Source organism: Vitis riparia, chromosome 4 (genome assembly GCF_004353265.1).
Source record: "Vitis riparia cultivar Riparia Gloire de Montpellier isolate 1030 chromosome 4, EGFV_Vit.rip_1.0, whole genome shotgun sequence".
NCBI classification, from domain to species: domain Eukaryota; kingdom Viridiplantae; phylum Streptophyta; class Magnoliopsida; order Vitales; family Vitaceae; genus Vitis; species Vitis riparia.
Window position 1 is genome coordinate 2,200,089 of NC_048434.1, and position 61,118 is coordinate 2,261,206.

Sequence of the window (61,118 nt, forward strand, 5' to 3'; positions counted from 1 at the left end):
AGATTTGATCATTTTTATAATTATAAAAATTTTCATTCCTATTTAAAATTTTAAAAACAATTCATTTACATTAATAAATAAAAAATCAAATTAATTTTTCATTGTTAATTCCAACATTCCAAACCAACTCCAACATGATATGGAAACTATTTCATTTTTCCTTTTGTGGGAGATGACAATATTAAGAATAACTTTCTAAAAAATTATTTTTCAAATATCACCAATACATATCTGTGTCACAATATACTATAATATTCCTAGAAAACAAACAGAAAGGAAATTTCTTGTAAGATCAAAAGAAAATCTTATACTGTAAAATGTTTATCCCTCATTCTGAGTATGAAAGATATTAAAAAATTTATTCATTTATCTTATTTTCATTCATTTTGGGGTTTATGTGTTTAACAATGAAACAGAAAATATATTGGAATGTTAAACCTAATTTTTACTTTCTCACAACTCAATAAAAAAAAAATACTATTTATACAATCCATATTACAGATATACCAAATCAATGAATATAAATCAACTGTGTTAATAAAGATTTTGACATTAATAAAAAAAAATGAAAATAATAGATCTAAGAGATTTTGGGTTACTTGAGAGTCTACGAAGTAGAGAAGAACGATTGTGTGTTAACTATGAGTGTGAGAAGAGGTAGAAAAAAATTATGGTTAGGGTTATGGAATGAGATTTTCAATTAACATAAATCAATTGTACTAATTATAAAGATTTTAACATTAATAAAAAAAAAACTAAAATTGATAGATCTAAGAGATTTTGGGTTACCTGAGAGTCCACGAAATAGAGAAGAGCAGTTGTGTGTTAATTATGAGTGTGAAAAGAGGTAGAAGAAAATTATTGTTAGAGTTATGGAATGAGATTTTTTTTGGATTGTGAGTATGTGGAAACAATGAGTTTTTTGTATACTATTATTATTCTCAAAGTGGGCCCATTAAGTTATAGTATTTTAATATTTTTATTTTATATGGTGTCACTTTTCAAAAACTCACGTTATAAACTTAAAATTAATATCATCTATCTTAATTAAAAAAATTTATATGATGTGTCACCTTTATGGATTTTAAGTCATATGGTATCATTATTTTAAAAGTGACACCATAAATAGTGACACTATAAATTATTTTTGTAGTAGTGATTCTTTACTTAGGATGTTACGGATTAAGCTATCCGATTTGGGGTTAAAGGAGTGTTAACGTCCTAAAGAATTTTTTTTATGTGATAAATGACGAGTTTAGCCTCATTATATGTTTAAATTTCTTATGAATTAGGATTTTTTTAGAGAATGTGATCATAATTAAGAAGAGTTTTTGAGAGTTTTACCATTGTAATCTTTCTTTTATTTTGATTAGTGGATTTTTAAATGTTAATATATTTTATGGACATAAGAATCACATTGATCGGTGAATCATATTAAAAAATTTATGTTTTTCTTTATTTTCTATTCATGTGTACATGATTTGATTAAAAAGTGTCACCATGCATGTTCTTTAGCTTGTCTGTCTAACCTCCTGTTTCGGAACTGTTAGAAGAGTGATCGACCTCCCCATCTCATAAAGAACTCCTTTTGAATCATTTTCCAGTTTTATTAATCACCTTATTTTTGTTAACAGTAATATTTGCTTTCTGCATGAAATTATGTTCATTATTTTCACTGAATATGAAATTATTTAAGGTATGTTATATAACCATTACATTGAATTTTGCCCAGATGTCCCTTGGGCATCTGGACACCAGTGGAACCATGGCCACCGCATGTCAGACCAAGCAAAAGTACGTGGTCTAATGGTATTTAATAGGCCGGCCACTAACCACCCAACTTGTTGACTGCTGATATTGGGACTCTTATATGGAACCATGCATGGCCACTGCATCTCAGACCAAGCAAAAGAAAGTGGTCTAATGATATTTAATAGGCCGGCTACTAGCCACCCAACTTGTTGAATGGTGGACTCTTATATAGGTCTATGTTGACTGAATATTAGAAGAAGTGATGATATATAAGCATGCTGCCCTAAAACATGATCGACTTATATGATATATAGTTGACACAAATGCAACTACAATAATATTATATAACAAATTTTTAACAAACTCTACTTCAATTTTTCTTCTCATTTCATCGTTCAAATTTGAACCTCTCTCCCTTGAGTGCTTCCATGGTTAAGAACTAGCTACTTGTATCTCATACTTGGCGATGATTGGTGTGGTTTCCTTGTACCAAATTGAATTGGGTTCTTCACTTGTTGCATAGCTTGAACTTGTACCGGTTTCATTTGCCTGCTGGAACACGTTCATCCCTACTGAGTACAGATAATGAAATGGTTTTGGCGGGGGCATGACTTCTACTCCTCCCTCCAGCATCTTTACCACAGCACTCATCGGAGGCCTCGAGTCGGGTGAGTCCTGGACACACCATAGAGCCACCATAGACATTCTCTCTGCCTTCTCCCTGTCCTTCTCTTCAATTCCACAGGCCACAGTCATTGCTGCTAAATCCCCTTTCTCATGCTCTTCCCAAACATGTTTGGGGAACCAATCCATGCTATCATTAGAACCGACTTTGGCATTCCTCCTCCTCCCAACTATCTCAAACAACAGCATCCCAAAGCTATAAACATCACATTTATGGGTTATGGGATGGTTTTTCAGTAAAAATTCTGGTGCTGAGTAGCCTGGAGTCCCTCTATATCCCGAGAGTGTCAGGTGCGTGTTGTCCCTGTTACAAAGCTTAGCAAGCCCAAAGTCTGCAACCTTAGGAAAGAAGTCAGCATCAAGGAGAACGTTACCGGGTTTTATGTCACAGTGAATGATTCTTTGTACACATTCTTCATGTAAGTAAGCTATGCCCTTTGCTGTCCCAACTGCTATATGATGCAGCTTCTCCCACTCGATTTCTCGTGCCTCGCTGAACAAGTACTTGTCCAGGGATCCGTTTTCCAGGTATTCGTAGACAAGTGCGCTCATGAACTGATCATAGCAGAAACCATAGAGCCTGACTAGATTGATATGGTAAGTTCTGCCTATGGTTCCCACCTCTGCCATGAACTGTTCTTCAGCTTGTCTGTCCGAACTCCTATTCAGGACCTTCACTGCAATCTTGACCCCATTGGGGAACTGCCCCTTGTAAACCACTCCAAACCCTCCAGAACCCAGTGTCGTGGTGTAGTTAGCAGTGAAGCTGCATAGCTGCTGAGCAGTGAACCTGACCGGCTTCTCCCTCGCTAATTCTTGGAAGAACTTCTCCATTGTTGGTGCATCAACCTCCCAAATCCGTATCATATTCGCAGGTGGGGGAGCCACTGCCGCTTGCGATTCTAGCACAATCGCATTTCTTGCTTTCCTTGCACATACGATCATTATTCCAACGATCACCAAGCTCAACACAAAGAAGGCTGCAGGTCATGGGCATTTGAACCAGTAAGATCCCAACTTCAATATGTTGTCTGTCAATATATAATTCCTTCATACGTTTCTCACAGAAAGAACTTACCTAGTCCTGCTAAAGGCCCAGATTGGATGCCTGATGAAGGAGAGTTGTCATTGGAAGACATCTACAAAGGCAGCAAACTGGACTAGGTCAGATAAGACTAGAATTCGCTATTCAGTAAGTGTTTATATGGATTTTGCTTACAAATCCCCTGGGCAACTTGCCTAAGTGAGCGTGGTTAATTAACAGAAATTTTCTTCATTAGTTCAAGGTTTTGTGCATTGCAGGCTTGTTATATCATACATGAACCTTCTACATACTAAGAACAATCAGGTTATTGAACTCACCCTCTTTGGAAGATCACTCCTTGCTTTTCACCGCCAATGCACCACAACTTCTCTTCGCTCTTTGCTTCCCCCCACTGCCTTGACCTGAAAATTCACCAAAGTTTCTTCACTCCTGAATCATAATTCTGCCATGGGTATGAAGGGAAGAAGTTTTTGGAAATTTCTGTAACATCTTTGCCGGCTAACTTGATCAAAATTCTATGGTCCTCATGTGGTAGGAACCAAAGTTAGATTTTTGACCGTTGAATTTAAAGATCATGACCGTTGATCTAGATTGTACATACGAAAAGGGAAAAACTTGCATGTAATCAGTTTCTTGTTAAGTGAATTCTCAAGGTTGTTAAGTGTATTGCTTAAAATGATGATCTAATGATAATTAAGTAATGATATTTTATATTATTAAATATATAATTTATAATAAATAAAAATAATATATTATCTAATTTCTTTTTTATTTTTATTTAAATATATATATAATAATAATTTTAGTTTTTTAATCAATCATTTAATAAAAAATTAATTATCAGGAACTAAGTAAGTAGAGTTTATTTTGAATTTTAATTTTACAATATTAGATAACTAACAAAAAATCAATTTCAATATAAATCAATTAAAAATGGATTTTAATTTAATGTAATTCTCATAAATAAATTAAAATAGATTTTTCATTTAAAATATTTATTTTTTTACATGACACTACTAAGAATACAAAATTTTAATTTAAAAAAGATAAATTTTACAATAAAATTATTTAATAACAAGACTCTCTATTTTATAAAATGGATAAATATGGGAAAAAAAGTTGTGAAAATTTTAAAATAAATTTATTAAATGTGAAATTTATAAATCAAATATTTTCTAATTTTGATTTTATTGTATTAAGGATTTAATAACAAAAGGATTTAATAATAAAAGAATTTAATTTAGAATAAGTGTTTTATTTTTTTTAATTTGTATTTATTATAAGACTAATTCAATAATATAAATCGTGTTTTATAAAATAATAAAAAAAGTTTAAAATTGAATAAAAAAATTATAGAAATTTATAATTCATTTATCATATTTTATTATAAGTAGTTAATCAAGTCATTATTGTTAAGTGTATTTAGTAACTTTTATGTGGAACTTCTACTTGGGTGAATTGGTTGGATTGATAGCTAACTCAAGTCTAATCTAACTAAATCTCATTTTTTTCTAAATTTGTATTAGTTGAGTTGATCAAACTTTGATTTTGCATGGACTATTCGTAAGACTCAATTTTTAGATTGTCATCATATTGATAATAAAAGATTTCATCTCTCATGATGAATTCTTTTTATTTCCTTTCATCCCTCTTATCATAATGCAATTGAAATATTAATAAAAGAGCAATCAAAATATTACATTATTTAGTGATATTTGCTATCAATTTGTCTTTAAAAGAATTCGATATTTTTATATCATTTTATCATATTTTTGTACATGGGGATTATAAAATATTATTCAAATTATTTATTTTTAACATATGAAAATCATAGGAAAGAAATTAAAAATATAGGCAAAAATGTTTAACATATGACAAATGAGCTTTTGAATTTCACATCTAATCTCTCTAAAAGTTTTTTCTAATGGGTTATTTGATTAAAAGAATCATTGGAAACTCAATTTTGAAAATCTAACCCTCATCATTTTTTGGCATAATTTTGACAAAAATACCCTCATTTTTTTTTTATAATGAAAATAACTCGTTCTTTTAAAACATGCATGTAAATTTTTGAAATTATCAAGGACATTTATGTCAAAAATGAGTTATTTTTCAAATAAAAACATAAAAATGGTTAAATTCACAAATATAAAAATTATTTCATTGTTTTTAACCCATTAATTCTTTTTTAAATTAGGATACAAAATAAAATATATATGAGAACGTAGAATTGTTGTATCATATCATACATTTTCTCACATTCTTTGTACATGTCCTCGTATGTTTTATATTTTTTTTTTCACATTTTTCATCTTTTATCACATTTTTGTTTATAATAAAGATATGATAAGATATATTTGTTGTCAAAAGGTTTCAAGAGGTTATGAAAGTATTTTTCATGTTTTTTTTTTCAAATTACAAGAGTATGTTAGAATTTTATTTTATTTTTTATTTTATATAGCTTTGAACTATAAAAATATGTAAATTAATTATTTTACATAATTTTAAGTTATAATATACAAATTATTTTTCATACAACTTCAAACCACCAAAATAATTATTATATAACTTCTAATTATAAAAATATATAGAAATATATATTTTCTTTCTCTAGGCTACGGTTCATCATGATAAACAATATTTTTATAATATCATAAAGTAAATCAATTATTATAAACTCAAGAAACTAATAAAATAAATAAACAACATCTACTAAATAATAAAAATGAAAGAATAAATCTGTTCGACACTTCCACCCGTGAATAATTTTATTATAATAAAATAAAAATTTTGCATGCCATTAAGCAATGATCTATTCTCTATATAACTTTTGGTTATAAAATTATCGATTAACGATTTTACTTTATATAACTTCTGGTTAAACAACAAAATTTTAGCAATTGTTTACGTAGGTTATATTACGAAGTAAGTATTAATAGAAATTTTTCTTAAATCCTTCCTATAAGAAATTTTGTGTATGGTATCGGGTTGTACAAAATTAAAATATCAATATTTTTAAGTTTCTTTTTTCGTAATCTCGTATTTATAGAGGTTGGAAAAATCAGAATTAAAACATCGTCTGAGATCACCGACTTAAGCCGCCGTCATCGCTGTCTCCGAATTTGCTTTTTCTATAGGCGCCGTTGTCTATACCTTCGAAAACTCGATACGGAGAAAGTGAAGGATGGCAACCCTAACTTGCAACGCATGCAATAAGGAGTTCATCGGCGAATCAGAGCAGAAGCTCCATTACAAATCCGATTGGCACCGCTACAATCTCAAACGCAAGGTGTCTCTCTTCTATTCTCTGCTTTCTAGGGTTTTTTTTTTTTCTTTTTCTCTCGATATAATTTGAATTTTGGGGCTCATTCTGTAGCCTTAGGTGGAAACTAAAAATTTTTATTTTTGAGTACTCGAGCATCGAATTGCTGTTGAAAGTGGGAAATTTGTTATGGGAATGCATGGATACTGGATGTTTAGGTGTTTGGGGTTTCGGTTCGGCGGCTGGGAAAAGCTCGGGAAAGATTAGAAATTTTAGATTATGGATATTGATTTTTTGGGTATTCTGAACCCGAGAGAACATAGACCTGGGCTTTGTTCAAGGACATATTTGAAATTTTGTTCTGTTTTTATGTAGTTCGATTGGTAACCTGCGTAGATCAGGAAATTGGAGGAGCAGATTTAGTTTTCGATATTTTTTTGAAATTTTTGGATGATTAGTTTTGGGGTTTGAACGTGCTAGCTTTACTTATTGAAAATCTTGGTTTGATGGAGAATTCTGTACAAAAAATTTTATTTTTCATTTTATATTATTTTATTTTTTTTGGCTCCTACTATTAAGGTTTATCAGCTCCTGGTAATCAAGAAATCCAAGAATCAAGATTTAAGATTTCATATGATGGATGGGGGAATTTTTAGTAGTTGTTTAAACTTCTTTTGTTCTGGAATATTATTGTTTGCCTTTTGTCTTTTTCATTTATTTTGCCTCTTTGTTTATTGGTCTGCATGATATTTCTTATTTGTTCTTTCTAAAGGAAGAATTACTACAGCCTGCAGGCATGTCTATAAATTGTCAAGTATAATTCTTTTGTTTATACTGTTTGCTTTCTGATAAAACTAGGAAATTTTAAGGTTGTATATAGTCCAGGTTACCAACTACCCCCACCCCAACCCAGCAAAAGGAGGAAGATGAAGGAAGAAAATGCACATGAATTATAGAAAATAGTTGGATTGAGCTCGAATGAGGCCCTTAGGGGAGGTTTCCATTCTTTGTTATTTACTCCTGTTGTTTCCTAAACAACCAAGTGAAGTATAAGGTTCCCTGTTTTTCTTGGGGGAACAAACTATTGTAGACAATGAGATAAATTTTTCTTAAAGCAAATTGAAGAAATAGCGGCTAATCTTCCCACAAAGAGATCCTTGTGGCTTTCTCTGAATCCCTCTGAGAATGAGGGAAAGGAATTACTGAGAATTAAGTATGAACAGATTCCATCCTCATGCTAGTGACCATTGAGGGAAAGGAAGTACTGAGAATTAAGTATGAACAGACTCCATCCTCATGCTAGTGACCATTAAAAAGGAATCATATGCATCCATATCTGATGACTATATAACAATAAGACTTATTAATGATCTTGTTGAACAAATATAGGATTTTGCATTTTCTTCATTTTACATGTGATTGACGGATTGAGTTGAATTTTTTGTTTCTTATTTTTAAAAAACTCATTAGACTTGCACCTTTAGTATTAGATAATTGTGTTGTGGTATTAAGCATCAGCCTTAACAATCGATAAGCTGTATTCAATTTGGTTTTGACAGCATATGAAAAAAGTGAAAATTGGAAGGATGATGCATACTTTTGCTTCTCTTGTCAATAATTCTGATGTGTGCAGATATCTTTTATTAGTTAAAACCATCATTCTGGCATGTCTCAATATTTCCATTGTCATTGCTCAAAACAAGAAACTTGACCAGAATAGATTGAAAACAGAAGTTGTTTTGGGTGCCTAATGTTCTTGTGTATCCAGCTTCCTTCCCCAACCATAATTTGGGGGGGAAATCAAGTCCAGAAGTAACTGAATTGAAACTGTTGAATCCTAGAAGCTTAAATTAGCACTGCCCAAAAATTGGGAAAATTTTTTTGAATAAAGTATCAGTTAGGACTCTTAGCCTTGTAGGACTCTTAGCCTTGTATATATATATATATATATATATTTCTCAATTGTAAGTAGATCATTACATTAATGAGAATCAAGGTCTTTCTTCTTTCTCTCTCTCTCAACATGGTATCAGAGCCAAGGAAGAAAACCTAATTCTTTCCTGTTTCCCGTGTCATCAACTCCGGGAAACCTTCCGGTGACCGTGTTTCATTCCGGTCACCTTCCCCATCTCCCAATACTTTCCGAACATTCAGATCGTCGACAGAAACCACTCACCGCCGGCGAACTTTTCCGGCGAACTTTTCCGGCGACGTATTTTTCCGACACCGACCATACCAGAAGGAGCGCCTGGAGGAGATCTCCAACTTTTGTGAAGGCACCAGCACCAAAAAAGCCTCCACGCGCCGCCCACGCGCAATTTTCCGGCCGGCGGCTGAATCTCACGCGCCGGCGCGTGAGGGCGCGTGAGGCCTTTTCCGGCGACGCGCCTCCTCCTCCAGCTTCGCCTGACGCCGACCAGCCTCCCTACCTCCCTGGTTCTCCCATCCGAGCCCTGCACATACCTCTTTTGGGGATTTTTGTCTCCGTCGGCCCTCCAAACAGTCTTTCCGGCGAAGCTCCGACTACTTTTTCTCCACTCCAATCCCTGCACGTGCCTTGGGAAGTGTTCTTCTACCTTTCTGGTGGTACCACGCCGCGATCTGAGGTCGTCTCCCTTTTTCGGTGGTACCACGCCGCGATCTGAGGTCGTCTCCCTTTTTCGGTGGTGCCACGCCGCAATCTGAAGCCGTATTAGGGCTCTCTTCGATCCAAACATACTTCATTCTCCAGATAAGTAGATATGACTACTAAAAATTCCATTTTTTCCGCTGTTATATCTGGCTCTCCTATGATTACTTCGGCGAAATTGGTTGGCAGTGACAATTATCTTTCCTGGTCTGCCTCTGTTGAACTTTGGTTTATGGGTCAAGGATATGAGGATCACTTGATTACACAGGAGGCAGATATCCCTGAGGTTGACCGCGTACAGTGGAGGAAGATAGATGCACAGTTATGTAGTGTATTATGGCAATCGGTTGATCCCAAGATTCTTCTTCATCTTCGGGCCTACAAAACTTGTTTTAAATTTTGGACTCAGGCCAAAGGATTATATACGAATGATATCCAGCGTCTGTATAAGGTGGCTTCTGCTATTGTCCATCTCAGCCAACAGGACTTGGATCTATCTACTTATATTGGCCAGATTGCCTCTCTTAAGGAGGAGTTCTTGACTGTGATGCCTCTTACTCCTGATGTTGGGGCTCAACAAACACAGCTTGACCAGTTCTTCATGGTTCTTACTCGCCTCCGTCCGGATCTTGAGCCTGTCCGCGATCAGATTCTTGGTAGTTCATCAGTTCCGTCCTTGGATGATGTGTTTGCTCGCCTCCTCCGTATCTCCTCCACTCAGACTTTGTCATCTGATAGTACTTCAGATTCTTCTGTGTTAGTTTCTCAAACTAGCTCTCGAGGAGGCCGCAATGCTACCCGAGGTAGAGGTCAACGTCCTCATTGCACCTATTGCAATAAACTTGGCCACACTCGCGATCGTTGCTATCAGTTACATGGATGACCTCCTCGCACTGCCCATGTGGCCCAGTCCTCTGATTCTCCGCTGCCTCAGCCTCCGAGCTCTTCCGCATCTCAGGCTTCTGTTGCCTCTGTTGCCCAGCCTGGTAATGCCTCTGCCTGCCTTACCCACACATCTTCTCTTGGACCCTGGATTCTAGATTCTGGAGCTTCTGATCACTTATCTGGTAATAAGGATCTTTTCTCCTCTATTACTACTACCTCTGCTTTACCTACTGTTACCTTAGCTAATGGTTCTCAAACTGTGGCTAAAGGTATTGGTTTGGCCCTTCCTCTACCTTCTCTACCTCTCACTTCTGTCCTTTATACTCCTGAATGTCCTTTTAATCTTATTTCCATCAGCAAAATCACTCGTACTCTTAATTGCTCTATTACCTTTTCTGATAAATTTGTGACCTTGCAGGACCGGAGTACGGGGAAGACGATTGGCATAGGACGTGAGTCTCAAGGCCTCTATCACCTCACCTCGGATTCATCTCCTGCAGTTTGCATTGGGCCACCCTAGTCTCTCCAAGTTCCAGAAGATGGTCCCTCGTTTTTCCACTTTATCGTCACTTCCGTGTGAGTCATGTCAGCTTGGGAAACATACTCGTGTCTCGTTCCCAAAGCGTTTGAATAATCGGGCAAAGTCTCCTTTTGAGCTTGTCCACACTGATGTTTGGGGTCCTTGTCGGACTGCGTCTACTTTAGGATTTCAGTATTTTGTCACTTTCATTGATGACTATTCTCGATGTACTTGGTTATTTTTAATGAAAAATCGAGCTGAGTTATTCTCTATTTTCCAGAAATTTTATGCTGAAATCCAAACCCAGTTCAATATTTCTATTCGTGTGTTACGCAGTGACAATGCCAGGGAATATTTTTCAGCACCATTTACTTCGTTTATGTCCCATCATGGGATTCTTCATCAGTCTTCTTGTGCTCATACTCCTCAACAAAATGGGATAGCTGAACGCAAGAATCGACATCTTGTTGAGACAGCTCGTACTCTCCTCCTCCACAGTAATGTTCCTTTTCGTTTTTGGGGGGACGCTGTTCTTACCGCTTGTTATTTGATTAATCGTATGCCCTCCTCTGTCTTACATGATCAGATTCCTCACTCCCTTCTCTTCCCTGACCAACCACTTTATTTCCTTCCTCCTCGTGTCTTTGGTTGTACTTGCTTTGTTCATATTCTCACTCCTGGACAGGACAAGCTTTCCGCCAAAGCCATGAAGTGTCTCTTCTTAGGATACTCCAGACTTCAGAAGGGTTATCGTTGTTATTCCCTTGAGACTCATCGATACTTTATCTCCGCTGATGTCACCTTCTTTGAGGACTCACCATTCTTTTCCACCACTTCTGAGTCTCTTTCTGTTTCTGAAGTCTTGCCTATTCCCATTGTCTCCCCACCTGATGCTATGCCTCCTCGACCACTTCAGGTTTATCATCGTCGCCCTCGTGTCGTTGCTCCTCTCCCTTTTGCTGAGGCACCTGCTGACTCACTTCCTATCCCTTCGGCTTCACCTACCTCGACTCTGCCTTCTCCTAATGACTTACCCATTGCTGTTCGGAAAGGTACTCGCTCTACTCGTAATCCTCATCCTATTTACAATTTTTTGAGTTATCATCGATTATCTTCACCCTATTCTGCTTTTGTTTCTGCTATATCCTCTGTTTCTCTTCCAAAGAGCACCCATGAAGCTCTTTCCCATCCAGGCTGGCGACAGGCAATGGTGGATGAAATGGCTGCTCTGCACTCTAATGGCACTTGGGATCTTGTTGTTTTACCCTCGGGTAAATCTACCGTTGGGTGTCGTTGGGTCTACGCAGTTAAGGTTGGTCCTGATGGTCAGGTTGATCGCCTTAAGGCCCGCTTAGTTGTTAAAGGCTATACTCAGGTTTATGGTTCTGATTATGGTGACACATTCTCTCCTGTTGCCAAGATTGCTTCTGTCCGTCTGCTTCTCTCCATGGCTGCCATGTGTTCTTGGCCTCTTTATCAATTGGATATTAAAAATGCCTTCCTTCATGGTGATCTTGCCGAGGAGGTTTATATGGAGCAACCTCCTGGTTTTGTTGCTCAGGGGGAGTCTGGTTTAGTATGCAGGTTACGCCGTTCTCTATATGGCTTGAAACAATCTCCTCGAGCATGGTTTGGCCGTTTTAGTTCTGTTGTTCAAGAGTTTGGCATGCTTCGCAGTACAGCAGACCATTCAGTTTTCTATCATCATAACTCTTTGGGGCAGTGTATTTATCTGGTTGTTTATGTGGACGACATCGTCATTACAGGCAGTGATCAGGATGGTATTCAGAAACTAAAGCAACACCTTTTTACCCACTTTCAGACCAAAGACTTGGGGAAACTCAAGTATTTCTTGGGAATTGAGATAGCTCAATCCAGTTCTGCTGTGGTCCTTTCCCAAAGGAAGTATGCTTTAGACATCCTGGAAGAAACCGGTATGTTAGACTGTAAACCGGTAGACACACCTATGGATCCGAATGTCAAACTTGTACCAGGACAGGGGGAGCCTTTAGGAGACCCCGGGAGATATCGACGGCTTGTAGGTAAATTGAACTATCTCACCATTACTCGTCCAGACATTTCTTTTCCTGTGAGTGTTGTTAGTCAATTCCTACAGTCACCATGTGATAGCCATTGGGATGCTGTAATTCGCATTCTTCGATATATCAAAAGTACACCAGGCCAAGGTGTGTTGTACGAGAACAAAGGTCATACTCAGGTTGTTGGTTACACAGATGCAGATTGGGCTGGCTCACCCACAGATAGACGTTCCACTTCAGGGTACTGTGTTTTTATTGGAGGTAATCTAATATCTTGGAAGAGTAAGAAACAAGATGTAGTGGCCAGATCTAGCGCTGAAGCCGAGTATCGAGCTATGGCTTTGGCAACATGTGAACTCATATGGTTGAGACATCTTCTTCGAGAGTTGAGATTTGGAAAGGATGAACAGATGAAACTCATATGTGATAACCAGGCCGCATTACATATTTCATCCAATCCAGTCTTTCATGAAAGGACCAAACATATTGAAGTTGACTGTCATTTCATTAGAGAGAAGATCGCATCAGGATGTGTTGCTACAAGTTTTGTTAATTCAAATGATCAACTAGCTGACATCTTCACTAAATCTCTCAGAGGTCCTAGGATTAAATATATTTGTAACAAGCTTAGTGCATATGACGTATATGCTCCAGCTTGAGGGGGAGTGTTGAATATAATGTATTTATAGTGTATAACCTTTCCTTGTTAATATAGGACACATATATGGTAGGACACATGTATGGTAGTTAGGACTCTTAGCCTTGTAGGACTCTTAGCCTTGTATATATATATATATATTTCTCAATTGTAAGTAGATCATTACATTAATGAGAATCAAGGTCTTTCTTCTTTCTCTCTCTCTCAACAGTATCTAATACTGAAAGTTTTTATTTATTTATTCTGTACCTTTTCATCAGATTGCTGGGGTTCCAGGGGTGACTGAAGCGTTATATCTAGCTAGACAGTCTTCCCTTGCTGAAGAGAAAAATCGGTTAAATGAGACCCCCATGCTATATAGTTGCAGCCTTTGCGGCAAGGGATACAGAAGTTCCAAGGCTCTTGGTCAGCATCTTAAATCACGAAGTCACATCTTGCGGGCTTCCCAAAGAGCAAGTCATCAAGATGAAGAAACTACAATAATCAAGCCACTAACTCACCGCACTGCAAATAAGCCTCCCCCACAAAGAGAGCCAGTCAATGAAGAAAGTGAAGATGAGTGGGAGGAAGTCAACCCAGATGAAGATTTGGTTGGTGAGGCCACTGAATCCATTACTCAAATGAATGTGAATGAGCATGCATCAAATGATGACATGGATGAAAGTGATGATGACGATGATTTTGAGATAAAATTGGATCCAACCTGTTGCTTCATGTGTGACCAAGAGCAGAACACTATAGAACGTTGTATCATTCACATGCACAAGCAGCATGGGTTCTTCATTCCTGATGTTGAGTATCTGAAGGATCCAAAAGGACTTCTTACTTATCTTGGCCTTAAGGTAACGAGTTATAAGCTTGTGCTCCATTTTTTTCCTTCATTTGTTTTTTCAATTTCTCAGTTTTGGGCCAGTTACCCCTTTAAAATTTCCATATAAATGTTATTTAAACTTTCTGTCTTCTCTATAATTTTCCAGGTGACAAGGGATTTTATGTGTCTGTATTGCAATGACGGGTGCCATCCTTTCAACAGCTTGGAAGCGGTTAGGAAGCACATGGTGGCAAAAAGTCACTGCAAAGTGCATTACGGTGATGGTGGTGATGATGAGGAAGCAGAACTGGAAGAGTTCTATGATTATAGTAGCAGGTCTGATCCTGCTCAATGACCTTGACTTGCTTATTTCATTATTCAAACTGCCAAAACATACAATTATATTCTTCTGTCAATATGTTGATATATTTGATATTCACCACCCCTCTCTTGGTATAGTTATGTGGATGTCAATGAGAAACAGCTCGTTGCATCTGGTGACATGAACAACACTGTTGAACTTGGATGTGGTGGATCAGAACTCATCATAACTAGAAGAACTGATGGTGGAATATCAACCAAATCACTTGGATCCCGTGAATTTCTGCGCTATTATCGCCAGAAGCCTCGCCCCTCGCCTATGAATGGTGCTGCCATTACTGCTGCATTGGCCTCTAGGTTTGTTTTCATTTCCCCTGTTTCAGCTGTTTGTCTGTGGTTGGTTGGTTATGAGGAGTCACAAACCTAAACCCTTGCTTATAATTTTCAGGTATAGAAGCATGGGGCTGGCAACAGTGCAGTCAAGAGAGCAGATAGTGAGGATGAAGGTGATGAAGCAGATGAATAAATCCGGGGTAGAAGCCATGCGCTCTAAGATTGGTATGAAGAGTAATGTCATCCGAAACCTCCCCAATAATGTCCCATATTAGTTTTATACTGACCTTCCTGAAGAACATGAAGAGCTATTTATTTTCTCCTCAAGGGTTAAAATTATTGCTTCTCAGAATGATTTTAAAGCACTGCTATCATTTGTTTATGGATTTTCCCCGAAGTACTTGATAATGCTAAATCTTAATGGTTTGATAAAATTTTAATATATTCCTTCGTTTCCTTTTAATTGGTTGGTTTGGTAAGGTTGGCTCAAGCACTTTGTCATTAGACTAGGGCAACCTCAATGAAACCCTTTCTATTTAAATATTAGTAAACCCTGATATACATATATATATATATATATATATATGCGCGCGTTTGGGGTATATAGTATGTGTTGTGTGGAGATATGGATATGGTGTATGCGTGTGTGTGGATATGACTTTTTGATGCTTGTACTCTTCAAAGTGGGCTTTAAAAATTCAAACCTCACCAAAAGTCAAGTTTGGAAACTATACACCTATAAGATTTATTCAACCCTTCTCCTTCACCCAAAGTGGATCGAAGTTTGGTTGTCTGGACTCTTTACCTTTCTTTGTCTTTCCCTCCCTCGAATGGGGAAGTGAAAAATATCATTTTCATATTATTTGGGATCCTCTTTGATGAGACTTTTCCCTTTTTGAAGGCTTATCTTATTTTTCTTTCTTCCCTATGTTAGAAGTGAAGATCACCAACCTCAAATTATGAGAGAATAACATGAGAAGAGTTCTCTGACCCAGAAGCTGAAAAGCCTTGGTGGGAGAGCTCCTTGAATGTTAAAAGCTTACATGCCTCTTTGTCATTTGTTGTCAAAACCAGTTTTTGGAAAATATTCCCCACTAGATCCCTTTTACTTTCTCAACCATGATAACGTTTGAATAAAACTCTCATTTCATAAGCCTCACATTACGTAACATGACTCATCCATATCTTAAACAAACAAAAAGGCCCCTGCTTTGAAAAACAAATTTTTATTTAATGAAAATTTGTAGAATAATCAAGCGTTTACTTCTGTCACTAAACGCATTAAGTTAAAACACTATTCTAAACAGGACTCTGCTGTGTTTCCAATTGGAAATAGATGCTCGCTTCATGAAACAGGAGGCCAATGTGGTACAATTTTACATTGCCATAAAAGCATACTAACTGAGCAACTAATCCATAAGAAAATACCCTAGCAATGTATTAGGATTGGGTGGGTACAGCCTCTTTTGAGCCCACAGGGACGTCAGATGATGGTGTTGTGACCATTTCCAAACCAAACTTGTGTAAACATATTTGTGGGTTTTCCTCTCCTCAACCCCCCAGAACCAAGGCAGATGGAAGAGACCATACAGAAGAATCTAAGCACAATCCATTCTTTTGTAAACAGCAGCAACCGCAAGGTAAAATAGAATAAACAGCACATTACTGATTGATCCGAATACATTCATACCCAGATATCAGTATTGCAGTAAAACAAAATATGTCAGTCATCAGTTGAAACCAGCAGGACTATCCAGGTTAGTGAGAGTTTCATCTCTTCAAGCTTCTATTGAAAAAAGGGGCAAAAAAGAGCCTACTTAATGTACTTGATGAAAGACAAACATAGACAACCAAACCGGTCACAGAATAATCACACTGCATAGTGAAGGTGAGTTTGGAAGTCATTTCTAACTGGCAAACCTAATTACAAAGCAAGGAAATTCCATCAGGATGTAGCTCTTACATGCTTCAATGACCTAATCAGTAACTCGAGCTGGAGAAAGCATGAAAGATGATTTCCATTTGCAGTGGATCATCGCCTTAAAAGCCTTTCTTTCTGTCTGCTGTTTCACTCCATTTCTATTAAAACACAGAGCAGACTTGAGGAGTTATATAACCAAAGCTTTATGACATGGGGGCAAACCCTTCTCACAACTCCTGCCTTGTACGTTTATTTGTAATTGGATTTGAAAAAAGATATGATTTGGTTCTTTGTACACTAAAATAAAGCCAGAATGAAAGAGAATGCAAGCTATATATCCATGCTAGTGCATACCTAATTGTCATAGAAGCGAGAACGGCGTCTTCGAGAACTGTGAAATACAAACAGTAGCCAGACCTAAGTGATTTTGCATTGAATAAATCAAAAGAATACAGCCTTTAAAAAAATTCAGATGAAAAACCATGACAGTTTCAGCACTATATTTTCTCATGCGATAACTTAAATAGCTCCATTCATCATCTACTACACAGAATATTAATTGAAGAGATATTAAGACAATGGAAATTGAGGAGATGTTTCAGAAAGGGTAGAACAGGCTGAGGTCTGCGAAAGAACATATGGAGAAAAGACAAACTTGGAATGTTGGAGTGGAGGGAGCCATGGCTTCATCCCATAACATTTCAAATAGATGCATAAAGGGAATTGCAGACAAACCTTTTATGTTTCTTGTTATTCATGTAAAAACTTCTGAACAAGCATATTCACATAAAATGACTACCTAACACCCTTCCCAGTCCCACCGAGAAAAACGCTACTAATATATTCATTGGTCTTGAACTCTCAACCTTGCACAAGAGTATAGAACGGCAAAGCACACCAGACATCAATGGGCTAGAAGACTCATGATGTAGTGGGAGCCTTATACATGGGAAATAACAAACTTGCCAAAATCATGAACCACATGTCATAGAACTAAAGTCTGAAATTCGTGATCAACTAAACATGGAGAGGCATCTCATGGAAAATAAAGGGAGCAGAATAAAAATTTTATACTGACCTGCGATGTCCAGTGCTGCCCCTCGAGCCACTACTTGTACTCACCAACTCATCATCGGTCTCATCGGCTCTATACTCTGGAAATTCAACAGATGTCACAGAACCCTCATCAGAATTTGAAGTGTCATAACTTGAACGCCGACTCCCTCTTCTGGCATCACTGACTCTTGACCTTCTTCTGTTTCTAGAAGCCCTAAAATTATCAAACACCTGATACAAAATACAGGATGTCCACCAGTTGCCCTCATCCCCAGGAAAGTCCTCAAATTCATCTCCAGTTTCATCATCCCCATATTCAATCACATAGTCTCCCAAAACCACACCACGAGGGACTTCTGAATGAATGGTGCTCAAAACATCTATGATTTCAGAGGATTGCTGGAAATTCTCCCAGTCAAGCTGCCTTGCAGGATCAATTTTTGATGGACGAGCATGAGGATGCTCCAATTGAGCATGGTTCCGAAGTTCCAAATAAGTTCCCATAAATGCACATCGTTCCTCTGCGCAACAACGCTTTTTCTCGTCCAGTTGTTCCCGGGCCTTATCAACAACAATCCACCCAGTAACTTCCCCTCTACACAAAGGGCAAGTTGGTCTGCAGCTGTCTTCAGACAACTGTTGGATGTTTTCTGCAGAAGCAGCAGCAGCATCAGCATCAGCATCAGATGTTGAAGGGGATTTCAACTCAGATGACATCCCATATGCACATTTGAATCGGTCAAGACAATTCGAGTGCAAGTGGTCTGTGTCACAAACAAAAGGACGGCATCCTTTCTCATAAGATGAGCATTGGAGAAGTACACCATTATGAGGGAAATCCAAACATATAGGACAAGTCACATCTTCCCAATTGGTGTCCAACTGAACATTGTCCACGTTGAAAGTTTTGGGGTGATCTAGTGTTCCAAAAAAATATTCAAAAGCCATGAAGAAAATATTCACAATAAAATCAACAAGCACACAGTATCCACCTTCCTCTCTGGGTCAGAAATGCAGAATAAACCAAAGAACACTAGGAGAAAATACAAAGTACAAACCAACTAAGCATGTTCATTAAAATCAAATAGAACAAGCTCTTGATCTATTCATATTATCCCATCATACATAGCAGCACCTGTAAAAAGAAAAAGGACCATTAATAGAAATCACAAGTACATGAAGGAATGAGACCATGCCAAAAAATAGCAATATTTCTACATTTTAGACAGACAACCGTAATAGAAAAGAGGGCAACAATGTCAAACTTCCAATCAACTCTTTTTATAGCAGCTGAAGGTCCGATCTTGATCTTTTTTATGGCTGTTCACTCTTATTTTATCAATAGAGCAGCAAATCAGCTCAAAGAAAACACTGAGATCAGAGAAGTAATAGCCCCTACACCTCAATGAAATTCCAAATAAAGAGAAAACAAAAACCTCTAATTGGTAAGCCGCAGGCAAGAAGTGATACCAATCTGAGAAAAGACTCAAGAACCGATTCTCCACAGCTATTAATGCCCCAAATAGGCTGAAATACCATACCCACAAAATCAAGCTTAACTGCATGCAATCTCTTTGATTTTCTAAAATAGAAGAAAACAAAACAAAATGCATACAATATTTTCCACATAGATAAATTACAGTAGGCAACAAGCCACAGATGAACCATTGCTAAAACTTGATTTGAATTAACCCACATTCAATTGAGCAGATAGACAGTCTAACAGAAAAGAGGACATGCCAACAAAATAGAATAAAAACTAAAACATAAAAACAAATAAAAAATGCATCGGTGGGAAGATTGAGATAGCACCGACTAAGGATAACCCAAGGAAAATTTGTCTTGGATGATTCTCGGCTCAGTGAGAAAGCGTGGTTTGATAAAGTAGAAAGCATCACAAAAAGGAAGTGGGCCAACATAGAGAGAAGAAGACCAAGACACCCGTTATTTAATGGAAGAAAGAACCCTAGATAGAGCTTAAATTGGAGAATGAGACTCTTGATAACTTTCCCAATAATAGGAAAACCCCTGAAATGAATTACCATAAAGTTCATCTAAACCACAAATCAGATGCTCCCAATTCAACAAAAAGAAAAATTGGCAGCTTTATAATTCCAAAAATTGGCTGAAAATCCTACAGTAAATTGGAAATTCAGTGAAATTGTGCTAAAATTTTGGGATTATCGAAATTCAGCATGCAAAGAAATCAATCTTGATCCCCAGTAGCAAGCGGTTTGGATGGCAAAAGCAAAAATGAAATTGACCAAACGGTTTTCGCTAAAGAAGAATTAGTCAACACCCACTACATATCAATCAACAAATCATCCAATCAAACAGGCAAAGATCGATAAAATCGTGACAACACCAATCGGCAATCAGAGAGAGGTCAGAGTACAAGGGCTCCCAACAACAAATCAAAAGATGAAAATGAAACAAGCAAAATGATTACTGTAACAGAAGTTGAAGAGAAATCAGATCAAAAACAGATGAAAATGGAAAGGAGGGGTTTTGACTTTTACCTTCAGAGGGAGAGAGAGTGGTGGGTTCTGGGGAGGATGAAGAGAGTACGGTGGGTGATTGGGAAGAGAGACAGGGAAGAGAGAAGAGAGGAGAGAGGAGAGAGGAGAGAGAGAGATGAGGTCTGTTTGGGAGTAGGTAGGGTCTGTACCATGTCTCTGAGTCTCTCTTTTCCAAAAGAAGGATAAAAAGGTAAAAGGAAAGAGCGATCCCCATCCTTTAATGACTTAAATGCCCTTTTCATACTTCCATTTTTTAAATTTTTATTTTTTATGAATAAATAAATTTATATAGAATTAAAATAATTAAAAATTTTATCTTCCCTGAATAAATAAAATTATAAAAAGGGAAAAATTATATTTTAGAGCTTTTTAATAACATATGATAGACTTTTAAGATAAAAAAAGGAAAGATACATAATCTATAAAAATGGACATTAGATAAAAATACTAAAATAGTCTTCATACTTGATAAAGGGTCTAACAGTAAAATTGGAAAAAATATGTTTAAAAACTAAATATTCAATAAAAATATAAATATTTTTATTTTTTTATTTTCCTTTCCTTTTTATAAAAATAAAAAATGACTCGCAAAATATTTATTAGAAAAAATAAATAAAAAATATATTTTCACACACTCACTTAAAAATAATTATAAAATAAAAATCTTTTAAAAATAATATTTATACACTTCTCTATCAAATGTTAACTCAAAAATAATATTAAACTTTTGATTAAAAAATTACATGAAATACTAATTATTTTTAAATAATTATTTAAATTTAAATTTAAAAAAAATAAATAAAATATTAATTATTTTTAAATAATTACTTAAAATTTATATTTTATAAATTTGAATTTCAATTTTGTGGTTTCTTGATATGGGCTGTATTTCTCCATAATAATTCAATATTTATGTTGAAATTTTGCTTAGCACCGCGTGGATTTTGTCATTATTATCAATTAAAAAAAGAAACATTAAAAAAAAACAAATTTCCTGACAAAATTGGATATTTTGCGTTGAAATTTTGTTCGACAAGACATTAATTTTTGTCATTGTCATCAATTAGAACCATGGTTTCGTGGTTATGAGGGATATTGCTTTCTATAAAAAAAAACAAATTTTAATTTTAGGTCTCTGATTTTTATTCAAAAATCTATAAAAATAAACAGGCAAAAATAGTCTTCTTACTTGATAAAAGATGTTCTATAAATTTGGAATAATATGCCTACAAAAATAAATATTTAATAAAAATATAAATATATATCATTAGATTTTTTTTTCTTTTTAACATGCGGGTATTCGTTTATATGGTTGAACCAATTGATTAAAAATATAAAATAAGTTACAAAATATTTATTAGAGAAAAAAATGAAAAAAAAAGTATGGACATAATATTCAAAATTTTGCATAACAGGAAAGGCGCATGCCCTATCCTTTCGACCTGCCAACAATCTCCCCCCGAGAGACACCCCTGGGGTTCAAACCCATTACCTCAACTCTGATACCACTTGTTAGGATCTAAAGTGCTACCAACTCTCTTAAAATCAATTGCTTGTAGAAAATGCGCATACCTATAGTGCATTCATCCAAGCGAACACAAGAAGAGTTGATGGACGCAGTCAACCCTCCGATCTGCCAACATATTGTTTGTTATAAAAAATTTTGAAATTTTCTTTACTTTTTATCGTGGTTTATATATTTATTTTTTAAAAGGTTATCTTCGATTTCTATATATAATATAAACTAGAATAAAAAGTAGAGAATATATTTTATTCTATATTTAATTGAAAATTATCATATTTTATATTCAACATCATTGTGTAAGTATTAATTTTTATTTATTTTTGTATATTATTCATTTTGTTGATTAAAAAAAATGTTAAATTTACAAGAAATTAACTATATATAATATTATAAAATAATACTAATATATGTTATTATTTAATATAATATTCGATATATATTTCCTATATATAGCAATATTTTTTATTTATGAATTTAAATATTTTAATCATAAATTTGTTTTCATCCTATATTTTACTCTTTTTAGTTTTACAATCTAAATATAAGATGAAATAACATATCCATTCCAATATAATGCTTATAATATCATTTTATTTGGATATGATATTCAAATTGAAATATTTTAAGATTTTTTTTAAAAAAAAGAGAATGTTGTAAAAAAGTAATTAAAAATATAAAGAATAGATTATAAATTATCTTCAGAGTTTCAGACAAAAAATTTGTTCGTAAAATGTTTTTAAAAAAACAGTTTTTAAAATATTGTCAAGACCCAAGTTTGTAGGAGGACAATAAATTTTCCTACCCCTAGAGACCTGTTTGGAGTACCTGAAACATAAGACACAGCGATGCAGTTTCATGGACAATTAAGGAATACAGAAGCTCCACTAATGGCTGAACTGTTAGCTGTCCAAAAGCTCAAAAGGGGAAAAGAAGGCGAAGAATAGACTAATCTGGAAAAACATAAAGGGAAGCTGAAGCTATAATTTTTTTTTTTTGACATCTCAAAGTTTTTCTGTATCTGTTTGAATCCCGGAAGATTTTATCAGCATTTTACATAAAAACAGTTTCTATACAGAGGATATAGCTTTAATGTTTCAGCATTTAACATTTTCTTACTAGAAATTGTAGAGGCTGACAGCATCTATCCAATTGAGATGATGACGCTCTCATGTTAGCAGGAACCCAGAAGACAATAATCATCTGTCTGATAAGACTGATGCACTCCATGAAAGTATGACATCGCGGGCAACAGCAGGCAAGTCTGTAAAACCAAGGATGGAAGATTGAGGATTAGATCGGATCAATCTATGAGTGAAGATGTGAGGTTTAGAGGTTCAATGAAAGTTTACCTCTTGCTACTTCCAGAGCAACTGAGGGTATGTCTATGTCTCCTTCCACCAATCTATACACATCAACAAGCTATGGAAGAAGGATTGATGTTTCAGCAATCATGTGATGAATGGTATTATGAACTTACAGTGATGGAAAAGAAGAAGAGTTTTAAGAAATTATAAACCTCTTGGATGTGAAGCTTGGAATCTTCAGTCAAGGCAAGGAGAAGCTGGCGGCGGATTCCTTCGTCGATCAGGAAAAGGCGAGCTCCATCCTTGATTGTATCTGTGAGGTCCAGTTTCCTTTCAACTTGCAGGTCTCTGGAGCTTTTTCTGGAAAAAGGGAACAGATGTAAATATCAGTTGATATAACTCACAAGCACGATGGGAAACAAGATGAGAGAGACATGACAAGATACAGACGTGTGCTTCACTTTCAATGCAGGGTTGCTGCTCATCTTGGCCACATTTTCCTTTGCTAGAACAATAAGGTTTTCAAGGCGTTTCCACTGGAAAACACCATCTTTGAAAAGAACCTGAAACCCGAATCAGATCATTGGCAAAGGAAATGGTTTGAAAGAATATCCTTTGCCTTGTTACCAGGGCAAGTCATGTGACAAATGGAGTCATTAAGAATGGTTTTGGACATACCTGTATGAGGCGTTCGCGTAGAGCAGGATTTGGGTCTGTTAAAAGGCGCTTTGCTACATATGGATAGGCAACCTAGAAGACTGCTTGTTATCAATGAATGTGTTGTAAAGAAAACGAGATAATATATAAATATTAAAAGGAAAAGGCATTCAGGCGTTGAAACAGTTCAATTTCAAGGGTAACAAGGAAGCCGTTGCTTGTAATTCATAAACAGAGTCATATTGACTTGTACAGCTCTGTCCAAGCACACATTGACAAGAAGGTTTAAAAATCTTTATGATGTACTAGGTCTACTCCACTTTGGCATTTTTCTATGATATATTTATCCAAAAAGAAGTATCTTTAAGAAATGTGAATTAGCATGCATCACCAAGAACCAAACTAAGATGAGCCCTAAGTAATCAGATAATTATAGTCATTTGTTCAATAGAAGGAAAAAATGATTTCTTCTGTCTTTTACGTTTTCTTCTTTTCATTTTCTGATGTATATGAAATAAGAGAGCATGGAAACTATCCTAAGGTTTTCCATAAGCTTTAGGTAGCTGCATCCTCTGGAGGATGAATTTTTGCTCAGCCAGTGGCCTCAGAATCACTACAGGGATTGCAGCCTGACTGCAGTTGAACAAAGTTTGAGCTACAGAAAATCTTGACAGGCTGAGACTGTCTCAAACCTTAAACATAGTTGAGAGCCCAAGCTTACTGAAAAAAGAGGGGAAAAAAGAATTATGTGCAGACAAAACAAGTTAGGTGATATGATTTTTAACCCGCTGTTTTGGTGCCCATATGCTGTGCATAACCAGCAGAATGACAATCAAATTCAAACTAGAAGGAAAACTAATCAGTTCCAACCACAGTGCTTGAGAGAATTACAGATTATACCACTACTGATACCCTTGGCCCCTTCCTAGTAGTTCAGAAGTTTCATCATGCAATTACCATAAAAAAAAAAAAAAATCCAAAATAAAATACAATATCATAATGAAAAAACAAGAAACAAAAACTGTTCACCTCAAGAAATTTGAAATCTGGTTTCAGTGTAAAACAGATGCCCTCTTGAGTCAACAAAGAACGGATGACGAGAGAAAACCTCTCTGGTATACGAATGGGATATTGGTAAACCAATTGATTGAACTTCCCTGCAGCATGTACAACACAAGTCTTAACTCTTAACTGGATCCACAATATACAGTAGACATTAACTCTTAACTTGATTTAACTTGTGTTTTCGTTTTTTTTTTTTTTTGGTCCATTGCTAATTTATACCTACAACACAGCATTTTGTTAGACAACTTAAGGAACATACCTAGATAAGCACCCTAAATGAATAGACCATGAAATAGAACATAAACAAGAATAGGATATGAAATGCACCAGTAACACTTCGGAAATTAAAGTCAGAGAGTCCTTTTCCAGATGAGTTCTGCCAAATTGCTTCTAGTGCTGGAATAATGGGGGCAACATCAGTCCCACTAGCAAGGAAACCAAGCCTAGTAAAATCATTTGCCATCTCAACATAGTCCTCATTTACAGCATGGACAACCGCATCTATCAAAATCTGTTTATTTTGCTGGAAAAAAAAAAAAAAAAAGGAATACGAAGGTATAAGTTATTGGGTAAACATTCTTCTTCATTCTATGGGGTTTTTGTACATGCTTTGTAAAGTTTTTTCCCCTTTTAAGTTCTAAGATTTCTTGCCTGTTTAATACTTGTTATTTTTTCAAACATTTCCTTCAACACCCTTGGTCATAATCATTCTTGACTTTATGAAATTATTTGCTCAAAATTGTTCTTGTTTTTTCTGATAGGTATCCTTCTTCTTTTTTTGTCTTTACTAGAATTCAACCCTGGAATCTCCCATATTTTCAACCCAACTCCTTGCTACTTGAACTAGGCCTCAAGGATGTCCTATGAACTCATTTTGTTAAAAAAATCAGCCATTAGTAGAAGTCATACCCTTGAACAGTATGACTATGAACATAGATTCCTTTCACTTTTCACCGGGGAAAATATACCAATTAGTTAGATTTGTACTCCTTATATTATTTACAAGTTTGTTCCACCTTCAAGGGTGACTAGTTTACCTCCATCCATCTATTTTCTTCCTTCAAACTTTTTGGATGGACAGACAATTCTTACTCCTACTTACCCTTTAGGGTTATATCTACATGAAAATATTATTGCTAATGAGAATCAATGTCGGGCAGAGGGGCAGTTCCCTTTATTTCACATTTTGTTATGTTCAATTATTTACCTTCTTGTTTGCACACTATCTGGGGAGAGAATTCAAGACATAAATATGGTTTTATTCCCTCTTCATCTTCTAATCTCCTTCTCATCCTTTGTTAATATTGCTTATGTTGACCACTCGATTATTCTGACAACTTTATTATCCATTAAAAACAGGGGGAGAGAGAGAGAAAGAGAGAAATCATCAAAGTGATGAGTGCGGTAAAAAAAGACCTGTTTGAGAAAAAGTTCCAATTTTGCAACACAGGCAGATTTTCCTTAGTATTGAAAATCCAGTCATTTGGTTTATCTTCCTTTAAGCTAGATACATGTTTGACATTGAACTTTTCCTGTGCAGTCTCATCAAACATAGCCCCCTCATGTAGACTTGTGTGCATAAGCAGATGGGAAAAGAGACAATCTAGATGTACTGCCAAGTAAATCCAGTTTTACTGTTCCTTAAGAAAATATCCAGAAAGGAGGAGATGATTCATTCTATATCAAAGCTAAGAGCTAATCAGGACATATCTACTTATAGGATAATTCCCATTGAATATCTTTGAAGCACATAAGATTCACCTGACTGAGCACAGCAACATTACCAAAGTCCACATACGCAATACGTCCATCACGCATAGCAAAAATATTTCCAGGATGTGGGTCTCCATGGAATAACCCAAATTCTAGCAATTGTCGCAAAGCAGCACTCACTCCAACTGTCAAAAATCCATTTACATCAATACCCGCTTCCTTAATAGCCTGAATAGAATGGAAGAAAAAAAAAAGTGAGCTATCTCTCGCAATGTTGCAATAGGAAATTAATATAACACCATACTAATGGTCATCATCTATCCCGACATCCAAACCTGTGGATCAGTGCACCGAATACCATCAATCCATTCCATGACTAAAACACGTGAACCAGAAAGCTTTTTGTAAACCCGGGGGATTTTGACAGTAGGATCATTTTTAAAGTTCTCCAGAAAATCTTCAAGATTACGAGCTTCCTGATTAAGGAAAGAAATGGAGTAAAAACCAAAACTACAAAAAAGTACCACAACAACTGCAAGGTAATTTAATTTCCATGGAGGTCACTAATAAGTTAATGGACGTCAATGTCATACAGCTAAAAAGCATCAAATCCAAATCTCCTATCTGATGCGGACACATTCATTTTTTTTTTCCTATTCTCTACACAATTTTTTTTACTATTTGCAAGGTAGAGGAGGCAGTTTCAGAAAGTACCAAGGTGTAATCAAGCTCCTCCAAAAGCTTCTCACCAAATTCATCCACAATCAGCTCAGCATTGCATCCTAGTTTCTGCAGACTGATGCCATTCAAGAATGAAGCGAGAGTACGGAAGAGAAAGAGATCCCGATAGATTATAGGCTCTATCCTTGGCCTTTGCACCTGTAAGCATTAAAATTATTGTATAGATTATGGTGTTTGAATTATTTTATTTTATTTTTTGGAGTTGCAAAAGCAACTTCTATAAAGCTCAAAGTTAAATTAAAAAAACAAACATATATAGATATGCTTAAATATAAAAGAGGAGCCAGAAATAGTGCTTTGATAAGCAAAAGAACGTTTCACCATTAATAACTAGTTAACTAGAAAAGGACTAGAACAGAACAAACACAAAGCATTCCAGTTCAGAACACAAAAGAAAAATTAGGTTAAGTATGTTATTTTATTTTGCATTGAACTAGACAGCCAAGGACCATCAATCATTGGACAGTCTGAGATACCTGCTCTTTTTCCCCACCAATACCTTTGCTGTTGATAGAAAATGGTGGTTGTAAGACAAATAGGAGCATTGGGAAAAACCAGTTTTTACAAAGACTGATATTTTGACAAAGACATTGTATAACAAGACCGAATACTTAAAAAAATTAAACTGCTTTGCCACATTTCATGCTTCTTCTCTTTGATATATACTGGTGATGCCATGACATCAAAACTTGGCAACAATTTTGTGCATTTACGCCTAAATGGATTCCATAAAAGTGTTTACAAGAAAATAAGACAAACATTGGACGGATGTTATGATCATATTTTTATCTCTAAATATTCAATATCCAAATGGCTAAGATATTTAAAATGCCAATCACAGTAAACAACTTGCATGTTGGGACACTCTTGATTGACCTTTGTTTAGACACTTTTCCCAACTACACCTTTACTTCAAAAATGTGCAGAAGAACAAGAAAATATGCCTTTTTATTGTCATATCTATTCAAAAACATTACTCTACTCTTTACTATTTTGTCCTATTAGGTTCTTGGAAAAATTCAAACAAAGATAACACATATTTCATATGATAAATACGCATGCATGTGTATAGCCATGTCCCTTTGTCTTGATCTGGAAGTTGCATTTCCAACATACTGTGTTTCAGCAACATTGTGCTTGCACTGTATCTATAGATCATAGACAAAAACTTAATCATATGATTCCCATGGGAACATAAGGCAACAAGAAAATTGAGAACTTTAAGAAAAGCAAGTCAATCTAGCAATGGAGAGCAGCAGTATTAAGCAAATGGAAAAAGTTCACAACTTTTGTGGGAGTGACACCCCACCACAAGGATGATAAAAGAAATTGATCACCAGATGAATCTTGTACAACCTTAATAGCGACATCCTCCCCTGAGTCACGCAAAGTAGCTCGGTAAACCTGACCCAAACTTGCAGCTGCTATAGTCTGAGAAGAAATTTTGCTGAAAATTGCTTCAAGGGGTTGGCCTAATTCCTCTTCAATAATGGCGAAAGCAACCTACATCATTGTCAAAACATTCACTGTCTAGGTGAAAGGAGTTCAGTTTCAGCATGGTAAAAGAAAAATGGTCCACTGTAAAAGTGCTAGGCTTCCATTTAGAGCTGTTTTACCTGGTTAGGAAAAGGGGGAACATCATCTTGAAGAATGCAGAGTTCATTCATATAGTCTTCCCTAATAATATCCGGTCTGTTAGCAAGAACCTGTTAACATAAAGTAAGTGTACAATCAATACAACCAAGTGTTTCTGATTAAAAAGGAAAAGACCAAATGCTTAGCTAGACAACGTGATTGTCTTTAAATTTGTTAGCTAGTCGAGAAACTCCCAACCACTCTTCTAAATTTGATTTCAGAAAGACAACCTGAATTCACTTGGGATAAAACTCAGACAGAATGGCAACTCGGTTAAAAGATGTTTAATAGATAGACACTTCATTACTTATCAAAAAAAAAAAAAAAATAGATAAGACACTTCATTCCTTTCTATTAGGGTACATACATTTTACCACCAATGAATTGACTGGGGCCTTAACTCTATAATGAAATTTAAAACCCAACACATAACTTCTGGTGTTCCAAACTGAGAAAGCAATCTTCCTTTGTCAACACATCTTCAGTTAAAGCACAAAAAAGGATTGCACGAGAAGTATAATTTTTGGTGAGAAATTGAAAGTTTGAAAAATGTTGCAGAGAACAGTGAACTAATTACTTTGATAATGGAAGGCCGTTCAAGGGACTCTAGATTCTTTAGGAAATTTAAGTTAAAATGAGTCATTAATTTTGGAGCAAGCTATGAAAAACAATCCATAAATCATAAAAGGCGAAAATCCAGCAAAAAATCCCCAAATATTAAGAAGATCGGAAATCTTAATTTGTGAAAAAGTCCACCATAAATCATTACTTTGAAATAGAATGTCCACATTCAGCCAAGCAATTCACAAATTCAAACCATAACAAAAACTCACCATGATAGAAACGCAATGGATTCAAAAAACGACAAAGTAAGAGTTTAGGGCTAAAATTTGACAAACCTGTCCGGCTTTGATAAAGGAAGGCCCTAAATCACACAGCAGATTCCTCAGCTGCCGAGCTCGATAAGGAACAACCTCTTCGTCCCGCCCCACCAAGCAATCATACATCAAAGTCGACCAGTACAGCCCCAAATTCCAAACTATCTCCACACCGCGCCCAACCAGAGACAGAATCTGCCCTCTAGATTCCAACACCTTATTCCTCACCTAACCGTAAACAACAAAATTCAAATCCACACCAAATTCAACACAAAAACAAACAAACAAACGAATCAAAACACTTCCACCCAAAAAAACCCTACTGTCTCGGGAGTGTACTTGCGGAACGGAAAGCAAACTCCGCGCTCGATGTCCAGCTGCTCCATCGCACTACTCGAGCTGCCTACCTCCAAATTCGCCCTCTCGCTACTCGTTCTCCTACTTGTAGAATTGGAAGAAGTTGAAACGGCGGCATTTGCTGCTGAAATTCTGAGTCTTGGTTGAAGAACCGAAGATGAGGAAGAAAATTTTGCAGTGTAGTGGTTGTTGCAGAAGAAATTGGAGGTGGAAATGGTGGAGATGGAAGCCATGGATGGATTGGAGAAGATCGAGCCCTATAAATTTTGGGGAGAGCGGGGGGTAGTACCGTAGTAAGGTTGGAGGAGAGTTGTTATGCAAAATTGGAAATGCGGGGTTTTGAAAAACGGTTAGATTTTTATACAACCACACAAATCGTGTCGAGGGTTGAGTATTGGAAGTCTCTCACTAGATGACTTGTATGTGTACGGTATTAAATTATGAAATATATATAGTTAATTTATGTTTTAAAAACCAAAAAAAAAAAATCGAGAATTGGATTTTCATCGAGACATAATTGAAGGCATTTAGAAGGGAAAAAAATAAAATTAATTATTTGTATATGCTTTTTTAAAATTATTTTACTTATTTTTTTCTATCATATAAAATTAAAATAATTTTAAAATATATAAAATTTTGACAAATTTTAATTATATTTAATTTGTTTTTATATTTTTCATAATAAATCTAAATATAAGAAAATTATTTTTTTAATATTTTTTTCTTTAATATTTTTTCAAAAATCAAATATAACTTAAATACAAAATTTTACCGGTAAAAGTCTTTACAAGCAAACGCATCGTTAGATTATAAATACTTCATCCAAATTAAAAAAAATAACAACTCCTCCTCGCTCAAAATGAATAAGCAAAATAAATAAAAATTCAATTAGTCATAGTAAATTATCATTAAATGACCCCACACAAACGAAATAAATATTATGCATGAGATAATTTAATTTAAAATGAATCTTTTATTCAATCATCATTCTAAAACCTAATTCCATTATTATTATTTTTTCTTTCTTTTTTTTTCTCAATCTCTTATCTTCCAATTCCTCTAAGAGGTGTCCAAGTCACGACCTAATGTTTATCGGACCATTACGGGCAATGTGCTAAGCAAGCACACCCCACTTAAAAATCGTGTTGGGTCGAGGCGAACTATGCAAACCAAATGGATGGTCTGACACAATCCATAAGTCCACAGGCTAATTGTGTTGTGTCATGCCAGAGACTGTGCCGTGCTCACAGACTGTAGCCCATGAACCATTCATTTTATTAAAAATTTTAATTTAATTTTTTTAAGTCATTTTGCCTATAAATTTTATTATTATTAAATAAAAAATTGTTACTTTAAACATATCTAATAATTCTGTTTTTTATTTTTTATATTTATATTTATCGAGTTTGTAATCGTAAAATTTATAAAAATATTAGTTTTTTGTTTTTTAATTTAGTAAAAAATAATATTTAAAGGGTCAAATTAATCGGCACACAATAGGCTGTTTCCTTAGGACAATACTGCCGGCCCAGCCTGATCTTTTGATGTGTCAGCCCACGGGCCAAAATGGATGGCTCAGCCCATTATATCCTCAATATTTTATTTTATCCCTTTTTTTTTGGGGCATTGAAAAACAAGTGGAGGGGGCAAAACCAACAGTGGTAGCGAAGAAGCTGTCGACATTGACTTCGTACGACATGCCCGCTGAACAATGATCGACAATTGTTGCATGGCCAGGCGGTGTAATCGGTCACTATCAACAACCTGCCTTTTAATTTTATTTAAGATTTTCGCCTATTCAAATTTGGTGGGAATATGATAGAAATAAAATGTCAAAAACAAATTATTTTATTCGATAATATAAAATGATCTCTAGAAATATTTAATAATTTTGTAAAACAGTTTTTCAAAAGAAAATTTATTCCACTACTCTTAATTTTAAAATATATATATAAAATACTCTTAATTTTATTTAAAATTTTATAATTAATATAGATTTTTTAAAATAATATTATATAAAATATTTTATGATATATTCCTATAATATTAGAGTTTCTTATAAAATAAGTTATAAGAAAAAATTGTAATGAAATGAAAATAAATTTATAAATAGAGATATAAAGAATAATAAGAGACACGTTTCACAAACCCTATAGTTATATTTAATTTTAATTTTCTGTAATATTATCTATAACATAGTATAATAATTATCTCTTTGTCGTTGATGTAACATGATTGATTAAAATTTCGCATAACTAACTTGATACAACAAATCAGTATAAAAACTTTTATCGAACAAACAAATTAGTATTAAAGTTTCCATCAATACAACAATATTTATGGAATAACTATTGATGATAAAACACACGAGATAATGACAAAAATAAATTTTAACTAAAGGTGGGATCAATTGTTATGTTATTAATCTATAATATAGAAGATGTGAACATATAAAAGATCGACTTAATCAGATTTGATTAAAGGTAAAGATGATAGGAAAGTGTTTCAAATAATGCATCAGATGGAGTAGGTCTTTTAGTCCTTTTTAAAAATACTTTTTAGAAGACATAGTGTAAAATATAATTAAAGATATATTTGATATAAAAGATGAATTTATCTTTTAAAAAAATAAATCCATATAAAAAGAGTGAATTCATCGTTTGAAAAAATAAGTTGAATATAAAAACTTAAAAAAGATAAATATGAAAATAAAAAATAAAAATATAAAAAATTATGAAGAAGGTATTTGATATTTCTAAAAGGTGGAGACCCTTCAATGTGTGGACAAGAAAACAAGGTGCCACGTCAATATCGATTTAAGAAGTATTTTGACACGTATGGTCCAAAAAGAGCTAACGTGTCACATTGAAATATGAAGACACAAAGGAATCTCTTGATGAAGCTGACATACGAGTTATACGGTTATACAAAAACAAAATGGCTTTGGCTTCCAACCATTACTGAATTATCTATGCATGTGATCACGTTTTCAAAATAACTTATTGTTTTCAACCAAAAAATTCACTTTAGAAACACAAAATACAATCCTATGTCTCCTTTTTGAAGTATTTAATGTTTCGTAAAACCAAAAAAATTTGTTTGCAAACTTTAAATATTCTTTAACTTGTTGTTTATATTTTTAATTTTTCTTTTAAAAATAGTTTTTATTTGCAATATTTCATTTTTAATCATTTATTATATTTATATCATTATTTATTAAAATATATATCAAAAAATAATTAAAAACAACAAAAATAACCAAAAGATATTATTTTACAATTCTATTTTTATTTATTTATTTAACCGGTTTTTGGTAAATCAACTTAATAACTTAAAGTGAATTTATAACTTAATTTAAATTATCAAGTTAATCAAGTTTGATAAAATAATTTAATAATATAATTTAAAATAAAAAATAATTTGAAGTAGTAAGTAAAACCACTTAACTTATGATTAAGTTCATATATTTAATTTACACTTTTACCTTTATTTGCTTTAATTACTTACTTGATCTCCTTTACTATTCCACCACATCCACTATTACTCAACATAATCTACCGTAATTATAATATGTGAAGATAAATATAAATTTGATGATTTAAAACGGGTCTTAAGTTAATTTTATAAAATAAACTTAATAGTTAAAAAAATTAAGTAATTAATTTTAAGTTAACAACTTAAATATAATTTAACTTAAATTCAACTTAAGTTAAATTATAAAATAAGTATTAAGTTTGATAAAACACTCCCTTATTATCAAACTTATATTCCTTTTTTTGGATGGATAAAAAATTATATTGAAAAATCGTTGCCAAAAAATGATCTAAGTGTTTGTTTGTAATTGTTTTTTAAAAACATTTTTATGTTTTTTTCTAAATTTGAAAATACATTTAACAATTTTTAGATTTTTTTTTTCATGTCTTATCATAAAAGTACAATATTAAAAAAAAATGTAAATGATGCATCAAACTCTTAGCCTATGTTTGTTTCTTGGAAAATATTAAGAAAATAAAAAAATATTCAGAAAAATGGTTTTCTCATATTTGGTAAAATACAAAAAAAAAAAAGAATTAATTAAAAATTTATACATTTTGAAAATATTTAATATTTATAATAAAAAATAAATTAAATGAGTTTAAAATAACATATAAAACAATTTATTAATTATAAATCTAACTTTTATTTTCACTTTCCTTCTTTATTTTTTTTTCTCTCGCATTTTTCAAGAATAAAACATAACCTTAAAGAAAACTGATAAAATAGAGTTCTCATAGGTTGCTTGGACCTTCAACCTACGCCAACCCTGATATTTTCATATTGATATTTTGCTAACACAACCCTGACGCTAAGCTGTTCAAACTTTGTCCATGTCAACTCGAACATCGGGTTCGACATAGGTCCATGTCCATGTCAAATTTCAGGTGAAGCTTCGGTAGGCTACAAAACCACAGCCATTTTAGTATGGACGGAACCTGGGCCGATAGGCAGGACAGAAGGCCCAAGAGTTCCAGCTGAAGCCTGAAACCTTTGGGCCCAGGTTCGGCCCAGAAAATGAAACTGGTCGTGGTCGTAAAAGCGCGAAAATTAAAGCAAATTGGCGGGAAAGTGATCTCCCGCAACTATAAATATTATCATGATAAATAAATAAAGTTCAATTATTCAAATCCATTTTCAAATTTTCCTCTCTCAATCTAGGGTTTCAAAATGCAGATGTTCTCCAGCCAGTTCGATCCCTTCTCCGGTGGATTCTCGTCATCTCAGTCAACTGATTCCGGCGTTTCGTCGGCCAAAGTGAGTGTTTAAACATCCTTCTTCATTTTATTCTTTATCCTTTTTTGATCCCGTCAGCCCCTAAATAATTATAAGAACCGGGGCTCACTGTTTTAATTTCATTTTATTTATTTTTTCTCTGCAACCAAACAGAGAGGTAGTGTTTTGTTAAGCTCAGGTTTTTTTTTTTTTTTTTTTTTAATTTTATTTTTATATATATAACTTTTTTTTTAATGGTTAATTTTAAATTTTTGTTTATTGCAGAGTCGTGAAACTCAAGGGTTGATCCCAGTGACAGTGAAGCAGATCAGCGAAGCTTCTCATTCCGGTGATGATAAATCCAATTTCCAAATCGACGGTGTGGATGTTACCAATGTATAATTCTAAAACTCTCTCGTCTCTCATCTTGATTCCATTTGTTTTAGTGGAGAAAATTTCCCCAAGAAAAGTTTTCGCTATAGTTTATCTCTGAGAAAATTAATTTCGGCTGTAGAATATTGAAAATTCTAAAATCTGGTTTCCTTTCATCTATTGGGAACCAAAAAGAAACCTAAAGAAAAGTGATGTATTTTTAAAAAATTATGCAGATCAAGATTCTTTGATGGGAAACACTTTTTCCACGAAGATCCTTCATCTGGATCTATTTTCTGTCAAAACAAACTGAATTTCTATTCTGTCTTTTCCTTTTTCTAACTGGGGAATTCCTGTTTCTGGTCTGCTTAGATTACATTGGTTGGAATGGTGTTCGATAAATCTGAAAGGGTTACTGATGTTTCTTTCGCTCTCGATGATGGTACAGGCCGAATAGAGTGTAAAAGATGGTAACATTTTCTTTTCTCGTTGTTTGATTTAATGTTTGTGATTATACTAGACATGAAACATGGTGTTCTTCATAAAGCAAATGATCAAAACAATGCCCATGGAATTGATGATATCAAATTATTTTGTTTTGACATGAAAGGGAAATGTAGTGGGATTTAGATTCAAGATGAGGGATTAGTTTATGTTCTATGAATTCTTCTTTAGTAATGAAATTCAGAGTTTATTTTGATGCATGTTTATGGGTTTTTTTCTTGAAGGGTGAATGAAGCTTTTGACACAAGGGAAATGGAGAACATAAGGTAAGTTTTCATCTCATAGGAATGTTAGATAATAAATGTACTTTGATCTTTGTATACTTCTGGGTGTATTATGGCTTAGAGAAGTGCTTATACTTTTCTTGGATATTGTTCCAAATAGTGATGGAATTTATGTTCGTCTTAATGGACACCTAAGAAGTTCCGGAGGCAACAGGCAATTGGTTGCCTTTTCAGTGAGGTATGTGTTCAACACTTTTGACTTGTTAAATTAGTATACTAGTTCTTAATATGTGTTTTCTTCATTTTGTTTGGTCTAACAGAACCTGAATTTTTATGTTTGTTAAATTTTTGTTTATTCTGAACATTTGAAATGCTTGGCTAGATAAACTTATTAGAAAAATTAATGCTTAACTGCATTAAGCCCTGCATGATGCATTTATGTATTGTAGTTGTTGTGGATACTGGTATCGGTTCAAACCCCAGAAAAGTGAATTGAAGAGGCAAAAACCTAAAAAATAGTGGAAATTATATGATGTGAATTTCCAGTTGGCTTATTGATTCATTTTGTCAAAAAATTTGGGACACTGTTGATATATTCAGCACTACTTGATATTGGGAGACAGCAGAGGAGTGCACTAGAAATACAAGGTTGTATATGTTGTGCTTTTTCTCATGTTGGATAAAGAGTTCCTGAAATTAATAGATGTGAGCTCCCAACTGATAAAATAGTTGGGGTGGGGCAGATTATGGGAAACAATTAGCTACAGTGTATTATATGCTTGTGTGTATAGTAAACCAGTTGATGGTGTGTTACAGTGCCCTGGATTTGGTTGTTTTGCAGGCCTGTGACAAATTTTGATGAGATTGCCTTCCACTTTATCGAGGTCATACATCTCCATCTGAAGAATTCCAAAACACGGGTAATTGATTTATAGAGTGAATGTGTTTATGACTAGTACATGTGTATTTAGTTGTGTTTTGTGATGGTTTATTTTGTATTTATTCACTTTGCAGCTGCCAAGTGATGCCCTGACTCAGCCTTTGAGTGCATCTGTGAAGACCGAATCAACTGGATATCAAACCCCATCAAGTCATGTAAAGATTGATTGAACACATGGAAATTTTCTTCCTTCTAAAATTTCTCATTGATGTGTGGATTTGGCATGAAATCCCATTCTTCCTTTTTGTAGTTATCTGCCCAAAGTGTTGATGGAGTCAAAGGACTCGACCAAATGGTTCTTGACTACCTGCAGCAACCTTCAAACTAGTGAGTGATAAATTCTCAATTGTATACAACAAATAAGTAATACTAGTGACAACAGTAAGCATTGAGCTACATAACATGCTTTGTTTTATATTCATCCCTTTTTCTTTTTGGCTTGTTGGAAATATATTGTTCATTTTTTTGCTTGAATGCTGAACCTTTGAGTGCAATTATGTTTGCAGTGATCGAGAAAAGGGCGTACACAGGGATGAACTTTCCCAGCAGCTGAAGATTTCTACTGAAAAGATCATGTACTTTCTGTCTCCCCCTCCTTTCTGTATTTAGTTTGCAGGGAAAGTATTTATCAAACTTTTTCCCATTGCCTGTGCCAGGGAATCCATCAGAACTCTTGAAGAGGAAGGGTTGATCTACTCCACAATTGATGAATTTCACTACAAGTCAACCACAAGTGGATGATGCTCAAGGATTTTAAACAAGAAAGGCCTGGTGTTGGAAACCTAACTCAGCTATGTCTGTTATAATTTCTTCCTTCAGCTTTTGACTGAATCTGTTTGGAGGATTCATCAAACATTAATGTAGTGCAATCCAATGTAGTACATAAAATTAAGAATGTAGTTTCTTCTTGCTATTATTAATTGAATAGAATCAAAAACTAATACAATTAATGTTAATGAAAAACCAGTCTGCATTGTCACTGATGTTTGTAGTGATCACACAAATATAAATGGAGTGGCTTCAATCTGTCATCATCATCGAGTTTCATCCTCAAGGTTGCAGAAACCCATGGTGAGATCTTCATGTGGTTTGCATCATCACCGGGTTTCATCCTCAAGGTTGCGGAAGCCCATGGTGAGATCTTCATTTAGTTTGGTGAACTTTGTTACCAGAGCTACCTCGCCTTCTGCTGGGTCTTCAAATTTCTGAGATCTGTAGGAAGTCAAAAAGTGTTCGGATTGTCATACAATAAATACAAAGGAGGTTCATGCCCAATGTCACTAATATTACATAGGGTTGCAAGTTGGGTGAGTTGGATGAATTGATGACTAATCTAGGTCTAACCCAATTGGATTAGAGTTAAGCTTGAGTTGTCCAAGCCTTGGCCCAATCTGTCCAAATGTTGGGTTGGGTCGGGTCGGACCAGCTCACCCAAGTCACAGCCTTAGTATTACTTGTAAATAAGTTTTTACTTACACAAGACGGTAGAAAAGATCTCCAAGACGATGCTTGATGAGGCTGTATGTTATTTTCTGCCCGTCCATACCAGCTCCTCGTTCTACTGCCTGCATATCCAGGTCCCATCAAAATATATTAGACTTCTTGCCCCATGTAAAAGATTGAGACTTGTTTGTTTCCGAAGAAAACTAATATTTTTCTTATACCAAACATCAATGAAGAGAATGTATTTGTTTGTAACTTGATTTCTATAGCTCTATTTTATAGGTAACACTTGCGGACTTCTTGTATCGTAATGGTGATCTAACCATTTTTCTTTTCATTTGTCCAATCAGATACCCTTTGAGTCAGAAAAAAATGAAGAATACATAGAGAGGAAATACCAGGAAAGAAAGGGAAAAATGAGAGTACCTGATTGGCCAAATTATAGAAATGAATAATGTTCTTCATCATCCAAACTGACTTGTAAAAGGGACAAAACTTGTCATATCTGTCAACCAACCAAAAAATCAATAATCATGGAAGATAATGAAAATTTGATTGGAAGTAACAAAAAATAACCCATGTCAGTCTTACAGTGACTAAGAGTGTGTTTGGGAGTAATTTTAAAACACGTTTCTAGTATTTCTACCATTGAATGATAAAAATTGTCAAGTATTAGAAATATTAAAAGTGCTTTTAGAATCACTACCAAACGGGCTCTAAATTAAGCACAATTTCCACTTACGGTGTGAAAGCATTTTGAGCAAGATAGTCCTCCCTCAAGAGCTTTGCAGTCTCCAGTGTAATTTTATCCGTTTCTGCCAAAGCATCCTTTCCAACAAGCTGCAATGTTGGAAGATCATCAGACTTATCAATTACAATAGCAGCAAAGCATTTGAAGCAGAGTCTGATTTCCTAGATTAAATCCAAGATTAAGAGGAAGGTGGAACCCATTGAGCATCTAGCATATTTATGGTGTATGAGCCCAAACTCCCCTCATAGAATCTTGAAAACAATCAGAGATCTGACAAAAATGGTTCCCCATTCCTGATCCTCATGCACTATCCATATCTGGGTGGTTAATGATGTTGATATTTGTTGAATCCCATGTATTTCCAGACTGCCATGGAAAAACTGCAGGTTTTGGCACCCTAAAGTAAATTCAACACTATCAAGCTCAACCTCAACTCAAACCCTTCCAAATCCAACACATGTTTGAGAATCACCCGGGATCTAATTATATATACCTGGACTAATAATTGTATAATCTATATATTTGTATTACACTAGAATTTAATATTTACAGCACTGACAGTACAATCTGGCTAAATTGGAATCATTTCTGAATTCAACTACGTGAATTCCAAAGCCATGCTCATAATGGAGGTTGGTGGTGATGGTTTCAGGTGAAGAGAAACAAAGTCTTTTAGAAGTTTGAGGGGAAAAACATGCCTGGACAATTTCATTAAGGTCATCTTCTCTTTGCAGCACCTCACGAGCCTTTGTCCTGATATTAATAAAATCAGGGTCATATTGTTCATAAAAAGATTCCAATGCCTGAAAATGTACAAAGCAATAAGTGAGCACAAGCTTAAGAAATTAATCCACGGTGAGAAGGTGTTAACATATAATACACCTAAAGAAAAAACAATAGCATCTGGAGTGTTTGGACAGAAGAACTTACGGTTGAGTACTTAGAGTAAGAAATAAGCCAGTTTACAGATGGGAAATGTTTCCTCTGAGCAAGCTTTTTGTCCAAACCCCAGAACACCTGCACAAGGTTTTATGGAAAACTAAAACTTGAATGCCAAAAGGAGAAATTAAAGAGCCAAATGGATACTCCATGTCTCCAATTATAATAGAATGATGGGAAGGTTCCTTATGCTTTCTGCTTTTTTCTTAACAATCCAAAACATATGATATTTTGCGTGTTTTGGAACACAAACATTTGATGAGTCTAGGTAGAACATGGTGTTAAACTGATTTAAAGGAGACTGCATCAGCTGCAGTTTCTGAAGTGCTAGGAAACTTTTCCTATGTCTCCTTTAACTGAATGTTGTTACTCATGAGATGTGAAATGGGCAAAAATGAAAATGCTGGAAAATTTGGAGATTACCTGGACAATACTAAGTGTAGCTGATGTCACTGGATCTGAAAAATCTCCACCTGGTGGAGAAACTGCACCCACAATGGTGACACTACCTGTGCGTTCTGGCCCACCAAGGCACTTAACTTTACCAGCACGCTCATAGAAAGAGGCTAAACGTGCTGCCAGATAAGCAGGGTAACCACTGTCTGCTGGCATTTCTGCCTGATTAAGAAATTATAGTTGTCGATTTTCAGAGTAAGCAAAGAGACACGCTTCAGATTACAATATCAATATTTCAAAATGCAGTTACATGAAATCATGCCAATTGAGCAAGTAGCAAACTATAGAAAGCAACCACAAAGCCTGTCATTATTTGAAGCAAATTCAACCATGGGAAAAGAAACAGGGCAGAATCACAAAGTTAAAGAGCCTTTTCCTTTTTCTTTTTGATGAACTAAGTATATTCCATGTGAGGGAAAAGGGTAATGTTGCAGTACAGAAGAAGTACAAAGGAAAATGAAGGAAGATAAGAAAAACATAGGACAAATCTAGATCATCAAGAGCGCCAACAGAAGAGTCATGGTGTCCGCTAAAAATCTGAGAACTATTCCACAAAAAATGAAAGAAAAAAGTTCTGACTTGAGAGGAAAGGATGAAGAACCATATAGTTAATGTTCTTAGAATTAAATGGAGAATTTTTTTAGAATCTTCCATGCTCATTAATTGCATATATCACACTTCTCAATTCAATATTAACAATTGATTTACTTATAGAAAGAAAAAAAAATAATAATGACAAAAGAAATAGGCCATCTCACCAGTCTTCCAGATATCTCACGCAAAGCCTCAGCCCAACGAGATGTTGAATCTGCCATCATACTGACATTGTAACCCATGTCTCTAAAGTATTCGGCAATTGTGATACCTGAACATTCCCTAATCACATTGGTTTAGAAAATAATTTTGAATAAATATACAAAACTTGGAAAAATGTTGCTTCACAAAAAAAAAGCTACCAATGGAAATTCTCAATGTAGAAAGTAACAGGATACATGCATTTGTCTACATGCTTAAACTCTTCTGATGTAAATATAGTTGATAAAGTTATGGCTTGAAATGTTTTGCTTAAACAAAGTTTAGCCCTATGAAAAAAATGAAGGGTAGAAACTACACATACAAAAGAATCCCAATTCATAACAAAACAATGAAGATCAAAGCATTACCTGTATAAATTGAAGCCTCCCTTGCAGCCACAGGCATGTTAGAAGTGTTAGCTACGAGCGTAGTTCTCTTCATGACAGATTCTTCTCTCCCATCAGGCAGTGTCATTGTCAGTTGAGGAAAATCCATCAGAACCTAAATTTTATTGTATTTTAGATTGTCTCCAGAATGATTGAAATGTCCAACAAATAAATAACAGGAACATCAAACCAAACCTCTGCCATTTCATTTCCTCTCTCTCCACATCCCACATAAACCACAGTGTCAGAATTAGAGTACTGCAAATGAGTAGATGTTATGCTAATGCATGAGACTGAGATAGAAGAATTATTTCCAACATATTAAAACCCAAAAGCCTAGTAAACAAATGAGAAATACACCTTGGAAAGAGCTTGACTGATGACTGTTTTCCCACAGCCAAATGCCCCAGGAATTGCACAAGTCCCACCCAGGACTGAGGGAAAGAGAGCATCAAGAACACGCTGTAGAGTACAAAAGAAAGTATCAGAAATACCCATTTCAAAATGGTAGTCATGTATGGGCTAAACCTTGACAGGATGCATTACCTGCCCAGTAAGGAGAGGTGTATCAGCAGCAAGCTTTGAGGCAACAGGCCTAGGTGTACGGACAGGCCAAGTCTGAAGAAAGGTAAAATAAAAAAAGGAGTCATTAATCAGATGCTTAGCATGCAGATTTTACTTTAAGGCAATGCATAGAAAATACTAATAACCTGAAGCATGGTAAATTGCTTTTTGACACCTTTAAACTCAAGTTCTAACACTGTGTCCTGCATATACATATGTGAGAGTCAGCTCATGACTGATTGTAGAAATCTAAACATAAATAGGCAAGATAAACAAAATAGACATTATTGCTTTACAAAAGACCTAATCGGTCCATTTCTTATGTTTACTTAAGGCAGCATTATATGATTACAGAATTCCTAATTTCCTATTTAAGAAAGCAAATCATCCAACATCCAAATGAGAAAATGCAAAAATATGTTTTAAAAGAAAAATTTATCTTCCAACTGCATGCATTACAATGGTTCGAATTGATAAGAAGAAATGACACTGATGCTGTATATTTACCATAACATACTAATCCGAGTTACGAGTTCAGGAAGAAGGTACAAGAGACAACATAAGAAACAAAATCCAGAAACATGGACTTAAATGTGTAAAAAGTAAGGGGTGGTTTCAAGACAAGTCTTGATGCATTAATATAAAATATCAGAAATCTAAAGGATCTGCCTTGTTGCTGCTTCTGTCAAAACAATAGTTCCCTCTTTGTTATGGAAATATTAGTTCCGGAAGCAGTTCTTTAAAATTTAAAATAGTACTTCCTGTAAGTTTTGGTAGTGGGAAAAGCTAGAAGCCTGTTCATATATTTACCACCAATAAATATGCAAATGCAAATCACTAATGTCATCTTCAACATAAAATGAAGATACATTTCCCAACTTCAATCCCAACAAAAAATCCTAGTCACAAGATTTTAGGAAAGATTGCCAACTCAACCATAGGAACATAATGAAAATGGTCATCAAAGTTGCAAAACAAAGAAATTTGGAAACAAACCTTTAGTGAATATTGACCAGGTGGTGCTATGTAAGTGATCTTTCCCATAGCATCAGGGGGAAGTGCAACATGGTGTTGCATTAAGCTATTCTCAAAAACAGACTGCATGCATAGGATTAAAATATGAGTCAAAATCAGAAAAATTGAGAGAAAAGTGACACCATACTTTCCCAAGTCAACACTTCAATCTTATTCTAACAAACTAAAATAATGTTATCAGCTTACAGCATACAAGTCTCCACCGGTTAAAAGATCTCCTTCACCTGCAACAATGAGAGGAAAGCAATTTTATTGGCATCAATGATTACAGCTAAGGACAGACCACAAACCAACTATCATGTATTAGCATATTCAAGCAGTACCTAGTTTCTTGGGCTGGAACTCCCATAGTGTATCTTTGTCAAGGGCTGCGACAGAAACACCACGAGGAATATAGACATCACCAGATCTCTTAGCAATAGTCTTCAGTGGCCTCTGCATTAATACAAAAGAAAGCAATTAAATTAGAGATTTCTATTGTGGAAGCCTATAATGCCACCCATTCGAATAAAAAAAAATGTTGGGAATCCATATAACAGATGTAACAAAAGTGTGCAAATAAAGCTTTTAGACGTGTAGGAGATGACAAGAGCATGCATGGGGTTAATTCCAATTTTAAGTCTTTTACCATCTTTTCAAGTTGTGATTGTCACTTGTATCTGTACATTTTCTAGATTACATATGGATTAACACCCTGAAAAGACTAAGGCAATTTTGCTGGCAACAAGAGTTTATATACCCCACCTGAATGCCGTCAAAAATGTTTCCTAAAATTCCAGGTCCCAGCTCCACTGAGAGGGGCTGCAATAGCAGGGGATAATGAGCAAACTGAAGCTAAAAATAAAGTAAACCTTGAGATAAATGAATGCAGAAGATATCAGGGCACCTTGTGTGTTCGTAAAACAGGGTCGTTCACCATCAAACCAGCTGTTTCTTCATAAACTGAAATACACCCAAAAAAACAAAATTATCCCCTTGTATTAACATAGAAGAGCTTGAACTTTAGAATACAAGAAGCATTAAGATCAAATATAAAAACATGGCAGAAATTTGGACAAACAGTAACAGAAACTTCTAAAAGTGTAAAAAGAAACACCAAATTACCAGTAGTAGAAAAAATTTATTATTGAGATCAAATCAAATACTCTGCCAAAAGGTTTTGGTTACAATCAAGGCAAAGTGCTAATCCTCCTTGAAGGAATAAGAGAAACTACTAAATGGGACAGGAATAGGTTGAACGGAAAAGGTTGAATATCACTCTTTAATTTTTATTTGAATGATTTCTTTCCAACATTCCAAGCTCTTAGATGATCATTCATCTAATGACTGAGATAGTTCTCAGTGGTTTGAAGATCCACCAACATGGAAGCTTACTTGTTGAGAAACAAACACTTGAGGATTTTAGAGGGCATTTATATCCCCGTTAATTGGGTTTCATTACTTGGGTTGAATTCTTACACTCCTCTTTTCCCTTCTCTAGTGGTTTCTTCTAAAAGAAACCTCATCCACCTTTCTTCATATCAATTCTTTCCATGACAGATTCTTTTATCTCCTAGAAGACAAACACTTGAATGAAATACCTTGGATGGTAGCTGAATCTCCTTCCAATCGAATAATTTCCCCGATAAGGTTGTCATAACCAACTCGAACCAGTTCATACATAGCAGCTCCTGCCATTCCATCAGCAACGACAACTGGTCCGGACACCTGCCAAATTCCACAACCACAGTACAATTAAGCACATCCGACCATCACTTCCATTTCTCAGTTTATGAAAGAGTGATTTGCATAATAGCTACAAATGGGCAAAACCCAGATGCACAAACTATATCAAAAGGCAAACAAGCAATGCAAAACACCAATAATAAAAAAAAAAAATCCCATTATTCATATCAATGCTGCTCCATGAATCTGATCATATATTCACAAATCCCATCAGAGTGAAACACTATAGCAGATGATGCTAATTGCAATGGTGGTGAAGTGAAATGAAGTGCATGATAAAGAATTCAAATTGGGTTTTGGTGTAAGAAGTGAGTATTCCAAGTGACAAATGATCTCAAACATGAAATGATGCAAAAACCAGAGAAAAAAAATGAGTTACCTTGCGAACATATCCATACTCGCTCTCTTTCTCAGAATCCTCAAATGTAGTTAATCGAGCTCCGTTAATGGATGGCATTTTCTCTGAGATCTGAAGAACCAACTGAAGCGAGAGAGAGGAAGAGAGAAATCGATTGAAGAGCAAACGACAAAAATTAAAGAGCAAAACGACAGGGAAGGTAATGAGGGAGAAGCCAGAAAGGTGATCGGAGGAGTTAGGTCCGTCTTCATAGATTGCATTATGATACAATAACTTTAGTCTCGTAAACCAATCGCCCCTATAGCTCAGTGGTAGAGCGTCAGTCTTGTAAACTGAAGGTCCGTAGTTCGATCCTGCGTGGGGGCAAAAACTGTTTTCTAAAAGATGTTTTCAAATACATTTTTAAAAATTTTAGAAATAATTTATTTTTAGTTTTAAGAAACATATCTAACACACCAGCACCCAGCCAATCCCCTCATTTCAGGGGTCGCTTTTTCTCTGTCTCAGTAGCTGTCTACAAACGTGTGGACGTGGTACGTGCTCTTTTCTTTCCAAATTTCATATTGTCATCATAATCAATGGTCACGATCGCTCGCATTAATTTTTTCCGATGGCTAATCCTGACCGTCTGTCGAGATCCATCAATCCCGATACACGTAAAAGAGCGGGAAAACTGTGACAGACCAGTAAGAATTAGGAACTAAACGGTCACTTCTATAAGCGGAGCAGTGACCGATCCGCTGGTCACAGTCATTTGCAACAAGCAGAGCTCCCGAAGGAGGACGATGGCGCCCAAGAAACGCAGAGAGGGGGAGGTTCTGGTAGACACTAGTACGACATCGGTAAGGGTGACTCGGAGCTCGACTCGCCGGCTCGGTGCGAAAGCCAACGCCTCAGTGGCTCCTGCTCCTGCACCGCCGGAGCGGCCGAAGAAGAAAGTCAAGAAGACCGAGGATGTGAAAGAACCGGAGAAGGTTGCCGATGGTTCCAAAACGATTGTTATAGAGCATTGGTGAGTTTTCTTGTCTTGTCCCTGTGATTAAATGGTCGGAAAAAGGAAGAAAATGGAAAGAAATGAAGATTTTGTGTGGTAGTTTGGTTTTGCAGGACGGAGTCAGAAAGACTATGTGAGAAAAATAGCTGTTCTGGTTTTCTTGGTAACCAAACAGCATATTTCTATCACTATTATCATCATCATTATTCTTCAGGCCAATTTTGGATTTCGCTATAGTTTTCAAGTTTTGCGGTGGATTACAAGTGCATGATTGTTGTTACATGTTAGCTTGTCTATGTTCAAGAGCGTTGTAGAATCCTCAGTTGTTCTTCATTTTCTAGGTATTCGTTTTTCTTTTTTCGGTGGAATTTGCTCTGAGGTAGGATTGTATTTTGGGGTTTCATGTTAGTGTTTTTAGGTCTTCTGATATGATGAAAATGGTCTTTTTGCACTAAAGGAGTATGGTTTAAAGTTTTTAGCCTGGCTCTTGGACTTCTGGATTGGGTTCCTAGCTCATGTGTGGTGTTCTTGGTGTTTCAGTGTATTTGTATGTTGGTTTTGTGACCATGTCTCTGCTTTTCTTTGGATGCTAAAGCTTCGTTTTGCTTGTAATCTCTACCATACTGAAGCTGTTCTTCTTGGTTTATTGCAACAGAGGGTTTTTGCTAATATTCTTGTTGAGTTGTTTCTTTCCTTGGTTTAAAGCTTTTTTGGGTTTTTGATTTCAAGAATCTTTGTTTGCTAACATTCTCGTAATCCAAGATACTAGCATCTAATATAAGAAACTTTATTCGCTGGGTGTTGTATGATACTTGTACTTATTTTATCCTTATTTTTCTGACTGATAAGTAGAGATCTTTTTCCAGTTTATAGCATTTCTTTATACCGTTTTGGTTGTTCTTAGAAAATTTGAGGGAGAATGGGAGGGAAAATGATTTTGTGAGGAAAGAAAAATAAAAGGAAAATGAAAAATGGATTTAAAATAAAAATTACATCAATCTTTAAACTTATCTTACTTATTTTTCTTATTTTTTCTATATAAAGATTAAATACTGAAAAAATGCGTAAGTTGCTAACTAATTCTAATTATATTTGATTTTTTTCTCTCTCGTAATTTTCATGGTAAGCCAAATATGAGAAAAACATTTTCTTTAGCATTTTTTCCCATTTATAATATTTTCTGATACCCAAACATAACCAATACAATTGTTCCTTATCTTAATACAGCAAACAGTGCAACTCATTCAAGACAAGAGCTACTCAAGTAAAGGATGGATTAGAGAAGGGTGTGTTGGGTATCACTGTTGTTGTCAACCCGGAAAAGGTATGTTAGGATGCAAGGGAGTCTGTTTGCAAGTTTTAAGTTGAAGTATCAAATTAATGTCTAGTTTTGATTTCTTCTGATTTGGGGACATCATATGAGGCTGTACACAAAATATGGCATGTACATCATGTTTTGGGATCTCACTTATTCTATTCTACAATAACTTGGAGGTTGTACATGTTCTGTTAAACTAGTTTTCAATTTTATTTTTAATTAATGAAGATAAAGGTAAAGTCTAACTGATCATGTAGAATATCCAAACCCTTTCAACAGCAAGAGATGGAAACCCTTTCAATTTTAGTTTTAGTTGATTTTCTCTCTGTTTGGTGTGGTATGGGTGATGTAGTCAAAAGTAAGAGAAACTCTGTTAAAACGACATGGAACTTTTGTTGCATGGGCAGGAAAGGGAAAAAAGCCAAGCTTGGAGGACCACTCCATTGTGTTTATCTTGGACTTCGTGGGAGGAAAGAAATGGAAGAGGCCTTTGAAGATTTGGAACTACTAGAACGAGCCATTAAATTTTCTTTTAGGAGTCTATTTTGGAATGGGTCGAATGTAGATGATTATTCCATGACCATGATAGTCTTTGTAGATTGGGTTAGCTCAAAGTAAAGAGAGGTGATTTGTTTTTTTGTTTCTTCTCTCTTTCTTTTGCTTGCCTGTTTTTTTGGTGAAAAATATGTACATCAGTGTACTTTGTTGTTCCTTTTTGCAGGCTCTTTATATGTATATATACACTCTCTTCTAGTCTATAAAAAAAAATCATAGCCCTTTCAAGCCTCTCACATGTTTATAAATTAATCTTGGTTGCAATAAATTATGTAGCTAACAATTCAGGGTAATACATGTCCACACAGTTTGTGGTATATATGCACCAGATTATTTTTTACTTAGTTTCAGAAGTACGATAACCCTGGATATGGTTCCCATGTTAACAAAGGGAAGTACCATTTAAAGTAGTAGGTGCAATGAACTTCCATGATCTTGCTCTTCTCCTAATAGAGGCTCCTAGCATCAATTGAGGATGCACACATAGCCCAAACTCCACTTTTTGTTTTTATTTTTTTCTCCCAAATCACATATACCCTTAAAAGCAAGGTAAACAGTGGCAAATCTTGTCTCCACCAGTCTTGCTAATTCCTGTTTGTGTGGGTGTATATGTGCATTTGCATGCACCCATACAATGGCTCTGGTTCTGGTGGTTTAAAACCCAAAGGGCCATTAGGTATGAGCTATGGTGATATAACTGATAAAAGCAAGCAAGCTGTTAATCTCTTTGATGCTTTAGTTTCTTCACTGTATATGCATCTCATGTTGGGTTCATAAATAGGCCCAACTCAAGAGGCTTTTCTAGGACAGATTGTTGCAACGTGCATAGTCCATGAATAGAATGTAACTGTGCTCCAAGAATATGTTTTTTTTTTTGTTTCAAGTGACTTTGTTTAAGGTCTCTGTTTATGTGGTCCCTGTGTTGGTTTTGTTCTATTTTCCCATTCTCAAATGACTTTCTCTTTCCAGCCAAGAAGAGGATGCTTCGAAATTCGGGAGGAAGGTGGCGAGAAGTTCATCAGTCTTCTGGTAAAACTCATGCCTCATCATTCACAGTATCATGGGAAGGCACTATGTTTTTATGCCATAATCATTTTATTCGTTTGCAGTATATTCTTATTTTTTCTTCAATGGTTTGCAATTTTATACACCATCATTTGTGATACTTAAGTAACTAGAATTGCATGCACTGAATCTGCCCCACCAGATTTTAACCTGACCCCGAAATTGTGTTGGATGAAAATAAGTATTTTGATGATGAGAAATATGCATTAGGGTAGATTACTATGAAGAAATTTGCATGGTGATAGTTTAATATAGAAAATAAGGTAAATTTAAAAAAGACTATTTACCACTACCTTTGCAACACTGCTTTCTTGTGCAAATAAATGAACAAAGCAAATTACTTGTAGTTTGGTGAGGAAAAAGAGTGCTACTTCTAGTTAATAGATGATAGGGAGGTAAATTTTGAATATCAAAAGTTCATTTTTTTAGACTATGTAGCCAAAAATCCTCAGTTCTTCAAGTTAGAAATCTTAAAGCTGTCCATAAGCATTTTGGTTTTCTGATCCCAGGACTATGAGTAGTGCTTGTCTAAGACAAACCCCTATCCTGATCATCTTTAACAAATTTTGGAATTCTAAAATTAACTCTCTGGGTTGGATAAAATTACTTTGGGACTAATTTCTGTCCCCTTTCCAAATACTGTGAGCTACAACTTATATTGAAGCATGCCTTCTAAACATGTTACTGACATAATGATTTGGGATGTCAACTGATGGATGCTTGATCGAAGTAACGTCTGGGCCAATATTGAGTTTGACTGTTGGTTCATTTAGATTGACAAGTCTAGGCCAAGTGAAGGAGCCCCTAACTCAGGTAACCCTGGCTCCTTTGTAAACTGTGATACAACTCAACCGTTGCTCAACATGAATTATGTTATATCTCAACTCAAAACAGCGTTAAATCTTGATTACTTTCTGTCAACCGGATAACTGTTCCATTGCCCTTATCTACTTCTATATCAAACCCCTTCAACCCCTGCCCCCCTGTGGGGCTGGTATGGCTTTGTAGAATGTTTTAGTTTATGATGATGGTGAAAAGTAGGAAACAGTTGCCATTTTCCAGTACTTGATCCTAGTTATATCCTGGCTTAAAATACGGCATGACCTAGTACCTCTTTTCTATTACCACCTACCTGATTTGAGAGAATGCAGGAGCAAGGTTTGATGGGTACATCATAGACTTGGTTTACCTTGGTGCCCAAGGATCGCATAATCTTCTCACCATTTATTACTTGGGGTTTGGTTCAAGGGTTTTGGGCTTGGTGAATAGAGCTTGAGGCTCATCGATGTATTTTGAACTCATTTCTACAGGACTGAGGGAGGGGGAATCATTGTGTTTAAGGGACAAATATCACCATATTCATGATGAATCATGTCAGGATCTGACATATGCTATAGTTGGCTTAAGACTCCTTTTTTCACCAGGTCTTAGAGGCTTTCTGTTGGTTGAACTTCTATCTGCCAATATGGCTCTCCTCTTGGATTAAGGGCCCATGTGGGCTTATTTGAAGGGATCTCACAATGAAGAGCTCGTAAGCCTGTAATTGAGGCTCCTCAGGCTTTCTTCTGAGAGATTCCTTAAGTGCAACCTGTTTATTATTCTACATTTCTAAGAAGTTTCTAGCAAACCATGTTATAAGAGCTCTGTTTTTCCTCTTAGTTGCTTCTTATCTGCATGTTTTTAACTTGCAGGATATGAAGCGACCATTTGCACCAATGAAGGCACTTGACATGGACAAAGTCATTTCTGATATCATTGACAAGATCAAATGATGAACACTTTGGGTTAAATGGATTTTTAGTGTTTGTGGATGTCTTTTTGTGGGAAACCAAGTATCATTGCTTAATAGTTGAAACCTCTGTATTGAGAAAATGCTAATTTCATTTGAAATTCCTCTCCTGGTAGGTGATGTTGCTATTGCTCTAGAATTCTTGAACCTTTTTGAATGAAATATTGTCGCACCAGTTGTTCCCTCTGCATTGCAGGTAGGTAACTTGGATGTCTTATGGAAATGTAAATGTTCCATCATGTTCATATGGCTTTCAAAAGGGTTCAATTTTGTTTTAGTTGTGCTTTGAGGATATTTTTCTTTTTTGATATATACATATTTATATTGTGTGCTTCATACCATTTTTCTAAAATATGCATAAATTGTAGGAATTTGGGTTTAGAGATCATTTTTGATGTAACTGGCCTTTCATTGAAACTTCAGGAAGAAATCAAATGACCTTTCTCTCTCCCTTTTTTTTTGTCTCCTTTTTAAAGTTGAATAGAGTGGAAAACTTTGCAATTGTCAGATATTGAAAAATTTGACAAAGGCTATTTCTGAATGCATGTGGTTAGAGCAGGAGTGGTATTCTACTTCTTGTTCCAGTCATTTCTATGTTTCTTGAGTTAATGGTAGTTTCTTTATAATGGGAAAATGCTGCTCGTATCAAAATGTGTACATTCTAAAATTTCTTGTCCAATTCCGATACCTGTGTGACCTCTTTCTGTTTTTTACATGAAAACCATTCTTTTTCCCCACCTATCCTCCTTTACTTCCCATTCAAATCCTAGAGATCTAACAAGACCGACACGAATGGCATTACAACAGCAAGGCATGTGCCAATAGCTACTTGAGTGGTGCCTGAAGTTCGATCGGCACTGGGTGCATCTGCATGTGATCCATCAGCCACGGGTCCATCAGCTGCAGGCATAGGTGGAGAGCTGAGGGGAGCATCACCAGCTGGCGCATCAGCCCCTGGGCCATCAGCTGCCGGCACATCAGCAAAAGATGGGGCTTCAGCAGAGTCACCAGATGGTGCAGGAGCTTCTGCTGATGGAGCCTTGGCAGGAGGTGGGGTGGTTTTGGACGCCCCTGGACCTTCAGCTGCCTTTGGCGCAGCAGCAGGCGATCCAGAAGGTGGTGGAGAAACTGGGACGGCCACCACCCCTCCAATACCAGGGGCTAGTATAGGGGTGCTGATCTGAAGCACGGAAATGTTAAAAGGCTGAGAAGCAACGGTCTTAACCAGCTTGGCTTGGAGACCTGACCCTGCTACTGCAGACCCGAAAACAACCTGTCCACTGCTCAGTTCTGTTACATTCAAGAACCCTTGTTGCCCATTAGCCTGACCGGTGGCCTGGAACAGAGTGGTTAGAAGAGCTGTCTTGTTGGACAACTTATGGAGCTTGGCAACATCATAGTAATCAAGAATCACGTGCAGGCGCAGGATGTTCTTAATATCATCCATCGATTTGCCGGAGATTGGAGCAATGGCACCATTCTCAACGGCGAGGACGGTAATGGTCTGTCTTCTATTAATCCCGATGCTGATGTTGGTCTGAGATAGATAGCTATTGAAGGTGGACAAATCAGGGAACTGGCCCAGGAGCCTGGTGATATTAAAGGCCTGGGCGGCCGAGGAGAAGAGTAGGAAAGAAGACAGGAACAAGAGAAGAGGAGGTGGAAAAGAGGACTTGGGCCCCATCTTTTCTAATGCTCCCGCTATTACAGGAGGAACATCAGGCCCTTTATATACAGAGGGGAGATGTTTCTAAGCCAGAGACAAAGCCTAACTGAATTTTCTACGTTTCATGGACGGGAGAAAATCTCTCCTCCATCTCAAGATCAGTTGGAAATGCGGGTACGAAGAACATGATGGAGCATTGATCTCTGAGTTTGGAGACGACAGGTTCAACATTTTTCTCTGGTTTTTTTTTTTTTTTTTGTTCATCAAAACAAAAAAAAATAAAAAAAACACAATTAGAAAACAATTTTTTTGTTCTTTAAAACAAAAACATAGCGTTTTTAGAAAATATCATTTAATGGTTTTCCATTATTTTATTATTTAAAAAAATAATTATACAAATATAAAAAACTCTTAAAAATAAAGTATTACATATCTAACTTATTTTTAAAACATATTTTAAAATATAAAATATTTTAGGTTAAAAAGTTTATTTTGTTTAGCATTGTTTTAAAAAACATTTTTCAAAGTTTAAAATCATTGATAATAAATGCATTTATCTTATTGAAAACTATTCTTAATTTCTTTAAGAATTAAGTAACAGAAAAAACTTAATTCTATATGAAGTTAAATTGAATTAAGATCTATTTAGATTTAAGACTGAAGAAATCAAATTCACCTTGGGTTTTAAGCTCTTATCTAATGTGAAATATATAAATCAAATCAATAATAATAGGATTTGATTATTTAAAAATTGATTTTTTCAATTTTGAAATGAGAAATTATGGACTCGATTGTTTGATTCGGTTTATATGTTTAAAAAACTAAAATTATTTAAAAAAATATTTTGAAAAGTTGACTGGTTTGGATCAATTTAGTTGGCTTTGTCAAGTTGGGTGATGAATCTACTAAGCAAGCAATCCAAATTTTAGCCGGTGGGTTGAATGATTGGTTCAAATTTGAAGTGAGCATTTTTAAACCAAGGGCATGGTGTCTAGCCACGGGATACCAAGACATGTTGTCACTTGTTCCTAGACATGCTTTTGCGGGTTGAGATCAATACAACTATTTATTGAAATATAGTAATTTTGAAACTATTTCCAAATTAGAGTTGTTTTTTAAGAAGATAATTTTAATTAAATATGCAAGTTATTTTTTTCAAAAAATAATTTCAAAATTCAATTAAAATCGATTCTTTAAAAGATAATTTTCAATTAGATTTCTTAAAAATATTATAAATTTATAAATATATATATATTTTAATTTGTTGTATTTTTTTTTTTTTTGAGTTGAATTTGGTTCAATTTACATGTTTTATAATCTAATTAAAGAAACAATGAGTTATTTAAAATGTGGGAAGAAGGCGAAAATGTCCCATGTGAATTTGGGAAGTTTTTTCTTTTTATATTCTAATGTTACATTCCAACATAAGTTAGAAAAAAAATGATACATTTTAAAAAAAAATTCTCCCTTTTTTTTATTATTATTATTTTTTTAAAAATGGAATAATTTTTAAATACATAATTTTATATATTTTTATTTTGTTTTCTTTTTATCAAATTTTTAAAATCGATTATTGAATTGAAAAAGTTACTAATTTACGATTCATTGTCAGATCGACGGTCAAATTGATGAAGTTATAAATATAAATTTTTATATATTATTATAATTTAAAAATTAGAATTTTATTTGAAAATCAACAAATTATTTGAAAGTCATATAATTATTTGAATTCCTAATGTTTCCAAAAATTTATTTTAATTCCTAAAGTTTTCAATGATTTCATTAATTTATTTAAACTCAAATAAGAAGTTTTAAAAATCAATATAAAATTAAAATATATAAAATTTAACAAATAAATCAACAAAAATTTCAATAAATTGAAATTTCAATATGCAATAAATAAGTGAGGCTAACAAATTTTAATCAATAAAAATTATACATCAACAAAAACTAAAACATTAAAGGTAAAAATATTAAATATTAAAGTAAAAAAAAATAAAAACTTAAACTAATAAAAACTTAAATGTAAAAACTAAAGACTCACTGTCACGTGGCGGTGGGTAGGGTTTGGGTTTAGGGGGTGGGGAGGCATAAACTAGGTTGAACCGTTCGGTTCGCCGGTTCGACCGTCGATTCACTTGGTCTGATGCCGATCCAACCCTTGGATGACTCAACTAACCAAATCGAACCAAAATTGTGACCAACTGATTCGGTTTTTAAAACCGTGTTTTACATTCTTATATTTTAGGATAACTAAATAGCATATATATCTACATAGTTATTTTAATTTAAAATTTTTTTCTTAAGATCTGATAAAAGATTTATGATTTACGATAATAAGCCGAATGAGAAAACAAACATTTTAAAGATATTTTAAAAGGGAAAACTTCTACTTAAATCACTAAATCACTAAACTCAAGCATATGCTCTTGTACTTGTTCATAAATTTTTATAGTTTGCTAAATACTCGCATATATTATTTTTTATTTTTAAAATATAAAAATTATTATGATATCATACTCCAACCACTATGCATATCCTATAACTTATAGTACTAATTTTATTTTTATTTTTTAAAAAAATCCCTAAAACTTTTATACAATAAGCATTCAACTGTTCTCCACCTTAAATTGGTAAGTGGAATTTCGTTTAAATTAGTAATTTCTTTTTTTATATAAATTTTTGCATCTTTTCGAAAGTTGGTACTAATGAAAGTAGGCCTAATTTAAGGTATATTCCTTTACCACTCATGCCGTCGAAATTTATTTGATACATGATCATATTCAAAGTTTATTTATAAAATATATAAAATAATTTGAAAACGATGTCTTGAGCATTAGATTGAGTTTAGATTGAGTTAGTTACGAAAGAATTTATTCCTCCATTCCCAAAGTTTTGTGCTTAATATTCTTTTTAGTTAAGAATACAGTATCTCAAAAAATTTAGTAATTTAATGATTAAACATTTACCTAATGTCGATCTTATAATTAAAGTTAGGCTAAATACCTAATCTAAGAACCTTTTAACATTAAGTAGTAGGATTCTTTCAAATGTCAAATTAGCTTGTAGTGTTATTCCGAACTTTATATAAATAATTTGTTTGATACATATCGACATACATGAGAGGAGGAATAAATGATGTTTTCTTTACTAAATTTGGATGGGAATATGTAATCAACTTTATTAATTAAAACCTGCTACCTAAAACCCTAGTGGGTTTTCAAAACTTGAACAGGATTAAGTGGGTGATTACAGTAATCACCTTAAAATAAGATCAAAATTAGGGTTTGGTTGAGATGGGAATCACTCAACCTAGTGGAAGTCACCTTTCCCCTTGATTCTCATTTTAATGAAAGCAAAGCATTCTGATAAAAGCTACCCAAATTCCTACATAACTTTAGAGGAAACAATTTAAATTACAAACAAAATTTTAAAAAATAGAAATATGTTTTTTTTCCCAAAAAAAAAAAAGAAAAGAAAGGAAGAAAATGGGAATGCTGAGGTGGGTTTGTCCTCCAAAATCCAAACAAATGACAGTGTATAAATCATTGGCAGCCAAACATGGATAAGGGAAGATGGGGATTGGATCATGAATCTTGATGCCAACTAAGAGTCTGTCATCATCATATCCCAACAGGAATTTTCTATCTGGAATCAATGATGTATGTGGGCTTTTTTTTTTCTTTTGGGGGCTCCTAAGAATACATCCCTGTGATGCTTGCTTGAATTGGATTTTGAGCTTTAGCCCTCAAACCCTCTTCATTTCAACCAACCCTCAAGAGGGTTTTTGTGTTTGTTTCTCATGAAAATTAAAAATAGGGGATATTTTCCTAGAAAATGGTTCATGCATAAGCCTATCTCCTACTTTCCACATGTTTCTTTGTACTGGCCTATGAATCAATGTCACAGTGTTTCATCACCAACTAAAGTTTCAACTTTATGAAAAAAAAATATGATAGAGAATAAAGAAAATTAAACGTGAGAAATAAAAGGATTCAAACATCACTTTAGATTTTTTTTTTTTTCAATTTAAATCAAGGGATTGCAAGGATTCTTCCATAAGGACCTCACTGATACGATAAAGAGGAACATTGAGCAGCCGGAGCTTGTACTCCTACTTCATCCTTGGTTACCAAAAGGCTTGCACAAAATTGTACTGTCTTTCATCATGTCTTGGCATCATCTCAACTTTAGGTATAAAGTTTTAGGACCACCATTGATCCAAATCTCCAATTTTTTTCTAGACATGACTTTTGCTACTCTTATTTCTTCTCTCCTACTCTACCTAAAGTCCTTAACATCGTAACGATCTTATATTCATTAAGCAACCGATCTTTAGTAACTTAATTATTACCCAAAAGCTTTATTATTTGGAAGTAGTCGATAACATTTATCGACCTAATCATCCATAAATATGTTTGTGACAAAAAACTTGCATTTTTAATATTAATAAATAGAAGAAGAAGAAGAAGAATGATATTGAATGGGTGAATCCTTTCTATTATGTTTATGAAAAAAAACTTGTACATTTATCCTATCAACAAATAAAGAAGAAGATGCACAAGAGTGGTATCTTCTAGGGTTTCTTTTTGGTCTAGGGATGAAGGCGTGAACCCTTTTTCTACTGTTGGGCAGAAATGCTGCCATCAATCACATCTTACCTTTCAAAAGTTGCAAATTATATGAAATAATAGCTAACCCAAGGTCATTTTTGGGGGACCCATGGTCCAATTTAAAGTGCACCATGATTTGAGAGGTAGGGGGAGTTGGGTCACATGGGCTTGAACCTATACAATTTGAGGGTTTGATCTCATTCGGTTCAAACGTGTTTGACACTATGTTGGGCGCACGTGAGGTCTGAATTTTTAGGCCAATTGGGTGGTGCCATTTGGTGAAGAGGGTTGTATCCCAATGATGTGGATTACGACTAGACAAGGGTAAAAAAAAATAAGGGCAACAAGGTCCTAAAATAGAGGACCACCAACCCATGTGATATCATGTGGGCTACATTTGAAAATAGGGGACATCTAGGCAAACATAGGGAGCAAATTTTGGGGAGAAAAGGTGGTGAATGAGAAGCAAATAGAATGGGAAAGGAAACTAAAAAAAAGTACACTTGGTGTGGTGGTCCTTTAGATAGGCTTGCTTCAAGCTCAATCATCTCAATCATTTTTATTCTAACGAGGGATATTATTTGGACAACCCATTCACAAACCTAGTTACATAGAATAAAGAATGTTTTTTTTTTTTCCAAAAATGTAAAGCATGAGTTCCCATTCACAAACCTACAAAGTTGGTAGAACATTACTAATATTTTCAAGGCAATAATGGACAAAAGTTTTTATATTATAATTTTGGAAAAACTAGTATTTTTTATTTTTAGGAAATACAATCATATGCTTATACTTCATTTTTTATTGTTTTGAAATATTTTTTTTTTCTCATAGAAGGGTTTTAAAATTACAATATATAACAATTTAATTAACAAGAATTTAGAAAGTTTAGAAGCTTTAAAATAAATTGAAAGTTGACTTACTTTTATGTAATAGAAAGTTTAAGATTTAGAAATTCTTTGATAAAGACAATACATTGGTGTTATCTAAAAAGAATTTGAGTCTAGTATATTAAATAATATTTTTTTCTTAATTTTATAGATATTTTAAATTTTGTTCTCATTATTAAATTATATATGTCTTCATAAATATATATACGAACACATACAAAATTATAAATGGTAGTATTTTATTTAATTAAAACTTTTTAAATTATCAAAATTACAATAAAATTTAATTCTTACATGTAAAATTCAATCCCATAATAATTTTTATTTCTACTTCTTTTAATGCTAAAAAGGTCGATCAAACTCGATCATATAGTTATTTCTGTTTTTCCTTCTTTATTGTTAATTTTAATATTATTGCATAAACATTTTTTTATTTATAAAAATGTTTTTAATAACTCTAACAATTAATCAATGTCGAAAATGGAATAGACAAATCTAAGAAAATGGTCCAAATAAAAAATATCTTTAGGGAGGCAAAAATATCCAAAAACCTCTCATGTCCACGTGGAGAGGCCGTGAGGAAGGTGGCAGTGTCTGGAAGCTCTCCAATCTTTTTTCTTTCTTCATATATCTCCTCTAAAGTCAATATATAAACAAGAACGAAGCCAATATTCCCACAAAGTGAAAGGCTCTTTTATACACACATCAACAACAAGATTCTCCCTAACCCACATCCACAGATGGTATGTGTACCCTAAATCTCACCCTTGTGGCATCCTTGTACCCTAATATTTAAACCCATTTGGACCCACTATATCTAGATTCTATACCAAAGAGGAACAACCCCATCATCACCCTCCTTTAGGGTTTAAGAACCCCACCATCCCCTAGAGTATTTTCCTCTTGTTTTATATGCCCTCACACCCATATAAATACCGCCTCTTCTGCTCCATCCTTCTCACCTCCATCAAACCATCAACCTTATAAGTCTTTAGTAGTGTTCTTCTTTCCTACCGATCAAACTCATTGAAGTAACAAGCCAAAGACACTTCCTGAAAGAACATGTCCGGGGTTTGGGTGTTCAAGAACGGTGTGTTTCACCTGGAGAATCCTCAGGCGGAGTCGAATGGGCAAGGGGGCACCGGCCAGCGCAAGGTGCTCGTGTACCTGCCCACCGGCGAGGTTGTATCGTCCTACAACTCGCTAGAGAGGATTCTGAGGGGGTTGGGTTGGGAGAGGTATTATGGAGGTGACCCAGACCTCTTCCAATTCCATAAAAGCTCTTCCATTGACCTCATCTCTCTCCCTAGAGAATTCTCCAAGTTTACCTCCATTTACATGTATGATCTGGTTATCAAAAACCCCAACATCTTCCACGTTAGAGACTAAAACCAGTCATATATAGCTTTTCTACCAGACCTATAAACCCCTAGCTAGCTGTCTCTTCCTTACCCTCATCATCATCCCTGTTTGGCTACCCCACCATTGTTTTTTCTTCATTTGTGTGCTTCTCCTCCATTAATGGCTGCCAACCTAGGTTTTATTTGACTACTCTCCCTCTTCTCCACTTGTCCAGTACTACTGTAAGAAAGCAGAAACTATGTGCCTTCATCGTGTTAGTTTTCTACTGTTGTAATGCTTGAATAATGGCTTTGTTTCATGTATTTTATATGTATTATCCTAATAAAATTCCCATATTGGATCATGATTCACGTACCCTGAGTTTTTAGCTTATAATTATTTACATGCAAATCCTTCTTATGCTTAGATGATTGATTAACCCACTCATGCAATGCAGCCTTATCTCCCCAATCTTCTGAGCTTTATCTTTGTATCTGATTTTTGACCATTCTCACAAGTCTTTCTATGGATGACAAGCATTTTAATCAATCCCAAATGCACTGCTCTCCACCTTGGTCTCTCAGGGATTTATTGGAAAATGAGGGCTGAAAACCCTAAAAAAAAAAGGGAAAGGAAAACAAAAAGAAGCTCAAAATATTGCTAAATTTTGAAGGGTTCAATATGCTGATCCCATGCGCTCGAGTCCACTGCAAGGAGCCAAGGAAACCCAAATTGGTTGGCCGGCAGTGGTCAGAGAAGCATACTTGAGCTCCACAAGATCATGGCCCTTGGTGTATTTCACTGACATGTTGATTAATTATCCATGAAAATAAGTAATCCCCATCATAAAATGGTGTGCTCTGTTCCATTGGAGAGGTACTCTCTCTAGAGGCATGAGGTGAATCATCCAATGATATATGGTGATTGGGCTTTGATTCTGTGGGGGGCCTAAATGCTGATGGGCTTGATTCTGTGGAGCCCACATGGCTGAGGGAAGCTGGTGGGCTTCACGTGAAGTGGATTGCTACTGTTCATCCACGGGCCAGTACTTAACTGACATGTGTCTTATGGGTCTCACGGGTCTTATGGGTCCTATGGGTTCTCTAAATCTACTTTACACGTGGAACATTCCTGAAAAAGTAAAAGCCTAGTCACGTGACTCCATGGGTACTAGGTTTATCAGGAACCTTCTATATTGGGTGTGAGTGGCGTTTGTTTTTTTGGCTTTTTACTAAAAGCAATTTAGTTTTAGAATTTAGGTTGTTTGTTTTTTTACTTTTTTATAACTTATTGTAAACTTTTTACTAAATAGAAAAAGCCAAAATATGTAGCTTTT

At 34.9% G+C, this 61,118-nt stretch overlaps 9 protein-coding genes and 1 non-coding gene across 13 annotated transcripts; 5 read left to right on the forward strand and 5 right to left on the reverse strand.

The window, feature by feature from the left end:
• Window positions 1–2,015: 2,015 nt before the first annotated feature.
• On the reverse strand, window positions 2,016–3,953 carry LOC117912609 (rust resistance kinase Lr10-like). Of its 2 annotated transcripts, XM_034827270.1 has the most exons (3): window positions 3,799–3,953; window positions 3,515–3,575; window positions 2,016–3,416 (listed from the first exon to the last, which is right to left on the reverse strand). In XM_034827270.1, exons 2-3 carry the CDS (start codon window positions 3,573–3,575, stop codon window positions 2,185–2,187), a joined length of 1,293 nt encoding a protein of 430 aa, XP_034683161.1. In that variant the 5' UTR covers window positions 3,799–3,953; the 3' UTR covers window positions 2,016–2,184. The 2 variants fall into 2 exon arrangements, with proteins under 2 accessions (XP_034683161.1, XP_034683162.1); XM_034827271.1 differs by lacking the exon at window positions 3,799–3,953 and having other exon boundaries at window positions 3,515–3,736.
• Window positions 3,954–6,554: 2,601 nt separating this feature from the next.
• Window positions 6,555–15,402, forward strand: LOC117913404 (cytoplasmic 60S subunit biogenesis factor REI1 homolog 1). Its single transcript, XM_034828378.1, has 5 exons — window positions 6,555–6,770; window positions 13,735–14,316; window positions 14,452–14,621; window positions 14,745–14,963; window positions 15,055–15,402. Exons 1-5 carry the CDS (start codon window positions 6,666–6,668, stop codon window positions 15,212–15,214), a joined length of 1,236 nt encoding a protein of 411 aa, XP_034684269.1. The 5' UTR covers window positions 6,555–6,665; the 3' UTR covers window positions 15,215–15,402.
• Window positions 15,403–16,554: 1,152 nt separating this feature from the next.
• On the reverse strand, window positions 16,555–20,579 carry LOC117912869. 3 transcript variants are annotated; one of them, XM_034827637.1, is made up of 4 exons: window positions 20,436–20,579; window positions 17,939–19,051; window positions 17,215–17,251; window positions 16,555–17,018 (listed from the first exon to the last, which is right to left on the reverse strand). In XM_034827637.1, exons 2-3 carry the CDS (start codon window positions 18,862–18,864, stop codon window positions 17,215–17,217), a joined length of 963 nt encoding a protein of 320 aa, XP_034683528.1. In that variant the 5' UTR covers window positions 18,865–19,051; window positions 20,436–20,579; the 3' UTR covers window positions 16,555–17,018. The 3 variants fall into 3 exon arrangements, with proteins under 3 accessions (XP_034683528.1, XP_034683527.1, XP_034683526.1); XM_034827636.1 differs by adding an exon at window positions 19,353–19,443 and having other exon boundaries at window positions 16,560–17,251; XM_034827635.1 differs by having other exon boundaries at window positions 16,560–17,251.
• A 2,304-nt stretch (window positions 20,580–22,883) lies between these two features.
• LOC117913069 (protein ACTIVITY OF BC1 COMPLEX KINASE 1, chloroplastic) lies at window positions 22,884–30,640 on the reverse strand. The gene is made up of 14 exons (XM_034827973.1): window positions 30,277–30,640; window positions 29,975–30,181; window positions 29,057–29,146; window positions 28,797–28,943; window positions 27,414–27,578; window positions 27,035–27,175; window positions 26,748–26,927; window positions 25,314–25,509; window positions 24,951–25,078; window positions 23,943–24,014; window positions 23,715–23,827; window positions 23,477–23,624; window positions 23,310–23,379; window positions 22,884–23,221 (listed from the first exon to the last, which is right to left on the reverse strand). Exons 1-14 carry the CDS (start codon window positions 30,541–30,543, stop codon window positions 23,157–23,159), a joined length of 1,989 nt encoding a protein of 662 aa, XP_034683864.1. The 5' UTR covers window positions 30,544–30,640; the 3' UTR covers window positions 22,884–23,156.
• Window positions 30,641–34,986: 4,346 nt separating this feature from the next.
• On the forward strand, window positions 34,987–38,012 carry LOC117913556 (replication protein A 32 kDa subunit A-like). The gene is made up of 10 exons (XM_034828555.1): window positions 34,987–35,101; window positions 35,345–35,455; window positions 35,804–35,901; window positions 36,160–36,201; window positions 36,320–36,397; window positions 37,001–37,079; window positions 37,174–37,254; window positions 37,350–37,426; window positions 37,606–37,674; window positions 37,756–38,012. Exons 1-10 carry the CDS (start codon window positions 35,015–35,017, stop codon window positions 37,838–37,840), a joined length of 807 nt encoding a protein of 268 aa, XP_034684446.1. The 5' UTR covers window positions 34,987–35,014; the 3' UTR covers window positions 37,841–38,012.
• Window positions 37,920–45,737, reverse strand: LOC117913555 (V-type proton ATPase catalytic subunit A-like). The gene is made up of 20 exons (XM_034828554.1): window positions 45,573–45,737; window positions 45,049–45,175; window positions 44,355–44,410; window positions 44,213–44,269; window positions 43,792–43,903; window positions 43,655–43,692; window positions 43,430–43,531; window positions 42,580–42,636; window positions 42,416–42,487; window positions 42,230–42,331; window positions 42,065–42,127; window positions 41,852–41,984; window positions 41,447–41,553; window positions 40,656–40,850; window positions 40,224–40,310; window positions 39,992–40,096; window positions 39,285–39,382; window positions 38,969–39,047; window positions 38,576–38,664; window positions 37,920–38,311 (listed from the first exon to the last, which is right to left on the reverse strand). The coding sequence occupies exons 1-20, from the start codon at window positions 45,648–45,650 to the stop codon at window positions 38,197–38,199; spliced, it is 1,872 nt and encodes a 623-aa protein (XP_034684445.1). The 5' UTR covers window positions 45,651–45,737; the 3' UTR covers window positions 37,920–38,196.
• Window positions 45,738–45,845: 108 nt separating this feature from the next.
• TRNAT-UGU lies at window positions 45,846–45,917 on the forward strand. Its single transcript has one exon. It is a non-coding gene; the product is annotated as a tRNA-Thr (tRNA).
• A 350-nt stretch (window positions 45,918–46,267) lies between these two features.
• On the forward strand, window positions 46,268–51,517 carry LOC117913660 (selenoprotein H). The gene is made up of 4 exons (XM_034828698.1): window positions 46,268–46,563; window positions 47,773–47,869; window positions 49,388–49,447; window positions 51,175–51,517. Exons 1-4 carry the CDS (start codon window positions 46,337–46,339, stop codon window positions 51,253–51,255), a joined length of 465 nt encoding a protein of 154 aa, XP_034684589.1. The 5' UTR covers window positions 46,268–46,336; the 3' UTR covers window positions 51,256–51,517.
• Window positions 51,518–51,872: 355 nt separating this feature from the next.
• LOC117913659 (fasciclin-like arabinogalactan protein 14) lies at window positions 51,873–52,958 on the reverse strand. Its single transcript, XM_034828697.1, has one exon. The coding sequence runs from the start codon at window positions 52,954–52,956 to the stop codon at window positions 52,039–52,041; it is 918 nt and encodes a 305-aa protein (XP_034684588.1). The 5' UTR covers window positions 52,957–52,958; the 3' UTR covers window positions 51,873–52,038.
• A 6,267-nt stretch (window positions 52,959–59,225) lies between these two features.
• Window positions 59,226–60,151, forward strand: LOC117913374 (flowering-promoting factor 1-like protein 2). Its single transcript, XM_034828331.1, has one exon. The coding sequence runs from the start codon at window positions 59,504–59,506 to the stop codon at window positions 59,828–59,830; it is 327 nt and encodes a 108-aa protein (XP_034684222.1). The 5' UTR covers window positions 59,226–59,503; the 3' UTR covers window positions 59,831–60,151.
• The last annotated feature ends 967 nt before the right edge of the window (window positions 60,152–61,118 follow it).

What these genes read in the sequence shown, in the direction of transcription:
- LOC117913374 (XM_034828331.1), top strand. Translation starts at nt 59,504, where the DNA reads ATGTCCGGGGTTTGGGTGTTCAAGAACGGTGTGTTTCACCTGGAGAAT.
- LOC117912609 (XM_034827270.1), bottom strand. Translation starts at nt 3,575, where the DNA reads ATGTCTTCCAATGACAACTCTCCTTCATCAGGCATCCAATCTGGGCCT. An exon ending in TGGGCCTTTAGCAGGACTAG is followed by an intron (nt 3,417 to 3,514) that starts GTAAGTTCTTTC and finishes CATGACCTGCAG; the next exon opens with CCTTCTTTGTGTTGAGCTTG.
- LOC117913660 (XM_034828698.1), top strand. Translation starts at nt 46,337, where the DNA reads ATGGCGCCCAAGAAACGCAGAGAGGGGGAGGTTCTGGTAGACACTAGT. An exon ending in TTGTTGTCAACCCGGAAAAG is followed by an intron (nt 47,870 to 49,387) that starts GTATGTTAGGAT and finishes TTCTCTTTCCAG; the next exon opens with CCAAGAAGAGGATGCTTCGA. An exon ending in AGAAGTTCATCAGTCTTCTG is followed by an intron (nt 49,448 to 51,174) that starts GTAAAACTCATG and finishes TTTAACTTGCAG; the next exon opens with GATATGAAGCGACCATTTGC.
- LOC117913556 (XM_034828555.1), top strand. Translation starts at nt 35,015, where the DNA reads ATGCAGATGTTCTCCAGCCAGTTCGATCCCTTCTCCGGTGGATTCTCG. An exon ending in ACGGTGTGGATGTTACCAAT is followed by an intron (nt 35,456 to 35,803) that starts GTATAATTCTAA and finishes TGGTCTGCTTAG; the next exon opens with ATTACATTGGTTGGAATGGT. An exon ending in CGAATAGAGTGTAAAAGATG is followed by an intron (nt 35,902 to 36,159) that starts GTAACATTTTCT and finishes TTTTTCTTGAAG; the next exon opens with GGTGAATGAAGCTTTTGACA.
- LOC117912869 (XM_034827637.1), bottom strand. Translation starts at nt 18,864, where the DNA reads ATGGCTTTTGAATATTTTTTTGGAACACTAGATCACCCCAAAACTTTC. An exon ending in GGCAGCACTGGACATCGCAG is followed by an intron (nt 17,252 to 17,938) that starts GTCAGTATAAAA and finishes TGTATTTCACAG; the next exon opens with TTCTCGAAGACGCCGTTCTC.
- LOC117913555 (XM_034828554.1), bottom strand. Translation starts at nt 45,650, where the DNA reads ATGCCATCCATTAACGGAGCTCGATTAACTACATTTGAGGATTCTGAG. An exon ending in CCGGTGGAGACTTGTATGCT is followed by an intron (nt 43,532 to 43,654) that starts GTAAGCTGATAA and finishes CTATGCATGCAG; the next exon opens with TCTGTTTTTGAGAATAGCTT. An exon ending in GGAGGCTTCAATTTATACAG is followed by an intron (nt 41,554 to 41,851) that starts GTAATGCTTTGA and finishes GGGAATGTTCAG; the next exon opens with GTATCACAATTGCCGAATAC.
- LOC117913069 (XM_034827973.1), bottom strand. Translation starts at nt 30,543, where the DNA reads ATGGCTTCCATCTCCACCATTTCCACCTCCAATTTCTTCTGCAACAAC. An exon ending in GCAAGTACACTCCCGAGACA is followed by an intron (nt 30,182 to 30,276) that starts GTAGGGTTTTTT and finishes GTTTACGGTTAG; the next exon opens with GTGAGGAATAAGGTGTTGGA. An exon ending in TTCGGTGCACTGATCCACAG is followed by an intron (nt 26,928 to 27,034) that starts GTTTGGATGTCG and finishes CATTCTATTCAG; the next exon opens with GCTATTAAGGAAGCGGGTAT.
- LOC117913404 (XM_034828378.1), top strand. Translation starts at nt 6,666, where the DNA reads ATGGCAACCCTAACTTGCAACGCATGCAATAAGGAGTTCATCGGCGAA. An exon ending in GCTACAATCTCAAACGCAAG is followed by an intron (nt 6,771 to 13,734) that starts GTGTCTCTCTTC and finishes CCTTTTCATCAG; the next exon opens with ATTGCTGGGGTTCCAGGGGT. An exon ending in TTACTTATCTTGGCCTTAAG is followed by an intron (nt 14,317 to 14,451) that starts GTAACGAGTTAT and finishes ATAATTTTCCAG; the next exon opens with GTGACAAGGGATTTTATGTG.
- LOC117913659 (XM_034828697.1), bottom strand. Translation starts at nt 52,956, where the DNA reads ATGGGGCCCAAGTCCTCTTTTCCACCTCCTCTTCTCTTGTTCCTGTCT.